The 72,089-nt window shown below is 37.0% G+C and overlaps 3 protein-coding genes, 2 long non-coding RNA genes and 1 other non-coding gene across 7 annotated transcripts; 1 reads left to right on the top strand and 5 right to left on the bottom strand.

The window, feature by feature from the left end:
* Positions 1-5,188: 5,188 nt before the first annotated feature.
* On the bottom strand, positions 5,189-5,792 carry LOC145014866 (uncharacterized). The gene is made up of 2 exons (XM_078973305.1): positions 5,615-5,792; positions 5,189-5,523 (listed from the first exon to the last, which is right to left on the bottom strand). The coding sequence occupies exons 1-2, from the start codon at positions 5,790-5,792 to the stop codon at positions 5,189-5,191; spliced, it is 513 nt and encodes a 170-aa protein (XP_078829431.1).
* A 1,055-nt stretch (positions 5,793-6,847) lies between these two features.
* LOC145019101 (small nucleolar RNA R71) lies at positions 6,848-6,954 on the top strand. The gene has a single exon (XR_013667420.1). It is a non-coding gene; the product is annotated as a small nucleolar RNA R71 (small nucleolar RNA).
* A 19,537-nt stretch (positions 6,955-26,491) lies between these two features.
* LOC145017583 (uncharacterized) lies at positions 26,492-28,007 on the bottom strand. The gene is made up of 6 exons (XR_013666578.1): positions 27,949-28,007; positions 27,793-27,856; positions 27,627-27,711; positions 27,270-27,352; positions 26,683-27,084; positions 26,492-26,611 (listed from the first exon to the last, which is right to left on the bottom strand). It is a non-coding gene; the product is annotated as an uncharacterized LOC145017583 (long non-coding RNA).
* A 313-nt stretch (positions 28,008-28,320) lies between these two features.
* Positions 28,321-30,150, bottom strand: LOC145017584 (uncharacterized). The gene is made up of 5 exons (XR_013666579.1): positions 29,921-30,150; positions 29,669-29,776; positions 28,767-28,836; positions 28,524-28,672; positions 28,321-28,409 (listed from the first exon to the last, which is right to left on the bottom strand). It is a non-coding gene; the product is annotated as an uncharacterized LOC145017584 (long non-coding RNA).
* A 19,307-nt stretch (positions 30,151-49,457) lies between these two features.
* On the bottom strand, positions 49,458-51,404 carry LOC145015756 (B-box type zinc finger protein with CCT domain-containing protein). The gene is made up of 4 exons (XM_078974229.1): positions 50,462-51,404; positions 50,176-50,391; positions 49,837-50,084; positions 49,458-49,731 (listed from the first exon to the last, which is right to left on the bottom strand). The coding sequence occupies exons 1-4, from the start codon at positions 51,047-51,049 to the stop codon at positions 49,632-49,634; spliced, it is 1,152 nt and encodes a 383-aa protein (XP_078830355.1). The 5' UTR covers positions 51,050-51,404; the 3' UTR covers positions 49,458-49,631.
* A 16,373-nt stretch (positions 51,405-67,777) lies between these two features.
* Positions 67,778-70,937, bottom strand: LOC145015810 (E3 ubiquitin-protein ligase MIEL1-like). 2 transcript variants are annotated; one of them, XM_078974289.1, is made up of 12 exons: positions 70,685-70,937; positions 70,456-70,543; positions 70,293-70,349; positions 70,136-70,168; positions 69,950-70,027; positions 69,789-69,832; positions 69,631-69,689; positions 68,814-68,896; positions 68,636-68,727; positions 68,498-68,567; positions 68,251-68,289; positions 67,778-68,062 (listed from the first exon to the last, which is right to left on the bottom strand). In XM_078974289.1, the coding sequence occupies exons 1-12, from the start codon at positions 70,777-70,779 to the stop codon at positions 67,925-67,927; spliced, it is 876 nt and encodes a 291-aa protein (XP_078830415.1). In that variant the 5' UTR covers positions 70,780-70,937; the 3' UTR covers positions 67,778-67,924. The 2 variants fall into 2 exon arrangements, with proteins under 2 accessions (XP_078830415.1, XP_078830416.1); XM_078974290.1 differs by having other exon boundaries at positions 69,631-69,671; positions 70,685-70,934.
* Between the last annotated feature and the right edge of the window lie 1,152 nt (positions 70,938-72,089).

The raw sequence follows: 72,089 nt of genomic DNA, 5'->3' as shown, positions 1-72,089 counted from the left end.
TTAGGAATTAATTTGGAGACTAAAAGAGATTAATTAAATAAAGGGGCTTAAACTGCCAAATGTGTGATAGTTGAGTTTTGGGTTGGGAAACCTAATGGATCAAAGGGGAATGAAATTATGATGGAGATCCATCAAAATTATGTCCATAGGCCCTATTCCAGAAGGTTCCATGGGTTGCTTGGTGATTAAGTTGTCCATTAGGGTTTTGGCTAAAACCCTAGCAGCCTACAGTATAAATAGAGACCCCTATATGAAATTTTTGGCCACTTGATCCCAATAGATCCCTTGGGATGATTTTAGCATTCTCTCTCCTCTCTCATACGTTTCCTTCTTGCTTGTGGTGTTTGTAAGCCATTAGAGGAGTTACACTTGTGACTCTAAGCTCAACAATCAAGAAGAATCAATCCAATTGAAAGATGTAATCATCTAGATCTGTTCTTATTATGATAATTTAGAATTGTGTATGCTAGATCTAGGGTTACAAGTCTTGGATGAATTGCATGTACAATAGAGAAACCTAGATCCAAGCTTTAGGGTTTTACATGAGCACATAGGATGTTCTTTTGTATAAAACCCATCAGTGGTAGCAGAGACTTGATTGGTTTTTGTTGTATGTGATGTAATAGTCGATTGTTTGCTAAAAATCATTTTTCTAGCCTCTGCCCGACCCAACTCGGCGAGTCAGTATCTGGACTCGGCGAGTCCAGGTAGTGACTCGACGAGTTCGGGAGTCAGGCAGAGGATATCTGTGAAATCCCCATTTTCACGGCCAAAAAAACCGATTTTGTTTATGCTTTATCAAAATCAGAGTACCTCTTTTAATAAAAATGCTACAGAATTTATTTGCAGAAAAACACAATAAATACTGTATCAAAGTATTTCCAAAGAAACGTATTTTATTCATTTTAAAACATTTGGGATGTCATCGTCAATACAGAAACATAAGCATAAATAGAACTTACGTTCATTTACACTAATGATCTATATCTCCTTAATCTCTCAGTGTAATGTCACTTCATATCGACACCTGTGATAAAAATAAACTGAGTGGGTCGGGTTGGGAAACCTGGTGAGTACATAGGGTTTTCAACCCACAATAATATAATTATTATGTTCAAACAATCAACCCAATTACACATCCCCATTATCTTCTTTACTCTTAAGGGTCTACCCTAAGAATCAGCTACTCCTCGTTAATTCATTCCTAAGGATCATCCTAAGGGATCGGCACGAAATCCATCGTTGCCAGGGATTACTCAACGGGCACTAAATCTATAGCTGCCAGGGTGTGCTCAATAGGCACTAAATCCATAACTGTCAGGGCTATTTCATTTATCGACAATATCCTCTTGTAATACATGTCAATGGGTTTTTAGAGTACACCGGTGAACACATCGTTCACAACACCTACAGGTTGCGAGCCTGCTAGTGTTCCACTGGACTGTCTAGAATAGTCTGTGGTTGTCATCCATACTCTGCTGAATGACGGGGCTATCATTTGGGAAAAAGGCTTCTCACATTGTCCACCTATCACCCTCAACTCACGGTCTATTTCACCTCTCAACTCATCATCCAACTCATACTCCATCTATTACATCTACCCATGTTTTATCCCAACATTATCGTAGATATAAAATACATCTACAGTTTAAATCATTTAAAACATGTATAAAATCGTTCATTCAGCATAGATAACAATTATACAGATAATATTCACACATAGCATGTAGTTTATATAAAATATTTCATATCTATGTCTAAGATGAAAGGGACCATGCACTCACCTGATATAGTGGTGACTCGGTACTCGGACAGCACTTCGTTACTCTTCAAACAATTTCCCTCGACAAAACCTAGTATCATTACCACTAGGGTTTACTTCAGTATTTATCGGAACTAATTTAATAGTCTAGCTAGTATTATTATATTATAAATGTTAAACAACACTATATAACTCATAATAATATCCCAAATAATTATTTTAAGGTCCTAATAATGTTACTATAATTAATTAGAAGCTATATTAAAAATAGCGTAGGCGTAGCTTACTTACAGCGGGTTTTATCGAAAATCGGGCATTACTAGAGAAGCGTTCCCGAGCCGAAAGGCTCCTCCTCTTGGAGCTTCCCGGTGCTCTGGGACTTGCTTCTAACACCTTGGAGGTGCTAGGGAAAAAACTTGAAGGTTTGGGGGTATTTGGGAGGAAAGAAGTGGAGAGTTGTGAAAAAAATGGGAGATTTGCGCCTCTATTTATAGGCTGCCAACGCCGAGTACGCCGAGCGTACTCAAACATTTTAGCTAAGTGTAATGGTTACACTGAGCGTAGTCAAAATTACGCTGGGCGTAATGTGCCACGTGTCACCATCTGGTGGCTAGCCTTGGGGAGGAAGCAACGACTGTGATAGCGCCACGTCACCCAACCTCGCACAACACCCTCCCGATTTAGAAAAATCATAACTTTCGCATACGAGCTCCGTTTTTGACGTTCTTTATATCCACGCGAAGGCAGGAATGTACTCTACAACTTTCATTTAGACTCCATCGGCAAATTTTGAATTTATTTTAAATTTTATATTTTTAACAGGCCGGGACAGAATTGGTCCGTTAAAATTCATAACTTCTTCATTCGACGTCCGTTTTCATCTGTCTTTTTATCGTTACGCTAAAAATAACGAGATCTTCAATTCTCATTTAGGTTGTGTCGGCTAAAAACCACTCGATCTAGTATTCGATATTCGGGTTGTACACCGATAATCCGAAACTTCGAAAAATCATAATTTCCTCATACGAAGTCAGATTTGCACGTTCTTTTTGATGGACGCTCTCGGTTTAACTTATTCTACGACATTCATTTAGATCGCTAAGGCTAAATTTCACATTATCGTAAATTCACTATTTATACTTCCCGGTGTCGTGCCGGTTCTGTCACGAAACTTCGACGGAACATAACTTCTTCGTTACAACTCGGATTTTGGCGTTCTTTATATGTACGGAAACCTTGTGACATATACTACAACTTGGTTCAAATTATATATTCTATATAATATTTTTTCAAAAAGTCGTTTTCGACACTTATTGTCTCTAAATTAACTAGTCTGGATCTACGGGCGTTACAATTATCTCCCCCTTAGGATGATTACGTCCCGGAATCATCAACGAAACAGCGCTCACATGTTGACTCCATGCGTTATCTCTTCATCCTAATTCATAACTTCGATGTTTCTTCGAACGAGTATCTAACTATTAAACTCCGTAACTACAGGCGGTGCTCGATCTTACATCCGCTCTCTATCTCATGTTAGATTCCAAATTATGACCTTTAAGTCACAATGTCAATCCTCAGTTGATACAAACTTAAGATAAGTTCTTTTATTACTACATTGGAACGATGTGTCATATTCTAATGACCTATCATCGTATGATGCATTGCTTGGTCTCAGGTCGTTTAGAGTCAAATTCCAGAAAAGGCTATACCTTCCTTCATGTTCTAATCACATCTTAAAAGGTAGTATTTCTAGCCTTGATAAGTGGTCGGTTGCTACATTCTCCATTCCCTTCTTATCGCGTATCTAGATATCAAACTGTTGAAGAAGTAGAACCCAACGTATCAATCTTGGCTTGGCATCCTGTTTGGCAAACAAATACTTGATAGCAGAGTAGTCAGTAAAAGCAGTTGTTTTAGATAAAACTAAATAAGGGAGGAATTTATCAAAGGCATACACCACAACTAATAATTCTTTTTCGGTGGTGGTGTAATTCTCTAGGGCCAGATTTAAAGTTTTACTTGCATAATAAATGGGTCAAAAGTGCTTATCAACCCTTTGACCAAGGACAGCTCCTAATGCAAAGTCACTAGCATCACACATTATTTCAAATGGAAAATCCCAATTTGGGGCAATAATGATCGGGGCATTAGTCAATTTTTCTTTTTAAATTTAAATGCCTCTAAACACTCTTTAGGAAAATTGAATGGTGCATCTTTTAAAAGCAATTGTGTTAGAGGTCTAGTTATTTTAGAAAAATCTTTTATAAAACGCCAGTAAAAACCCGCGTGTCCTAGAAAACTACTAATCCCCTTCACATTAGTTGGTGGGGGTAATTTGGCAATTGTGTCAATCTTTGCCCGATCCACTTCAATTCCTGATTTGGAAACCTTGTAGCCTAAAACTATACCCTCCTTGACCATAAAGTGACATTTCTCCCAATTAAGGACTAAGTTGGTTTTTTCACACCTAGCAAGCATCAAATCAAGGTTAGTGAGACAATCATGGAAGGAAGATCCAAAAACAGAAAAATCGTCCATAAAGACTTCCATGAATTTTTCCACCATGTCGTGGAATATGGTTGTCATGCACCTTTGAAATGATGCTGGTGCATTGCATAACAAAAGTGGCATGCGACGATAAGCAAAAGTTCCACTTGGGCAAGTGAAAGTGGTCTTTTTTTGGTCCATTGGGTCTATGGGTATTTGAAAATAACCCGAAAATCCGTCTAAGAAACAATAATAACTATGACACGATAATCTTTCTAGCATTTGATCAATAAAAGGTAAGGGGAAATGGTCTTTACGAGTGGCATCGTTTAGCTTTCGATAATCGATGCACACTCTCCAACCGGTTACCGTTCGTGTTGGAATAAGCTCGTTCTTCTTGTTGGTTATGACCGTCATTCCTCCTTTCTTGGGCACCACTTGGACCGGACTCACCCATGGACTGTCAGAAATAGAATAAAATGATCCCCGCATCTAAGAGCTTGACTACTTCCTTCTTGACCACTTCTAGCATGTTTGGGTTTAGTCTTCTTTGGTGCTGCACAACCGGCTTTGCTCCTTCCTCCAGGTTAATCTTGTGAGAACAATAAGAGGGACTTATTCCCTTGATGTCGGTAATGCTCCATGCTATGGCCCGCTGTCGCTTCTTCAAGACTTGAACTAATTCTTCTTTTTTAGATTCAGATAGGTCAGAGGCTATTATAACTGGCTTTTGATGACCATCTTCAAGGAAATCATACTCCAAGTGATCTGGTAATGTTTTGAGCTCTGTTTTTATGTTCTGCATGTTGTACTCGCCGAGTACAGGTAAGGGACTCGGCGAGTCTGCTGCAGAATTTACGAATTCAATTGTTTCTTCACATGGACTCAGCGAGTAGATTGGCTCTACTCGGCGAGTTGCTTTATCAGAGTGCTTCACTAATTCTTCATACTCAGCTTCTTCCAGCAGCCTCTTGATCTCCAGTAAGTCTTTTCAACATCAAATTCTTCATCAAAAATGGTGGACTTGTTGGAATCTTCATTATCACATTCCTCCATCAATTCATCAAACATGTCAATCGAGAATGCCATGTCATCACTATTCCTAGCAGGCTTCATAGCTTGATTAACCCCGAAAGTGACTGAATCATCTCCTACCCGTAAAGTAAGCTTCGAGTCTTTCATGTCCACTATAGCACTTGTCATGTTGAGGAAAGGTCTTCCAAGGATGATCGGGACTTGAGGATCCGCTTCCATGTCTAGAATTATAAAATCTGCAGGAAACACAAACTTGTCCACCTTGACTAATAAGTCTTCACATATTCCTCTTGGAAATGTGACTGTTTTGTTTGCTAAGTGAATTGCCTGCCATACGAATTGGCCTTGGTTCCGGGAGATCCAATTTCTTGAAGAATAAATAAGGCATGATGTTCACACTTGCTCCCGAATCAGCCAAATCATGAATGGTAGCCAAGTTACCAAATTGGCAAGGCAAAGTCAAGCTTCCCGGGTCACCTTTCTTCTTTGGTAATTTGTTTAACATGGAAGCTGAGCATTTGCACGACTACTTCGATGAAGGGTATGTTGACTTGAAAAGCTTTAATATGGTCAAGAAACTTCTGGTACTCCTCTTCCTGCTTTTCTTTCTTAGCTCGGGCTGCATATGGGATTGGAGGTTGAAAGGGCTTTTCAGGAAATTGATTTTTTGAGTTTGGCAGTGGACTCGGTGAGTAGAGTCTGTTCCATGCAGAATTTAATTTTGATCTTGTTTTTCTGCATCCTCCTTTTGCAAGTCTTTGGGTGCTTCAGTCTGAATGGGGGCCAGAGGAGTAATTATCTTCCCACTTCTTGTTGTGACTATGTTTATGTGCGCGCCTCGTGGGTTGTTTTCGGTTTTACTAGGAAGTTCACCTGGTGATCTTTGATTGATTTGTTGAGCAAGTTGCTCAAGCTGCATTTCAATGTTGTGGATAGATGCTTGCTAGTTTCTAAGCATGGTTCTTATTTCTTGGATTGCAGCATCATGATCATTATGTCTCTTTTCTGAAGTAGCTACAAATTTGGTAAGCATCTCTTCCAAACTTGGTTTTCTTTCTTGTGCTGGCTCCTCCTTTTGGTAAAAATCTCTTCCTTTTTGCTTGTACTTCTCCTCCTTAGCCTTCTTGTACTTGTCATAAGGGAGCCACTCCTTCTTTGGTTTAAGCCAATCTTCATCATATCGGTCCCCACTTGAGTAATATATTTGCACCTTCTTATTGCCATTTTCATCAAAGTTGCAGTCTCTAGTAAGATGAGGCCCATTGCAGTTCTCACAACCCACCCGAATAGCATGTATCGTTTGATTCATTTTGTCCATCCTCCTATCCATGGTTTTTAGTATAGCCATGACTGCTGACAAGTCTTCTGAAGCTGCATAGGCACCCCCTTGTCACATCATTTCTTGGATTATGGTATTCTTTAGAATGCTTAGAGAATTCTTCAATTAGTTGCTTAATCACCGTAGGTGCCTTCTTCGTGAGTGGAACTTGTGAGTCAAGTAATTGCCTTGCTGTAACATTTACTCCATCATAAAAGATGGAGACTTCTTGTTGACTATTGAGGTTATGATGTGGGCAATTCCTTAGCAGGTTCTTGTACCTCTCCCAAGCTTCATATAGTAACTCTCCAGCTTGTTGTTCAAAGTTAGCTATGGATTTCTTTAGCTTGGATATCTTTGATGGTGGGCAAAATTGATCAATGAACTCTTCTTTCATTTGGGCCCATGTAGTTATAGATCCTGGGGGTAATGACTTGAGCCAATCCTTTGCAGCACCCTTCAAAGTAACCAAAAGAATGCGAAGTAGCTGAGTTTCCCGAGGCACTTTTGGAACATTAAAGTAATCAGCCACATCATAAACTTCATCTAAGTGTTTGTAAGCATCTTCGTGGTCTTAACCGGTGAAGGGGATCTCCTTAAGTTGAGCAAGGATGTGACCCTTAAGCTCAAAAGTAGCAGTTGCAGGAATTGCGGGTTGCACAAGTCCCGAGCCAGTGTCATCGCATATCCTCTTCTTCCATTCCCCCATTGGGATTTCATCGATGTTAGCCATGGTAAGAGCTAACTCGCCGCCGGAATCGGAGTCATGCCCGTATGTGGGTTCTTCTTCTTCCTTGGTTTAGTACTTGGTGTTTTCTTTGATCAGGTCTTCGCTTGCTAAAGATGCGCTTGATGCTCCTGATTTGCTGCTCTTCTTCTTCCCAAAAAGTCTTCAAGTTAGACAAAGGCGACTTCTTAGGTGTATTCCAGCTTTCCACATCTTTGCCTTTGTTCTTTCTCAACACGGATTCTAGGTCTTCTAGCGGGGGTGCTAGCGGAGTGTTGGATCCTCTGGCCATGAAAATCCTGCAATAAAACAAGAAAAACATGTAAAAAGAACAAAAAAATGCAACTGGACTAAACGAAAATTAAATACCAAACAGCAGGGTACTCGCCGATTAGGTGCGAGTGCACTCGGCGAGTACCCTGTTTTAATAAAAAAAAATTAAAACTAAAGGAAAAAATACTAATAAATTCTAAAACCTAACCTACTTACTGAATGACTAAAAAAATTAACTTTGTGCAACAAAACTCACACAAAGGATCAAAAAAATTAGGAATTAGACTTAATTTTTGAACCGTTCCCCGATAACAGCGCCAAAAACTTGATGTGTGTAAAATGCACTGGTTTTAATCTTACTTTTAAATTATAAATTTAGCACACAAAGGCAGTGAACCTATCTTTTAGTTGTATAGTTGGATAAGTAGAGTGTCGAACTTAGGGAACGAAAATTAAACTAATAACTAATTTTAACTAAGCAAGTAATAAAAGTAAAGGTTTTTTTCTAGTTTTACAAGACTAGAAACTTAAACATACCACCTAACAAGTGATTAACTAAAAACTAAAACAAGTAAAAAATTCACCAAATTTGATAAAGACTTTATGTTTAGGTTCAACCAATTCACTCCTATGGTTATTTGTATAATAATATGATAAATTAATTGTTATTGGTTACCAACTATAGTGGTTAGATTCATGTTCACTAATACTAACCCTTAGACAATTAATCAACTCAAGAAGTCGTTAATTGTTTAAACTAATTAATTCCCTAGTTCAATTATTTGGATTAAATAAGATATGTAATTGGTTAACAAAGTTGGTGTTTCAATTAACCTCTTGTTTGTTGGTTTCTCAAACAAGTTCACACATTAATTTACCCATTCTCTAATTAATTCTAGTTTCATGTTCATTATTCGTAGACATATGACAAAGTGTTCACATAAACATATGAGGTTAACAACTAAGAGATGTTCATGCAGCTTAATTGTCTTCCAATTAACAGAAAATAGTTGTGCTTAATGCATAAGGTTCTTTAACAAACTTAATTTAATAAAATCACCAATAAAAAGTCAATAAAAGTAAATATTAAACCATAGGAGTAACTTGGTTTTTCCTAAATAGAAACAATCCAAATTTAGCTCATGATTACAGTGAAAACAAGCTCAAAAACGAAGTTAACTAGGCTAGACATGATTCAATCCTAAGATTAAGTGGAAAATATAACCTAATTCGCCTTGAGTCTCCAAAAGATCAAAGGTTAGGGTTCTTTAGGTCTCCAAAGGGTTCTTCAATCGCAGGTGTAACTCCAAGAAGCCAGAAAAAGTTTCAAATTCGGATTAAGATCCAATACTTATAGTTATCACAAAACAGGGGCAACTCGGCGAGTAGGTCCCCAACTCGCCGAGTAGGCGTGTAAAATCCATGTACGGCAAGGATTCTTGACTTTTCTTCGGGAACATTCTCATGAACTATCCGATTTGGTGAGTGCACTCGCCAAGTAGGTGTGGGTGTTTTCCTTTTTCTTCATTCTTTGGTCTCTAATTGGTTCTCCTTATTCCTTTTTACCTCCGAGCATGTCTTTTGGACTGAAAACACAATTTAAGCATTATTAAGTACCTTTTGTCCACATTATGCACATAATTAGCTAAAAATGAATAAAAATATATACTAAACATATGGCTAATTATGCAAATATCAGAAGAATGTCATGAAGAGTCTGTAGATTGTCTAAACAGTTTAGATATAGCACAAGTTTGCTGTAGAGTTCATGAGTGCTTTAATAAGATTAGAGTATTGGATTAAACCCACGCTCACAAGAATCACTTCATGGATTTCATCAGGAGTGATTGCGAGTCGATAATATTGTATATTCTTGAAACCAAGACGTGTGAGTTGTTATTTGTTGGTCGGTTGCACATTGATGATAAGTAAACGCACCAGTAACTTGGTGTTATAAAACTTATTGTTGTGTGTGATTTGATGAGTGGGTACAAGCGAGCATTTGAGTCAAATTTTATCCATTCCTTTTACCCAAAGTAGGATAAAAGCGATATATGTGGCCCCTCGATGATTTAGTGATGACACCTAAGCGCTTAGCCAAGCCGGGACTAAGTTGATGTGTTCAATTGTAGTCTGTTGTCAGTCATCATAAATCAGAAGTCGGGAAACAGTATAGGGAGAATGATTGAAATTCATGTATTGTGTCTATATGATATCATGAGAACGGAGGGATATATGATCCCTTATCTAAAGGACACACGTATCTGATAAGATCAGAATTGACAGCGGCTTATGAAAGCTACGATTGCTAATCAGGTTCTGAAGTCATACGGAAACTAGTTATTAGAATTATCCAAGTGGGAGACTGTTGGATTAGTGTCTAAGTCCATAACTATTTTGGTATGTACTTGACCAGATTGTGAGCATGGTCCTTTTGGGTTGCCTTCACCATAGCAATATGTAGGATGAATTAAGGAGAGAAAGGTTTAATTATAATTTATTAATATATTATAAGAATGATATATTAAAGGAGAAATCATATTATTTAATTAATATTAGTCAAGAATTAATTAAGAATTAATTTTGTAGCTAAAAGAGATTAATTAAACTTAAGGGACTTATTGTGTAATTATAAGATAATTACATAGATGGGCTTACGGACTCCATAGAAGAAGGAGTGGACGAATTCTATGGGGAAACCCATTAGAAATCGTCCAAGGCTTCTAAAGGAGGAGTCCACGGGCTTCTTAGGGCTTAAGCAGTCAAATTAGGGTTTCCTAGCTTGATAACCCTAATAGTCTAAGTATATAAGGAGCTCTTAGGCACCAAAAACATGGCTAACACTTCCTTTAGGGTTTCCAGCCGTTTTGGTGCCTCCCTTCTCTTCCCTCTTCAGCCAAGTTGCTTAGTGGTGTTTGTGACTACATTAGAGGTGCAACACTTGAGGCACTACGCTTTCTAAAGCCAAGGATTGATTGTTATTGCTATATAACAATCAAAGGTTAGATCTAAACCCTATTTTATGTTAATATGATTAATTGTACGCTAGATCTAGGGTTTATGGCTTTGGATAATCAATTGCATGTTTTTAGACAAACTAGATCCAAATCTATTAGGGTTTGCATGTACACTATAAGAATGATGTATTGCTGAAAACCCATAAGTCTTTGTTGTGAGAAGAGGGGTTTTCCGAGAAAGAGAACTCATAAGCCAAGAGGAAAGTGGGAGGCAAGTTTATCTTGAAGAGATTCAAGAGCAGAACGATGAAAGAACTTCTAACACTGGCACTCAACCTGAGGAGGAAACTCCTGTTGAACCAATTGACGAGTCCTTACCTCTGAGACGTTCTAGTAGGGTTAGTGTTCAACCCCAGTTTTATGGTTTTCATATTACTACTAAAGGGGATACGTTTATTAGTGATCAAACACTAATAAATTTGGACGAGTCTATAAGCTACAAGGAAGCCATGGCAGGCCCGGAGTCTGCTAAATGGAAAGAGGCAATTGACAGAGAGATTCAGTCCATGTACGACAACCAAGTTTGGAATTTGGTTGAGAATGTGCCGGATCGTAAGACAGTCGGGTGCAAGTGGATCTTCAAGAAGAAGATAGGCATGGATGGAAATGTGCACACTTATAATGCGTGATTGGTTGTGAAGGGCTTTACTCAAAATCCTGGAGTTCACTATGATGAGACCTTCTTGCCAGTTGCAAAGATAAAGTCTATTAGGGTGATGCTTGCAATAACTACGTTTCATGATTATGAAATATGGGAGATGGATGTGAAAACCACTTTTCTAAATGGAAAGTTGGCTAAGGATGTTTACATGAATCAGTCAGATGGTTTTGTCGATGCGAAGCATCCAAATAGAGTGTGCAAGCTTGAGAAATCCATTTATGGGTTGAAGCAAGCGTCTCGGAGATGGAATCTTTGTTTTAACGAAAAGATCAAAGAGTTTGGTTTTCTACGAAGCGAAGATGAGTCATGTGTATATGTGAAAGCCAGTGGGAGTATAGGGAGCTTCCTCTTATTGTATGTCAATGACATACTACTCATAAGAAACAACGTCCCAACCTTGATGGAAGTCAATTCCTAGCCTGGGAAATGTTTCGCTATGAAGGACCTCAGAGAAGCTGCATATATTCTTGGAATAAGGATAGTAAGAAACAAGAGTAAGATACTGATAGGACTCTGTTAGGATACATACTTGGATAAGGTACTAAAGCGTTTTAGTATGGAAAATTCCTAGAAAGGGGAGTTGCCAATCCAAAGCAATACCAAGCTGAGTAAGACTCAGAGCCCGAGTACAGAGGCTGAGATAGCTGAGATGAGCCGAGTACCTTATGTTTCCGCAGTTGGCTCAATCATGTACGCTATGACTTGTACTTGCCCTGATGTGACTTTTTCTTTGAGCATGGTCAGCAGATATCAGGGAAATCCTGGTAGAGCTCATTGGATTGTAGCTAAGAATATTCTTAATTACCTTCGGAGGACCAAGTAATGGTTTCTAATCCTCGGTGGGAGTGATGACTTGAGGGTAAAGTGACGCTAGTTTCAGACGGATCAGGATAATTACAGTTTCACAGTTAGGTTGGGTCTTTACCTTTAACGGAGGAGCAGTGACTTGGAAAAGTTCCAAGCAGGAGACTGTAGACACTACTAGAAAAACAGCCTTTTACGACGCTCATTGTGCGTCGTAAAAGGCTCAGATGACGCGCAAATGCACGTCAAGGAAGGCTCTATCATAAAGAGAGACGACGCACATTTATGATGCTCATTTACGACTTGCAATTATGACGCGCATTTACGACACGCAATGCGTATCAAGGAAACCCCTGTCATAAAGGAAGACGACACGCATTCGCGTCTCGTAACCTTACGACGCGCGTGTCAATGACACGCAATGCATATCAAGAAAGCCCCTGTCAAGAAAGGCCATGTCATAAATGAAGATGACACACATTTTGTGTATCATAATTTTAAATGTTTTAAAAAATATATTATTTACATATTTACTTTTTTTCAAATTAAATTTGTATTAAATGTTTCATAATAGAAAATAAAATATATATACAAAAAATAGAATCCATTGCATAAATCTAATGTCATACAATTCTATTTCTTACAATATATAAATTTGCATCTAATCTACTATGTACATCAAAATCCAACTAAGTAAAGTTGCATCTTTCCTTTCATAATTCTTTAAGACTAATGCTCCAAACAGTTGATTATATGGATAAGCAATTGTACATTGGCCCATCTCACTCAATAATGACTTAGCCAAATTCAACTCCAAGTCTTTACTGCATTTTGCTAATAATGCTGCAAGATTTAAATCAAGTGGCTTCATTTTGCTGATTTTGTTCTTCAAGTATCTGTCATCAGTTAGAAATTTAGAGTACAATTTCATATGTAAAGACTTCTAGTCTGATGTACATTTAAGTATTGTTATGAAAGTAATTTATTCCATCAAATAAGTAAGATAAACATACTTGACATAAAAGTCAATGATGGTGTCATTGATAAATGTATCTAGTAGCAGCAAATCAACGTCTCTCTTACTAATGGAAAAAACATCAACATCCACTTTTGGATATATAACTTCTTCAAAAGGCTGGTTAAAGCTGCAAGCATCCAATGAAATATAAAATCCAAGAATCGGATAAGAGCAAAACAGTCATATTTATTAATTTAACAAAAGGGCTGTTAAAGTTAATGTAACAGCCGGATTTTATCAGGTATCTTGTTTATTGTATTTTATTGATTTATGGGGGGACTCGGCGAGTTGGAGCTCAGACTCGCCGAGTAGGGACGCGGATCTGGATGCGGGATCGCTCCTGGACTCGACGAGTCCAGGATATGGACTCGGCGAGTCAGCACTGTGTAATGAAACCCTAATTTCTCGGGTTTGAGACTTATTTAAAGGGCCTAATGGCCGTCATTTGTGCTCACCAGCCCCTTGAGTGAAACCCTAATCGAGTGTGAGCATTTGGAGCTAATTAGGAGGACATTATTGACCTTGGAGGTGCCATTGTTGCAAGGAAGGAGAAGAGCTAGCCAAGGAAAAGCAAGAGGAACCACTTCTGTGGGTTTGGAGTCCAGAGCATCACTTTTGTGGTAATAAATCCGAGTTACCTTCTTCCTTGTTGTTGTTTATCTAGATTTAGGGTTTGTTGAACCCTTTTATGGCAAGATTTAGTGTCCTCTTGGTCCCTTATGAGGTTTCTGTTGGAATAGTGTCTAAGGCTATAACTATATTCGGTGGTGCATGGTCCTTTTGGGTTGCCTTCACCATAGCAACTTGAAGGATGATTTGTTAAGAGAGAGTAAATATTATAAGGAATAATATTTAGCTATTTGATTAATATAAGTCATAAATTAATTGGTATTAATTTGGTGACTTAAAGAGATTAATTAAATAAGAGGGTATAAACTGTCAATTGTTTGATAGTTAGACTTTAGACTGTAAATCCATTGAGATGGACCTTGGACGGATTCTAAGAGCTTTAGGATAGCTCAAATCGTCCATATGGTTATCTATGGAATGGATTTAGATAGCCTTAAGAGAAGATTATCCAATTAGGGTTTAGGATGAAACCCTTAAGGAGTCTAAAAGTATAAATAGACCCTATGGGTGAGGGAATTCGTGATACAACCTTAAGCAAGGATACTCTGGCCGAATTCCTCCCCTCTCCACTCTCCTAAATCATCTTGCTTGCTATTGGTGTTTGTAAGCCATTAGAGGAGTGACAATTGTGACTCTAGAAGCTCCAAGACAACAAGATCAACAAGGAACTCAAAGGTATGATTCTAGATCTGTTTCATCATTGTTATTTAAACTAATTAGCTATTAGAAGTCTTGGATTCAAAGCATGTTTATTAGAAAGCCTAGATCCAAGCAATAGGGTTTTGCATGCGCAGATAGGAAAGTTCTTATGGCTAAAACCCAACAGTGGTATCAGAGCCTAGATTGGTTTTCTTTAAATTGTTGCTTAATTAACTGAAACAAAACTGCAAAATTCGATTTTTTGGGTTTTGAGTCACTAACTCGTCGAGTTCCAAGGTGGACTCGTCGAGTAGGCCTGACTCGGCGAGTCCCCTTGTGCACTCGGCGAGTCTAGGCGTCAGGAATGGCCAGATTCGGGATTTCTTTGTGTTTATCTTATCCAAACTTTCCATAAACTAATTAGATCAATATAAATCCGATTTTTTGATAAATATAAGTGCTATCTTGATCTAGTTAAAGGTAATTATCAACTAATTAAATATTTAATTTCCTTATATGATAATTAATTAATTATCTTGATTATTTTGGTAATTATCTTCAAAGAAATCAAAGATAAATCAAATAAAGATAATTAAGATATTAATTGTTAATTGAAATTATTTGTTATTTGATCCTCCATGTTTTTAAATGTTTAAAACCTACCCTAAGGTTTTGAAATTTATATTTGTGATTAAAAGTTTTAATTTAGACAACTTAAATTTCAATCCCTAGATTTTAAAAGTTTAAAATACAACCCTATACTAATATGATATTAATAGTATAATATATATATATATATATATATATATATATATATATATATATATATATATATATATATATATATATATATATATGTATAACTAAATGCTAGTCTTACCGTTAGTAGGCCTCATTCACGAAGCCAATCTATAAGGTGGGTATAAGGTTGCGGCCTATAAAATAGCGCTTAATGGGTGTACACTCACACCCACCGCTTGCTTGATTGGTGGAGGGTCGTTAGCTGAACGGGTAGGATAGGGCAACCTCATCCTCGCATTAAAAGTATAATAAGAAATACGAAGTAACTAATTTTTTTAAATTTTTTTTCCCAATCTTAGTTACTTTAGGAAAAGTGAATTGATGCAATCCCATGAAATTACACTTTGCACCTTGCTAAGATGTTAGTGGAGCGTGTGTGGTTTACCGGCACACTAATTGGTTCTAAGCGAAGGTGGCAAAGGGTGATTCATTGTTCATCATAGTTCGATGGAGCGTGTGTGGTTTACCAGCACATCGAATAGGTGATTGTTACAATGAAGGCACCATGTGAATTTGCATGGTAATTCACACCCGCTTTGTGATCCTCGGCATCCCAGTCACAAACAAGAGGGGCATATCGAGATTTAAACATGCCATTGAATAGTTCAATGAATCTCATCTGAACCTAGGAATTCTCAAAGACACTTAGGACTAATAGTTTAAGTTTTTGTGATGGAGAATTAGTGAATCGTCATTCACTTACCTTCAATTTATTTGCATATTGGATTACGGCATCCCTTTTCTAGTATGTAAATGTTGTTGTTGGATCCTAGCCCTAATTTTTCTTATTGGGTGATAATTAGGGATTCTTATTCTAATCAATCTTTGTCCTTTCTATAGATGTCAAACGCAAACAACGCTGCTGCTAGTTCTTTCACGTTGATGAGCCTTTGCCAAAAGGTCACCTTCGATGGAACAAACTTTGGCGAATGGATAAGATACATTCGCACCATTGCTCGCTATGAGGATAAAGAGTATGTCCTCGATGAGAAGCTCGAGAAAATCAACCCCGAAGTTACTACTCCCGCTGAAATCACCGCCTTTGAAACTCATGAGCGAGATGCAACGAAGGTACATTGCATCATGATCGCCACCATGAACTCCGAATTCCAAAAGTCCTACGAGGACATGTATCCATACGAAATGCATCAAGACTTGTTGGAAAGGTACCACCAAAACGCGAGACAAGAGCGTTACGAGATCTTCACTAACATGATTTCCGCCAAGATGGGTCATGGAGAATCTCTTACCGTGCACTTGCAAAAGATGCAAAGGTATGTCGACCGCCTTCGCAAGTTAAATGTTGACTTCGGCGAAGACTTGGCGATCGACATGGTGCTTCACTCTTTGCCTCCGATGTATAATCAATTTAGGATGACCTACCACATGAACAAAGAGGAGGTCACTCTAAGTAAACTCCAAGGTCTCTTGAGGGTTGCTGAGAGCAATTTCAAGGACAAGTCTGTTGCACCAACTCCCAATCCATCCGCTGCTCCTGTCTTGGCTATTGGTCAAGGGAAGGGAAAGAAGAGGAAAGCTTCTTCAAATAACTATCGAAAGGTGAAAGCCCGAGATGGTTCCTCTTCTAGTGGGACCAAATTTGATCCCTCTAAGCCCTGCTCTAACCCGAAGGAGGCAGAGTGCCACCACTGCCACAAGATAGGACATTGGAAGAGAAGCTGTCCGGATTACCTGCAAGCCATCAAGGAAGGAAAGATCAAGCCATCTTTCGCAGGTATATATGCAATCAAATCTAACGATTCTAATCATGCTATTTCTTGTGTTCTTGACACCGGTTGTGGTTATCACATTTGTTCTAATGTGCAGGGACTAAGAAGAAGTAGGGATGTGGAGCAAGGAAGGATCAATCTAATCATGGGGAACAGAAGATCGTCGCCTGTGACCAAGATTGGAGTGTATTCTTTAGTGCTTAAGAATAGTTTAGTTTTAGATTTGAACAATTGTTGCTATTCGCCAGAAATGGCTAGAAACATCATTTCATTTCATGGTTTGTATAGACAAGGATTTAGATTTTCTTTTAATAATGAGAATGGTTCTATTTTGGCTTATCTAAATGGTGTCTTTTACTTTGAAGCTATACCATGTAATGGAATATATGAAACTGTTATGATTGTTGATAACTTAGGAAATGATGTTTTGAATATTGATTCTTCCACTAGTATGGATAAAGCATCCTTGTGGCATTGTCGTCTTGGACATGTCAACAAGAAACGCATAGCCCAACTCCAAAAGGATGGAGTGTTGGAGTCATTCGACCTTAGGGAAGATGACACATGCGAGTCTTGTTTACTTGGAAAGATGACTAAGTCACCCTTCACGAGTACTTGTGAAAGGGGTGAGGGACTATTGGACCTAATACATACCGATGTATGTGGACCTTTTAGATCAACCACAAAGGATGGGAACCGCTTCTATGTGACTTTTACCGATGACTATAGTAGATATGGGTATATCTACTTAATCAAGCAAAAGTCAGAAACGTTTGAAAGGTTCAAAGAGTTCAAGAATGAAGTGGAGAATCAATTGGGCAGGAAAATCAAGATGCTTCGATCCGATCGAGAACTCATAAGCCAAGGAGACTGTTGGAATAGTGTCTAAGGCTATAACTATATTCGGTGGTGCATGGTCCTTTTGGGTTGCCTTCACCATAGCAACTTGAAGGATGATTTGTTAAGAGAGAGTAAATATTATAAGGAATAATATTTAGCTATTTGATTAGTATAAGTTATAAATTAATTGGTATTAATTTGGTGACTTAAAGAGATTAATTAAATAAGAGGGTATAAACTGTCAATTGTTTGATAGTTAGACTTTAGACTGTAAATCCATTGAGATGGACCTTGGACGGATTCTAAGAGCTTTAGGATAGCTCAAAGCGTCCATATGGTTATCTATGGAATGGATTTAGATAGCCTTAAGAGAAGATTATCCAATTAGGGTTTAGGATGAAACCCTTAAGGAGTCTACAAGTATAAATAGACCCTATGGGTGAGGGAATTCGTGATACAACCTTAAGCAAGGATACTCTGGCCGAATTCCTCCCCTCTCCACTCTCCTAAATCATCTTGCTTGCTATTGGTGTTTGTAAGCCATTAGAGGAGTGACAATTGTGACTCTAGAAGCTCCAAGACAACAAGATCAACAAGGAACTCAAAGGTATGATTCTAGATCTGTTTCATCATTGTTATTTAAACTAATTAGCTATTAGAAGTCTTGGATTCAAAGCATGTTTATTAGAAAGCCTAGATCCAAGCAATAGGGTTTTGCATGCGCACATAGGAAAGTTCTTATGGCTAAAACCCAACAGTTTGAACCATAGATCTGGACCCTTAGAGGTCCAGAGTGTCCCTTTACCCAAGCTTTTTGGGAATCAATGGAGGCTTTGGATTGGAATCCTCATGCCTTAGGTCAAAAACTCCATTTATGAGCTATAGGGTGTGTTATGAGCACCAAGATAGGAGCTTTACGTGATGAATCAGTCGAGGGAGGCCAGATCTATAGTTTTTGGAAGCAGATATGACCTTAGAAGCAAGTTGGAGTGGTTGCATGGCATGGACTCGCCGAGTCTGTTCATCCGACTCGGCGAGTAGCTTAAAGATTGCCTTGGGACTGCTCTGCGAGTGGTCCAATCGAGTCATGGGTAGACTCAGTGAGTCAGGGTGAGTTGGAGAGGGATGACGAGTGGACTGAGTCAAACTTGGACTCGCCGAGTTATCCTTGAGACTCGGCGAGTTGAGTCGGGGTGGCCCCGCGATTCATTCAGGTGAAACTCGTCGAGTAAAGGGGGGGGGGGGAATACTCGACGTGTAGTAAGGGGATTTCAGAGGGTTGGTGAAAACGTCTAGACTCGACGAGTCACCATGGTACTCGCCGAGTCCGGTCAGAGTTGACCGTTGACCATTGACCGTTGACCAGAGTTGACCTGTGTTGACTTCTTATGGATAGTCAACCTTAGAGATATAAAGTGTTAATTAGAAACATATAACGATATAGGAGGATTAGAGCTCGGAGGATCGAGCACGAGGATTTCCAGGATTCGTGAGATACCGAGATACGCGAGGTGAGTCTTCTCACTATACTATATTACCTTGATTAAGTAACCAGAGTTATGTGATAGAGTATTTGTATGCTATATATGTTATGTGTTGTACTGCATTATTTCTATGTGATTTATGTAGTGCATCTTTATCAGAGCTAGAACCTGAGGGTTCACAGAGTTTGGGTGCACGGACCCACAGAGTTATAGCCTCGAGTGGCTAATATGTGTTATATGTGGTATTTTAGGGAACTCACTAAGCCTTGTGCTTACAGTGTTTGATGTTATTGTTTCAGGTACTAGTGACGACCGCGAGAAGGCACCGGCTTGATCCGTACACACACACTCGGAGTTTGATGAATATATTGGATAATTAATATGGTTGTTTGATGAATATTAATCGAATTATGTTTTATAAGAAAATTGAAAACTTAGTTTTGAAATTTACGGTGTTACAATTTGGTATCAGAGCCTTGGTTTGAGGGATTCGGGTACACCTTCAGGAGTATTTGAATTCAAACTGAGGAATTGGAAAGATATTTTCAAAAGAAAACCTAACTTTTCTAAGAGTAAAAGATTTTCTTGAAAAAGAAACAAATTCCAGGAAGAAACGTGAGTAGGTAGCAGCAATGGGTTTATGAGAGATCTATTAGAGAGTGGTCTACGCATGATAGAGTACTTGGGAATTGGGATCCGAAGAAGAAGGTTTGGGGTGTGTACTGAGACGGTGTGGACAGTAGTATTGGGGCCGTACTACTAAAAGCACCTGGGCTAACACAGTCCAAATAAGAATCTTAGGATACCAAGAATCAAGGAGGGGTGGATTGTCGAGTGTAAGAATGTTCGAGTGAATTCTAATTTATCGCATGTTGTATTTCAAAGGTTGATCATGGTGAGGACACGTCATATGCCGGAGGGTGCCGGAGCTAGTGATGAGGAGATTCGACAGATCATTCATGAGGAGGTGGCTGCGGTCATCAGAGCTGAGATACCAGAGATGTTCGGGTCTATTAAGAGCTTGCTGATTGAGACATTTGACGAGCGTTATGCCGCTATTTCTAAGGCTGCTGTTGCAGCGGCTACCGCAGCGATCGCTGCGGCCAGACCCCAGGGAGGTGATGCATCACTGTTTCGGGAGTTCAGCAACACCAAACCACCAGAGTTTGATGGTACACAGGATCCGGTGGCAGCTATGAGGTGGATATCTGATATGGAGGGTTGCTTCTTCACTTGCTCATCTCCTGAGCATCTGAAGGTTCGGTTCGCGCTGAACCAGCTTCGCTTGGGAGCGAAGGACTGGTGGAAGTTTGTGACGGCGCATTTCACGCCTGCTGAGCTTTCGGCAGTGACCTGGGAGAGGTTCACTACCATGTTCCGAGATGAGTACGTTCCCCAGGTGCAGAGGGAGTGTTTGGCACAGGAGTTTCTGACCCTCAAGCAGGGTACTGAGTCAGTTACAGCGATCACGAGGATGTTTCATGAGAGGGCGATGTTCTGCGCTAAGCACGTGTCCACTGAGCACGCACGTATGAGCCGCTACCTAAGCATTTTGAGACGGGATATTCGGGAGTTCACCGCGAACTCCTCGTATCGGACATTTGATGAGCTTTAGGCAAATGCCCGGAAGAGGGAGATTGAGCTTGAGACTCAGGCCAGGGAGGAGGCGGAGTCTCTGGGGAGGGATCGGCGGCCGGCACAGCTCCAGCCGGCAGCCAAGCGGGCCAAGCCCGCTGATCCCAAACCCGGGAGCCAGAAGGGCCGCACTAGCGGGAAGTGCAGCAAGGGTCACGATGGAGTCTGTCGAGTAGGATCTTGCTACAAATGTGGCAAGGAGGGGCATATGGCCAAGGACTGCCCCAAGGGGTTTGCAGTGTGTTTTCACTGCAACCAGACCGGACACCGGAAGGCAGAGTGTCCGCTGCTGCGCGGAGCATCTCAGGGATCTGCTCCCGCCGCCATCAGAGCTACAGAGAGTCGGCCCATGAAGGCCGAGGCACCGAGAGCTCGAGGGAGAGCCTTTCAGCTGAATGCGGAAGACGTCCACGCTGCACCCGATGTTGTGGCTGGTACGTTTCCTTATATATATTTATTTTTGGTGTTGAGATATTATGCTTATATTATGTTATGCATAGGTACCTTCCTTGTGAACTCTGTGCCTGCTTTAGTGTTATTTGACTCGGGTGCGAGTCGTTCTTTTGTATCTTTGGCCTTTAGTCAGCATATCAGTGTTAGTCGTGAGGCATTGAGTCGGCCTCTGCGGGTTTCCATAGCTGCCGACAGAGTGATTTGTGCCACGAAGGTCCTCCGGGGATGTGTGTTAGAGATTTTTGGGGTTGAGTTTCCAATCGATCTGGTTCCTATTGCGATGGGTGATGTTTGTGTCATAGTGGGCATGGACTGGTTGAGCCGATTCGGCGCGGTTATCGCCTGCAAGCGTCAGCTGGTGACCATACGAGATCCTAGTGGGGGAGTTCTTTCGATATACGGTGAGGGTACACGTTCTGGATCACCCTTTTGTTCGGCCGCTAGGGCGAGGCAGTGTTTACAGCAGGGTTGTAAGGGTTTTGTGGCGTATGTGATGGATACGCGAGTGATCTTCGAGAGACCGAGTTCAGTGGATGAAGTTTCGGTGGTGCGTGAGTTTCCAGATGTTTTTCCCGAAGAATTACCGGGTGTGCCTCCCGTGAGGCAAGTGGAGTTAAGTATCGATTTGGTTCCGGGAGCCGCGCCTATCGCTAAGGTGCCTTATCGTCTTACACCTCCAAAGATGCAAGAGTTATCCTCGCAGCTTCAGGAGCTGCTGGGGAAGGGGTTTATTCGGCCGAGTAGCTCGCCGTGGGGAGCACCCATTCTGTTTGTAAAGAAGAAGGACGGTTCGCATCGAATGTGTATTGATTACCGAGAATTGAATAAGTTGACGATCAAGAACCGTTACCCGTTGCCGAGGATCGACGATTTATTCGATCAGTTACAGGGAGCATCTTGGTTCTCCAAGATCGATTTGAGGTCGGGCTATCATCAGGTGAGAGTGCGGGACGAGGACGTCTAGAAGACATCATTCAGGACGCGTTATGGGCATTATGAGTTTGTGGTGATGCCTTTTGGGCTCACCAATGCCCCGGCTGTGTTCATGGACCTCATGAACAGGGTATGCAGGCCGATGTTGGATCGGTCGGTGATTGTCTTTATCGATGATATTCTGGTATATTCGAGATCTAGAGAGCAGCATGAGGAGTATTTGAGGGAAGTTCTTGGAGTTTTGAGATCGGAGAAACTTTATGCAAAGTTTTCCAAGTGCGATTTCTGGTTGCGGGAGGTCCAGTTTCTGGGGCACCTCGTTAATCAGAAAGGGATATTGGTCGATCCGGCCAAGGTTGACGCGGTGATGAGATGGGAGGTGCCAAAGTCACCCTCTGAGATCAGGAGCTTCCTTGGGTTGGCAGGGTACTATCGGAGGTTTATCAAGGATTTCTCCAAGATCGCAGTGCCACTCACCAGATTGACCCGGAAGGGTGTTACATTTTTATGGGGTCCTGAGCAGCAGACCTCCTTTGAGACTCTTCGCCAAAGGTTGTGCGAAGCTCCGGTATTAGCTCTTCCTGAAGGGATGGAAGATTTCGTGGTATTCTGTGATGCATCGATTTTAGGGCTGGCAGCGGTGCTGATGCAGAAGGAACATGTGATAGCATATGCATCGAGGCAGTTGAAGCCTCATGAGACGAGATATCTCACACATGATTTAGAGTTGGGGGCAGTGGTGTTCGCTCTAAAGATTTGGCGACACTACTTGTATGGGGTTCGTTGTACAATATACACGGACCATAAGAGTTTGAAGTACTTGATGGATCAGCCTAACCTAAATATGCGGCAGAGGAGGTGGTTAGATGAGGTCAAGGATTATGATTGTGAGATCTTGTATCACCCGGGCAAGGCTAATGTGGTTGCCGACGCATTGAGTCGCAGGGCGGAGAGTACTCCACTGCGAAATGTATGTTTGAGATTGACCGTGATAGCTCCAGTTCTGGACGCCATTCGTGGGGCACAGGCCAAGGTTGTGCATCCGGAGATGCAGAAGAGAGAATGGGTCATTGGTTTGGTTTCTGAGTTTGTGTCGGATAGTCGAGGGCTTATGACTTTTCAGGGTCGGATTTGGGTACCATTTGTGGGCGGTACGCATACTACATTGATGGAGGAAGCTCATAGATCGAAATTTTCAATCCATCCCGGGGCTACAAAAATGTATTTGGATTTGAGGAAAGAGTATTGGTGGCCTTGTATGAAGAGGGACGTCGCATGGTTTGTCGAGAGGTGTTTGACCTGTCGAAGGGTGAAGGCCGAGCACCAGAGACCGCATGGCAAGTTGCAGCCATTGGAGGTTCCCGAGTGGAAGTGGGAACAGATCACTATGGATTTCATCACCAAATTGCCGAGGACTGCCAGAGGAGTTGATGCAATTTGGGTGATTGTGGATAGGTTGACGAAGAGCGCTCACTTTCTTGCCATCAGTGAGAGTTCTTCGGCGGAGAAGTTGGCGGAGGTTTATGTGAGAGAAGTGGTATCTCGGCATGGGGTGCCGATCTCGATTGTTTCGGACCGTGATGTGCGCTTCACTTCCCGATTCTGGAAGAAATTTCATGAGGAGTTGGGTACTAAGCTGCATTTTAGTACCGCATATCACCCCCAGACAGACGGCCAGAGTGAGCGGACGATTCAGATGCTTGAGGACATGCTTCGAGCATGTGTATTGGATTTTGGGGGTAGCTGGGATACTCATTTACCCTTGGCAGAGTTTTCCTACAATAACAGCCATCATTCGAGCATCGGTATGCCGCCCTTTGAGATGTTGTATGGTAGGAGGTGTCGGACTCCCATTTGTTGGGGTGAGGTTGGGCAGAGAGTGATGGGCAGTACAGAGATCGTGATTCAGATGACAGAGCAGATACAGCAGGTCAGACAGAGGTTATTGACCGCCCAGAGCCGACAAAAGAGTTATGCGGACAGGCGCCGGTCCGAGCTTGAATTTCAGGTCGGCGACTTCGTTCTCCTGAAGGTTTCTCCTTGGAAAGGAGTGATTCGGTTCAGGAAGAGGGGCAAGTTGGGGCCCCGGTTTATAGGTCCATTTCGTGTAATTGCGAGGGTAGGCCGGGTAGCCTATCGGTTGGAGTTGCCAGCAGAGTTGGGACAGATTCACGACACTTTTCATGTGTCGCAGTTGAGGAAGTGTATAGCCGATGAATCGGCAGTGGTTCCGTTAGAGGATATTCAGGTGGATGCAAGCCTGAATTATGCCGAGAGACCAGTCGCCATCGGGGATCGGAAGATCAAGGTTTTGAGGAACAAGGAGGTACCTCTGGTGTTGGTTCAGTGGCAACACCGTTGGGGATCAGAGATGACCTGGGAGCCAGAGCGTATGATGCAGGAGCAGCATCCGGAGCTGTTTTTAGAGCGAGACTTCGAGGGCGAAGTCTAGTCCTAGTGGAGGAGAGTTGTAACAGCCGGATTTTATCAGGTATCTTGTTTATTGTATTTTATTGATTTGTGGGGGGACTCGGCGAGTTGGAGCTCAGACTCGCCGAGTAGGGACGCGGATCTGGACGCGGGATCGCGCCTGGACTCGACGAGTCCAGGATATGGACTCGGCGAGTCAGCGCTGTGTAATGAAACCCTAATTTCTCAGGTTTGAGACTTATTTAAAGGGCCTAATGGCCGTCATTTATGCTCACCAGCCCCTTGAGTGAAACCCTAATCGAGTGTGAGCATTTGGAGCTAATTAGGAGGCCATTATTGACCTTGGAGGTGCCATTGTTGCAAGGAAGGAAAAGAGATAGCCAAGGAAAAGCAAGAGGAACCACTTCTGTGGGTTTGGAGTCCAGAACATCACTTTTGTGGTAATAAATCCGAGTTACCTTCTTCTTTGTTGTTGTTTATCTAGATTTAGGGTTTGTTGAACCCTTTTATGGCAAGATTTAGTGTCCTCTTGGTCCCTTATGAGGTTTGAACCATAGATCTAGACCCTTAGAGGTCCAGAGTGACCCTTTACCCAAGCTTTTTGGGAATCAATGGAGGCTTTGGATTGGAATCCTCATGCCTTAGGTCAAAAACTCCATTTATGAGCTATAGGGTGTGTTATGAGCTCCAAGATAGGAGCTTTACGTGATGAATCAGTCGAGGGAGGCCAGATCTATAGTTTTTGGAAGCAGATATGACCTTAGAAGCAAGTTGGAGTTGTTGCATGGCATGGACTCGCCGAGTCTGTTCATCCGACTCGGCGAGTAGCTTGAAGATTGCCTTGGGAATGCTCTGCGAGTGGTCCAATCGAGTCATGGGTAGACTCAGTGAGTCAGGGTGAGTTGGAGAGGGATGACGAGTGGACTGAGTCAAACTTGGACTCGCCGAGTTGTCCTTGAGACTTGGCGAGTTGAGTCGGGGTGGCCCCGCGATTCATTAAGGTGAAACTCGTCGAGTAAAGGGGGAGGAATACTCGACGTGTAGTAAGGGGATTTCAGAGGGTTTGTGAAAACGTCTAGAATCGACGAGTCGCCATGGTACTCGCCAAGTCCGGTCAGAGTTGACCGTTGACCGTTGACCAGAGTTGACCTGTGTTGACTTCTTATGGATAGTCAACCTTAGAGATATAAAGTGTTAATTAGAAACATATAACGATATAGGAGGATTAGAGCTCGGAGGATCGAGCACGAGGATTTCCAGGATTCGTGAGATACCGAGATACGCGAGGTGAGTCTTCTCACTATACTATATTACCTTGAGTAGGTAACCAGAGTTATGTGATAGAGTATTTGTATGCTATGTATGTTATGTGTTGTACTGCATTATTTCTATGTGATTTATGTAGTGCATCTTTATCAGAGCTAGAACCTGAGGGTTCACAGAGTTTGGGTGCACGGACCCACAGAGTTATAGCCTCGAGTGGCTAATATGTGTTATATGTGATATTTTAGGGAACTCACTAAGCCTTGTGCTTACAGTGTTTGATGTTATTGTTTCAGGTACTAGTGACGACCGCGGGAAGGCGCCGGCTTGATCCGTACACACACTCGGAGTTTTTACATTGTGATCTTGGGATTTTGTATTAACCTATATTGGATAATTAATATGGTTGTTTGATGAATATTAATCGAATTATGTTTTATAAGAAAATTGAAAAATTTTGTTTTGAAATTTACGGTGTTACAGTTAACACAAGGATCAAAATTGATATGAAACTTTGCCAAAAGAAATCTTTTTGCACTTACTTGGGAAAATACTTTGTAAAAGGCTTCAGCTTCATCATAAGGTTGTTGTAGGAGATCATACACCAGTCTCTAAATAACCACCCTTTTCAAGGATGCATCAGCAGGTGGAAACCAATCCGTATTTAGCTGAGTCACATATTCACAAACAACAGCTCACTTATATTATTAATTTTTACATAAATGGTCCCTGTCCTTACAAAGTGGACACTTTTTGTGATTTTAAATGGATTAAAATTAATCGGGGCTTGCTCCAAGAAAGATATGTACAGAGAGACAGATAACATGTAACAAGGGTGAAGGGGTAGTTTGGAAATTTACCAATTCATATTGACCATGTCCACATCTACAGCAGCACCACAGGATGGAATTGGGCATCTCAAAGTCAAACATCCAGGACCATCATTATTAGATCTGCTAATGTAAGCTACCATCTTCATAGAAGTTAACCAAATCGAACAGAAAACAAAGAAATCGACACCAGGCAACAATGTCTTAGAACCAACTCATCATCGAATCATTGACACTTTGGAATTCAAGCTCCAAAACATGTATTTCATGTTATTTGTTTCTGCCAATGCCTTGTTAGATTCCATGAGTGACTGAAACAAGGATTAGTATAAAAATGTTATAATCATAAGTCAATTAGATCCTAAGATTGTGACGAACAAAAACACAACATTTTAATGGGGAAAAGAAGAGTAGAAATCAATAAATAATTATTCAATATTCATAAAAGTAAATGCTATTAGAATCGTAAAGAACAAATGGTAATGAAAACACTAACAGTTGAATGATTATGTGGTTTATTCTTTTCTGACTGTTGATGCTTTAAGATTGTCCAATCAAATACGTAATCAAAATCAAATCCTGAAATAAATAGAACATCATATTAATCAAAAAACAATATCATGATTTAAACATCAGATACAATGTTATACAAATTTTACAGCATAAATGTGGTTGAATTTCTATAATATTGTATTATATGAATAAAGGATATACCTTCTCGCATAAAACCTGTCAAACAAATTGAAAATGATTTTCATAGTCCACTAAAACAATTTAAATATGACAGTTATTTTAGCAATAGCCAACTATCCCTATAAAAAAAGTTATTTTTTGTATATTGTTTCACAAATACCTCAATAGGAGTCGATACTTTCTTTTCACATATTTTGTCATATTTTTGCTTCTTTGTTGCACCTTTTAGACACTGCCATGGAAGACTACAAAAAAATAAATAAAAACAAGAAGCTCATTTTTTTTAGATTTCACAACATACTCAATTAAAATATTTAAGCACATACATTCCTCTCAAAAAGTACAAGAAAACATAGCCCAAAGACTCCAAGTCATCACGCCAGCTTTGTTCTGAATTTATAAAAAAAGAAAATATTGTATAAGAGAAAATGCAAATAAAAATATCAAATTGTAAAAAGATTTATGCAGAAATGATTGCATACCAATTCCCAAATGGGTATTACAACTAGCATAACATGCAGTCCCTGTCAAGTTTTTGTTTTCTCTGTATAGATATGTATGGTAAGAAAATATATATAAGAACCAATAAAATATAGGAAAAACCACAACAACATACAAAAAGAAGGATATGAACACAATAATAACAGACAATCATACTTGTAGGGAATATGGCAACTTGTGGTGGGATCACGGTATCTTTTAGCAAGTCCAAAATCAATAACATAGACCTGATAAAAACAATCTGTGAAGTTAGTAGATAGTCTATAAGCATACATCATAATATTCACTATAAAGCCACATCACATAAGGTTGTATTTTAGGATATATATATAACAGTGGAAATTACCTGATTTGCTTTCCTGCTTAGACCCATGAGAAAATTATCTGGTTTCAAGTCTCTATGCAGAAATCCTTTAGCTTGCATCAGTTCTATTCTTGTAAGCTGTGGAAATATTATTGCAAACTAAAATTTAGAACTAAATTGACTGGTGCAGACTATTTATTATCCAAAAGTTATGGATGAAAGGAAATTAAAGCATATCTTTAAAGATTTTACCATTTGATCAGCTAACATTAAAACTGTCTTCAACGAGAATGTTCTTCCACAATAGACAAATAGATACTCAAGACTAGGCCCAAGAAGGTCAAGAACAAGCACATTGTCTTGAACATCAACCCCAGACCAATGGATGCCAGCAATTCCAACTACAGGATATGAAAGTAAGAAGTAGAATTAGAGAACATGTTGTATATAAGTATATAGTTGTGCTTAAGCAAAGCAAATGTTACATTAACTTACCTATTCACTGGAGATAATTGTATAGTTTGGCTTCATAAAGCAATTGTGGGTGCTTGGTTTGCCTATTTTCCTACAAAAAAAGAGTAAAATTTGATTGCTCATTAGCTAAATGCTGATTACTAAATATTTTTAAAAAGTATGAAGAAAAATATATGTGGGCTATCGAGCATATTAGGTTTATTGATACAGGTTTAAATCACATAGGGGTCTTCACTATGTATGGATTTTATCCACCCATTAGTAGACATCAAGTGACAAAGCATGAGAGAACCAAAAAGAAATTTGAAAGTGACACTATTCCACATGATGCCATATTGTGCACAAATGTAGGTTCTGAACGACATGCCATCATGCTTCCATAGAAAATATGTGCATGGTGGCTTTTATATCAGCAATACTAGACAACACATCCTATTGTATTTTACCCTCTTCATCATACTATCTCACATATACCAACAAAATTTCAGTTCCAACTCCTCAGTGTCAGTAGCCTTTTCTGTTTGGTTAGTAATCGAAGTATCACATGGCTATAATACCAATTGTTAGGTCTACTCTCATCAATTTGATGGTGAGTTGCATCAAATTACACGTTTCCTTGTACCGAATTGAGGTTTATACAGGTATAAATTAGCACATTAAACACCAAAAACGACATCTTAAATGAGCAAATTTATAATCATAAAAGACAAGAACCCCTTGTCTCATGGTAAAGACAATCTATATACAAGTCATTAATGATTATCCTAAGAGACTTTTTAATAACGATAGAAAGATTTATATACATCTTAGGTTCAAAAAAGTTGAGGAATTAAGTGGATCCACCTTTGGGAAGAAGAGTCTTTTACACGGGGTTTAGGGTTATGCTAAAAGAAAACATAAGCAAAAAAGTAAAGTGGACCCACCTTTGGGAAGAACTTTTCAAAGATTGTCCGATAGTAGTACCCTTCTTTTTTCGTAGGGGTGTTTTCGGGATAAAAAAAAGTTGTATTTGTTAGCATTGAATCAGTAACCTGCAAAAATAATTGTCTTAGGGTCGGTCATTGTTTTCTTTTTCATCAGATGAAATCTTGAATGTCTGATTGTATGAATAGAACAAAGACTCTTTCTTGACATCATAAACCATTTGAACAAGAGTAAATTAATGAGTATTTTACCCTTTTTTCTTAGATGTGATGCTGAATAACAATTAAGAAATGACTGAATGACATGTTGGTTTGCATGATCCTTCAAACCATCAATCCACCTATATCCGACTCCATCACTGAATTGTTCCTTTTGTCTGTACAAAATGTGCTGGAGAAGAGACAAAAGCCACCCTTATTTTTTGTAATCTTTTAAATGAAATAATTGGAGTCATCGTTCTAATTTTTGAACACTTCTTTTTCTCTATATGGCGTTTGAATATGAAATTTCATATCAGTCCCTTTGTTCAGTTACTAAAACTGCAGGAGAAAACTATTAAAAATACAATTTATTGAACAAACTCAGGGACCAGAAAGTAATTTACTCAAAGATAGATACCTTTGGCAAATCACCTCTTTCAGTGCATCAATTCCTTCCTGATAAAAAAATTAACCTTAACAAGTTTTTCAATTGTGTTTTACATTTTGTCACTGCTCAAAATCCATATTTTGATATCGGCTTCAACAAGTTTTTCAATGCATTATCGTACACCTTTTGGAATTTAGAGTATGTGATCATGTGTTATACCCGTTTATCTATAATTCTTCAGAATTAGAACAACCATGATTAACTAATTCTTTGAAACAAGAATATTCATCCCAAACACCGTTCTATATGAATATCAAAATGTGAAAACAATGGATAAAAAGACAAGAATTTGAGAAAAGTAAACCATTGGATTCTCTTTCCCTTCTGATTCTTTCATCTCCATATAGTTTTGGTTTAACATGCTTAAAGTATAACACATAAAAATAGAAACCAACCATAAATTCTTGAGAAGCTCATTTTAGACAAAGAAAATGCTTAAAGTATAACATATAAAAACAGAAACCAACCATGAATTCTTGAAAAGCTCGTTTTAGACAAAGAAAGCAAGACATGGGTATATTTTTGAGAAAATACCAATAGTGGGTGCTAGACTCCTAAAACATTCGAGAAAAATCAACAAACATTTTTAAAAATTAGGTTTTTAATAGACCCTTTCAGCTACATCTTCAACTGAAAGGAGTTTGAGTACATCGGACCTTTATTTACAGCCACACACAACTAAAAGTCTGACCCTATAAAGTCGAACTTCAAAATTACAAGTGAATCGATCAGACACAAACTTAATAACAAAAACCCATAAATGGATAACAAAAGAAAATGCAAGACTATGGGCGATTTTATAACTGAAATCGAGCCTATATGTAGAATGAAACCTACCAAACTGAAAAGGAGAACTACAAATGACAAAAGCACTCATCTCGAGTCGGTCAATGGTGGTGGCGTTTAGGAAGTTAGTGGTGAGATAGAGAGAGAGAGAGGGATTTAATGAAAAAGGTGAAGAAGCAATGATGGAAAACTGAAAAAGGAGAGTAGGAACATCAGTTGTATCAAAGGACAAAGGTATGGGGCAAAACGTGGCATGAGAGAAATGAATACAACTCATCTAATTGATGAGTAACCCATTCCAAATTTACTCATCATGTATTGGAAAATTAAACAAAACCTACAGTCAATACCTGAGAAGGAAGGACAAATGATTTACCTGAGAAGGAAGGACGAATGGATTTCCAGCGCGGTGATAACCTTTCATATGTATTAACCCAAGTTGCTTCGGCTGGTACATCAAGAGAATTCTCGAAAGGTAACAAAAGGTGATGAGTGCATCAGATCGATTGTCGATAAGGTTAAATGTTGATTCAAACCCTAGAAATCGCTCCAAAAGGGTCAACGATGGGAGGCGGAAATGATTTTCAATGTAAGATAGAGGAGGTTGCTTCGAGCCCTAGAAATCACACGACATCGAGAATAATGAAGAAGCTAAGTGGGGTGTTTGAGAGTGATGTATGTACGTTCTTGTTATGGATGCGTAACTGAGAGGCATCGTGCTTGAAGGTGGTTGCAATCAACATTTATTTTTGGTAGACAATAGGTGAAGCGATGAGTTCAATCGATGTTTTTAGAGTGAAATTGGAGATTAGAGAGTTGAAGAGGAGAGAATCATAGAAGCATGAAGTATGGATTGAGATTTTAGGGTTCAATGGTGGTGGTAATGGATTATGGTTTGCAGAGAAAATGGAGTGAGGGAAAGAAGGGAGATAGATTGAGTTTTTAGGGTTTAGTGGTGCATTCTTCATGTTTCTTCTCTTTTCGTCTCTGTCTCGGAGGGAGACTAGGGCTTGAAATTTCTTTATCTTCAGAGCGACACTAGAGCAGATATCCAATGAGATTAACAAGTAAGGTCAGGAGTAGAGGAGAAGCAGATCGGAGAGGAGGGAGAGGGGAAAATCGATTAAAGATGAAAGATAGAAAGAAGGTAGAAAAGACAAGGCGGGTTTTCAAAAAAAATTTGGATTTCATTTACGCCACTATTACTAAACGCGTGTTCATTAAAATTATAAACCGACACTTATAGAGGAAGCACATTTAAAATACAGCGCCCTTCGTGTTTTTAATTTTTTTTTTCTTATAACACTAATTTAAGGGCACGTGATAATGCGTGACCTAAACTCTTAAATTTTTTGAAGAGATGACACTTTTTTAATGTCACTCTCTTTTGCGTAACATAAATAAATGAGTGTCGTGGTTTGCACGTCGTTAAAGGGTCTTTTTCTTGTAGTGAGATGATTCAACGTGTGAATGAGTCAAAGGAGGAAATATGGTTGAAGAACTTCATTGTAGACCTTGGAGTTGTGCCATCCATAAAGGAGTCCATGGAGATTTTATGTGATAATGAAGGAATGGTTGCCTTAACCAAGGAACCAAGGGATCACGGTAGATCCAGACATATTGACAGAAAATACCATTTCATTATACATCGGGTAGAAGAGAGACTCCCCATAGTGAAGAGGGTATTGTCGGAAGATAACCCAACAGATCCCCTTACAAAGTGATTGAGCAGGGTTAAGCACTTACAACACACTAGGAGCATTAGGCTAAAGGACGATATGAGTTTAGATTAGATAGATAGGAAACGTGTAATAGATAATTTGTAATTGAAATTTGATATAAATGAAGGTGTATTATTTATGGGTAAAGTTACTATCTTGTGTTGATCATTTATCTATTGTTTCAATTTTGCATGTTTTGACATCCTAAATAATGAGATTATTCAAACAGTCCACAGTCGCTCATATGTTGGAAGTAGATATGAAAGAATATTGTCATGAATTTGTTTGTAGATTGTCTAAAAGGTTTTAGGCATAGAAATAGTTTGTTGCAGATTTCATGAGTGCTTATGAATTTTGATTTGAGCATTGGAATAAACCCGTGTTTGCTGGTATCACTTCCTGGAATTTTATCTCGAGTGATAGCAAAGCGATAATATCTTATAGTCTTCAAACTTAGAGATATGGTTATTGTTTGCTGGTTGGTTATGCATTGATGATGTGTAAACACATTAGTAACTTGATGTTATAAAACACATTGTTGTGCATGATTTAATTAGTAAATAGTGAAGGCATATGAGTCAAAGTTAATCTGTTCCTTTTATTCTAAGAGGATACATGTGATATATTGGCCACTCGATGATTTGGTTTGACTTATGTGTCGGGCCTGGTCAGAGCAAAGTTGATGTGTTCAACTAAGTTCTATTTCAAACAAATCAGAGATGGAGGAACAAGATGTTGGACAATAAGTATGTTCCATGTGATTGTCAGCATGATATCTAGAACAGAGGACTATACGATCCCTTATCTTAAGGACAAGTTACTGATCAGAGTTGATAGTGGCGTATAAGAGCTATGATTGGTAATCGGATCTGAAGTCATATGTGAGATATAGTTACTAGACTTATCCAAGTGGGAGACTGTTGGAATAGTATCTAAGCCTGTAATTATATTTGGTATGTACTTGACCTGGTTGTGCATGGTTATTTTGGGTTGCCTTCACCAAAGCAACTTGACAAGGTAATTTAATGAGAGAGAGGATATTATGATATATTAATATATTATAAGAATAATGTATTAAAGGAGAAATCATATTATTTTATTATATTATTTAATTGATATTGGTCATAAATTAATTAGGAATTAATTTGGTGACTAAAAGAGATTAATTAAATAAAGGGGCTTAAACTGCCAAATGTGTGATAGTTGAGTTTTGGGTTGGGAAACCTAATGGATCAAAGGGGGAACGAAATTATGATGGAGATCCATCATAATTTCGTCCATAGGCCCTATTATAGAAGGTTCCATGGGCTGCTTGGTGATTAAGTTGTCCATTAGGGTTTTGGCTGAAACCCTAGCAACCTATAGTATAAATAGAGACCCATGTATGCAATTTTCGGCCACTTGATCCCAAGAGATACCTAGGGACGATTTTAGCATTCTCTCTCCTCTCTCATAAGTTTCCTTCTTGCTTATAGTGTTTGTAAGCCATTAGAGGAGTTACACTTGTGACTCTAAGCTCAAAAATCAAGAAGAATCAAGCCATTTGAAAGATGTAATCATCTAGATCTGTTCTTATTATGATAATTTCGAATTGTTTATGCTAGATCTAGGGTTACAACTCTTGGATGAATTGCATGTATAGTAGAGAAACCTAGATCCAAGCTTTAGAGTTTTTCATGAGCACATAGGATGTTCTTTTGTATAAAACCTATCACTTAACTCATGCATGGATAGAAAGAAAGGATCATGATTGAATTTTTATGACTTCATGCACTAAAAAACGTCTGAAAAGGCAACTCCTAAGGTCTAAAGTAGTTCATACCCATCTGGACCAAGAATATTGGACAAAAAAAGGACATAAACCTAAAGCTAACCAGATCTAACAGGAGATTCATCAAGTCATGAACTTTATACCTCTTGGAGAATGCTTAAGAAGTGCAATCCTAGATCCAAAATGCTTAAAGCTTTCCAAGAAACACCACCAACTTCTTATTCCTTCAAAATCAGCAAAAAAAACACACTTTTTAGCTTTTAAGGCACAAATATGGGGTTAGGGTTTCAAGGGAGTTGTTTGGATAAATGGAGGTTACGAATGGAAGAGGTTTATGGAGGTTAAGGTGTTTAAATAGGGCTTAAAACCCTGAATTTAGGGTTCTCACACTGGTCGAGTACGCACTGCGTACTCCTTATCTACGCCCCATATAATTCATTAATCCTCATTACGCCCTGTGTAACTATAAATTACGCCGTGCATAATCAAAATCCCCCATTTTCTACTTCATCTTCAAAAAACCATAACTTCTTCATTTCAACTCACTTTTCAGCGTTCTTTATATGAACGGGAAGGTCTTGAAGAGTCCCACAATCATATCTAATTACTTTTGACTTAAAACATACTGAACTAAAATTCTGACAGTTTCAATAATAAAGTTGTTGAACTTAAATACTTTTTCAGTTCCTGGAAGGCATCTTCATGTTATTTGTTCTACTCGAATATTATGTTCTTCTTTAAGATGTCATAGAAAGGTTTACAACTCTATGAGGAGTTAATCTCATCGGAGATCACTTGTGGTCGCGGGAGTTCATCTCATCGGAGATCTCTTGCGGTGTTTTGGGTTGGGCCTTGGTGGTCCTTGGTTCAGCCAACAAAGGGAATTGTGGAGTTCTTGGCGGTCATCTCGGGGCCTTTCTCGTCGGGTTTTTGGAAGGGCAGTTGGGGACTCATTTGGAGCCCCAAAGCTGGTGAATCTCTAGTGCCCTCAGGATTGGTCAGGGTAACTCAGGAGGAGGAGGTAAGGATTTCTTAGGATGCTTTTGAAGGTGAGTCATCTTCTGTATTCTTTGGGTTGTATCGGGATTGGTATTGTATTGGAACTTTGCTGGGTTGGGCAAGTTATATCTCGGGTTGACTTTCTGCTATTTTCTGGGTTATCGAGGGTCATTATATGCCATTCAGCATGCCAATAGTCTTCCGTAAAGCTTCAAATGGTGTATATTGTTGAGTGGGTTCAGCGTGTCCCGTTGTTGTTTCGGGTCTTTGTCGGGATCAGTTCAGGTGTATGGCTTGGAGGATCTTGGTTCAAGGCTAGCGGGATAGTTCTCCAGTGAAGTCAAGGTTCAGTGGTTCTATTGTCTGATCGGGTGTGATCGGCGGTTGCCTATGCTTTTTAAGTGGTTATAATTGGGAATTTAGAGGCCTTCAGTTGAAATTCAGGTCCTCTTGAGATTCGTTTGATCCGTGTCTGGAGGACCATTATGCGTGTGTTATTCATTCTATGATCAGGTACGGTTGTCCCTGGTTGAGCCGATTTGGGTTATGCTTGGTTTCGAAATCAGTGGATGGTAGTTTTGTGACATCCCCATTTTCACGGCCAGAAAAGACCGATGTTGTTTATGCTTTATAAAAATCAGAGTACTTCTTTTCATAAGAATGTTGCGGAATTTGTTCCCAGAAAAATACGATAAATACGTTATCAAAACATTTTCGAATAAACGTATTTTATTCATTTTAAAACGTTTAGGATGTCATTGTCAATACAGGAACATAAGCATAAATGCAACTTACATTTATTTACACTAGTGATCTACATCTCTTTAATATCTCAGTGTAATTTCACTTCATATCGACACATGTGATATAAATAAGCTGGAGTGGGTCAGGTTGTGAAACCTGGTGAGTACATAGGGTTTTCAACCCACAATAATATAATTATTATGTTTAATCATCAAACAATTAACCCAATTAACCATCCTCATTATCTTCTTTATTCCTAAGTACCCTCCCTAAGGATTTATCCCAAAGGTCGTCTCCTACATCATATTTTACCTCTCATCTTCTTACATCGCATCTCCTTATATGTTTGTTCCTAAGGACATTCCCTAAGGATCATCGCCTAGACAGTATTGATTCAGGGATTACTCCCTCAATATGTGCCCACCAAGGGTTAGGGTATCATCGCATGAATATGTAGTTACAACATCTCCTGAACTCGTAATTCATAGTAAGGGGGTTAGAGTATCATCGCATGAATACGTAGTTACAACATCGCCTGAACTCGTAATTCATCACCTACAGGTTATGAGCCTGATGGTGTTTCCACGGGGTTGTCTATAATAGTCTGTGGTCGCCATCTATACTCTGGTAGATGACTACATCTCCAAATTATCGGACAAGGTTATAATATATTTCATCCTACATCACTGATTCATCATCATCTATCTATCCTCACCTAATTATCATCACCTATCTCTTATCATTTTATTTCGCATCAACTATTTCATCTACCCATGTTTTACCCAACACATTTTGTAGATATAAAATATGTATACAGTTTAAAACATGTATAAAAATCTTTCACCGAGCACAGACAACAAGTATTCAGACAGTATACACACATAGCACATAATTTATAAAATACTTCATATCTATGTGTAAGATGAAAGGGACCATGCACTCACCTGATTAGGTGGTGAGTCGGCACTTGGACAGCACTTCGTTACTCTTAAAACAATTTCCTCAACAAAACCTAGTATCAATATGACTAGGGTTTAGTCTGACGTTAACCGCGACTAATTAAATAGTCTAGCTATTATTATTATTATATAAGCGTTAAATAATACTCAATATAACTCATAATAATAGCCCAAATACTTATTATAAGGTCCTAATAACATTACTATATTAAAACATAAGCTAGACTAAAGATAGGGTATGCATAGCTCACTTACAGCGAGTTTTCTCGAAAACCGGGCATCGCTGGAGCAGTGTTTCCGAGCCGAAAGGCTCTTTTCTCGGGGCTTCCTTTGGGTGCTAGGGGGTTTACCTAGGCTTTAGGGGGCTTAAGGTAGGCTAGAGAGAGTGTAGAGAGAGAAAGAAGTGGGGAAAGGTGTGAGAAATGAGAGAAACCCGACACTTTTATTTATAGGGTGAAATCCTGACGAACTCGCCGAGTAGGAGGACCTACTCGCCGAGTTGGTGCCACGTTTCATCATCTGATGGCTTTCCTTGGAGAGAAAGCAATGGCGTGATCGCACCACGTCGCCCAATATCGTGTATCAGACTTCAAACTTCGAAAAATCATAACTCTCGCATACGAGCTTCGTTTTTGACGTTCTCTTTTTCAACGCGTAGGTAAAATCAAGATCTACAACTTTCATTTAGACTCCATCGGCTAATTCTCGACCGATCTCAAATTTAACAGTATGAGGCATTTAAATTGTTAAATGTCCGCGAAGAATTCGTAACTTCTTCATACGGAATCCGCATTCATCTATCTTTTTACCATTGAGTTCATATTAATGATATCTTCAACTCTCATTTAGGTCGCGTAAGCCAAAAACCGCTCGAACTAAAATTCGAGTTTCAGATCGTGCACTGTTAAGCCGAATCTTAGAAAAATCATAACTTCCTCATACGAAGTCAGATTTGCGCGTTCTTTTTTTGTATGTTCTCGGTTTAACATATACTAAAACTTTTGTTTAGATTGCTAAGGATAAAATTTGCTTCATCGTAAATTTACTATTTACGCTTCCTCGTGTCATGCCGGTTTTGCCGCAAAACTTCCACGGGTCATAACTTCTTCGTTATAAATCAGATTTCGGCGTTCTGTATATGTACGGAAACCTTGATACATATTCTAAAATTTGGTTAAGACTATTTATTATAAATAATCTTTTTCCGAAAAGTCGTTTTCGACACTTATTGCCTCTAAATTGACTAGCCCGGATCTGCGAGCGTTACAAGTGTGAACCCTAAGTAAGGAAGAACTTGGTTTCTCAGGTTGAGTATCAGTTAGAGAAGGATTTGTTAGTTGGTGGTTTGGGTTGTTGATTTCAGATTGTTGGGCAGATATTGATTGGCGAATCATTTCTAGAAGCGGGTATGTTCAGCTCCAAGTGGGTTTGTGGTTCTAGGTCTAGGTGCCCTAGAGCATTGGTCGTTGAGTTCATCTTTCAGTGGTAATTCTCCAAAAGATTCAAGAAGTGATGGTTAAAGACCAAGGAATGTGTCAGCCTATCATCAACTTATGTATGTCTTATATCCCCTTGACCTCAAGTATGTGTACCCTCTTCTGGGGAGTCAAACTTTGGTTTATAGCGGGCTCAGGTTCTTGGTAGTATTCGCAAAGCCTCTGGGAGCTAAATGCATATTGGTGGAATCTGTTCATTCTATATAAAAGTATGAGGTCTTATTCTGATAGTTCATGGGGGTGTTAATGGGTTGTGGGCCCAGAAATCTTGATTGCTCATTTCTCCTGCATGTGGTACTTTCGGTATTGGCATTGAAGGAATTCGAGACATCTCTCAATCAGCTGGTTTAGATAAAGGGAGAAGTAAGGGTTGTGGGGAGTATCATTCAAGTATCAAAATATCTTTATGGAAAGTATGTGTATTATTTCCAGTGGTTCGCAAGTTGTTGTTAAGGTTTTGATTTTTCGATTTAGGAATTGGTTAGGAAGTTGCAAGTCATAAAGTCCTTTATGATTGTCTCGAGTAGTTGCCCACGTAGGGGTACATCTGAGCCGATAAGAGTTGGTTGTATTGAGGAGAATCTATTCTGATCATCTTTGAGCATCAAGGCAGTGGTTGGTAATGGCATAGCAAGGGTCAAGGGTATTATTGTTTTGTTTTGGGTGAAGTTTGCGGTCGATATGTTTTGAGGATCAACTTTTTGTGTACCTGATAGTTTCCCCAGTCAGGGACCGGGGGTAGCTTCCAATGAATGCTCATTAGCTTTAAGTTCAATTCTTAGAAAGAATATGAGTGGCCAATTATAGGGGGATTTTATGGAAACTCGCGTTTGGAATTGCGAGTATATTCGTGTAAGGTATGGGCTCAGGAAGTTGTAGATTGAGAAATAATTGTATGTCAAGGCATCATCTGGAGGATCCATGATTGTTCCACCTATATGAAGGTCGGGCAAGTGATGAGGTTTCACCATTTTTGCAGCAGCATGTCGGTCCGCTGGGTAAGGAAATCTATATCTTGTATATCTTTTGTGTTCATGGGATTAATATCTTCAGGGGCTGGATAGATGGTTTGATGAGTGAGTGTCATGGAGTTAGTCCTGGTTCAGTTTGGGTGGTCGGTCAGGGACTCATACCAATTCGAGACTTCAGGTTTCAGAAAATGTAAGATGGGATTCTACAAGGGTCTGTGAATTCAGTATCTTCGAGTGGGAGTTTCTGTTGGGTCCAGTTACCTTGGGAAGGAAACTTTTTGTTCGAGGTTGTAATTGTGTCCGACAAGATATAGGGACTGTCGGGAATGTTAAGGAATGATTTCGAGGATGAAATCGAAATTAAGTAAGGGAGAGTTGTAACAACCGGTTTCGAATCACTTCATTTCAGGGTTGCGTCCAGATCATTAGTTATCTTAGGGCTTGGGAACTTGGGGAAGGAAGGATTTAGCCCTTTTGGATGAGGGTGTTAAAGTCTAGGTGATCCGAGTGGTAGATGGTGTTTCGAAACCCAAGGCCATAATTGTAATTTATTATCTCGATCCTTTAATGAATTTTGAGTTCTTGTTCAGGAAGTTTTAAGGATATGATGGGTTTCTACAAGTGTGGGATTCTCGTCACCTTTCTATGGATATAAAGTTCGTTGGAAACCAACTTAGATCGAGGAAGTTATGACCCTTGGAATATTTAGGGTTTTGAAAGGAACCTTAGTACGTGGGGCATACCAAGAAGTGTATGCAGGGCGTAATGCGAAGTTGGGTGTAAGGTGCGAAGCCTCGTACATTTTGGGTACGAGGAGTACGTTGGGCATACGAGGTTAGGTTGAAACCCCCTAATTTTTCATGTTGTGCCATGTAAAATCTTAATGATATTCCATTTTGTTCATTTCTAAGTCAGCGTCCATGCTCTAAAACCCTAACTCGAACCTCTACTCCATGTTTGGTGGTTAGGAAGCACTTGGGAGATTTAGGGAAGATTTTGTGGGTTTAGAAGAAGAAGGGGGAAGAATTGAAGACTTGTTGTTTGAGGGAAAGCTTCAAGATCCAACATTTGCACCTCCTTTTGGTTGCTTAGGAGGTATAAAGTCTTAATATTGCCTTTTCATTTCATAGATCTTATCCATGGATCATTTTTGGTCATTTTGACCAAATTGGTTGATGATTGGAAGTCTAATTCGTTTGAGCAGCTTGAAGTTGTAGATCTAGTCATATCATGGGTTCCGTGGACAAAAAATTGAAAACTTTATGGTGGTTTTGGGTCCATGCATGTATTATGTCAAGTATTAAGCTCCTTTGAGCTCTAGAGTCCTATTTAGCCATGCATGCACATAAAGTTGGCAACTTTATGTGATTAATCACCTTGGGGAACTCAGATCTAAGTTTGGAACCAAGTTTTAATGGATTAAGTGCTTAAATTGGAAAAAGGGATTTGGGCTGGTGAGTACGATGGGTGTACAAGCATGGACGTTGCGTGTACAAGCCTCCCAAGCAGTATGTTGTGCGTACAGGCTGATTATGCACCATTTACTCAGCAGACTTGGGCCTTCTGGCATTTTGGGCTTTGGTTTTGGTTGGGTCGTGTTGGGCCATGTTGGATCGTCTGGAAATTCACTGTTGGGCTGTTTTTGTTTTGTTGGGTCTCCTTGGGCAAAGGCCTATGAAAGGAATTAGGCTCAATTTGGAAAATTAGGCCATATTTGGGCCTTTGTCATCTAGTTTAGGCCTTGTCCTTGGACCAAGATTGTGGAAGGGTAAAAATGTATTTTACCCTAAATAGGACTCATAGTATGGGTCAATGGCTAGATATTTGAAAGACCCCAACTTTTGTATTTATGAAAGAGCCAAACTTTCATACTATTTCAAAAGATTTCTTAAGTTACTTCCTCAAAACATGCTACATGCATATTTATAAAACAATATTTTATATTGATAAAGTGATCACAAAGGATTGGATACAAACCGACTAAGTTTTATTACATTTCATGTCTACCCAAGAATCTACTATTCATATACATACATGAACATGAAAAATATAGAGAAATACTATTAACTATTCTAAATCTTTCAGCAGTATAAAGTTATATTGGAATACTCATCACCTGCAATTGTTAAATATTGAGAGGAATAAGCGATAACGCTTAGTGAATCCAATAAAGATACAATATAATCTTATGCCTTACATATACCAATATGACAGAAGCAGAAGGGAACAAGAAGACATATGTGAAATCATGTGACAAGCGTTCATATCAATCAAAGACTTTATTCAAAGATATACTTTTCAATGAGACATAATGATTTCAATACTTGATATGCATCAATAAAGCTTTGGCCCAATTGGCATAGAATACATATAATTTCTGATTAACATTTTGGTAGATTTCAGGCTTATAGCCCTGTCTAACCATTTGTCAATACCATATAATAAAGTTCATTCTCTTACGGAGTCATGCTCTACATGGTCAGAAGCTACATACCATTCTTATCTAACCTTCTTCCAATGCCATAGAATAGAAGTCATTCTCTTAAGGAGATATGCTCTACATGGCCAGAGGCTACGTACCAGTACCAATGTGAATCTAAGTCCTTTCACTGATCACATGGTCAAAGGTATTATAATTGCTATAAACATAGCGAATAAAATAACACGGGAGAATAACTCATAGCAATAACATTGAGAAGCATATAGCACATATAACACATAACATACAATTGTTCCTATATATTGAACTCACCTTAAGTTAACCAGGGATTAAAATAGTAATTTGGACAGCATTTCGGCTTTAAATATGACTTTCTATGTTGAAAACCGGGAGCTTAATTGAAAATCGGGCTCTGTGAAGGTATGGCTTCAAAACCAAAAAGATAAAATTTTCGGGCTTCTCGGGGGTCTCGGGACGTGTTTTGGGTGCTAAAATTGATATCGGGGCTTCGGGAAAAGTCAAAATAAAGAAAATATGGAAAAAGGGGCCAAAAATGGCAATTTTTAAAAGTTAGTCGGCAAGGTTCGCAGCCCCTATATATAGGGCCGAGGCCGAAGTCGGTTTGGGAGGGAAGCAAGCAGCTCGGTGGCGTCAGCAGCGAGGGGAAGGTGGCGCGAGAAGCGAAGGCTACGAGGCCTGCTGCGAGGCTCGGATGGAAGGTGACGAAGCAGCTCGGTGGCTCGGCTTGCAGGTAAGCACGCGTCGGATCAGGATTGGCTCGCACATCGGTCCACTCAGCATGCGACACGTGATGCTTCTCGGATCGGCCACGTCTCCGGTGACGCTGCTGCTTCGTGCGAAGTGGCGTGGCAGCGATGAGGGTCTCCGGTGGCTGTACTGTTCATGCGAAATTCTCGGATTTCGAGCCTCGAACTTCTAAAATCCATAACTTTCGCATACGAGCTCCGTTTTTGACGTTCTTTATATGCACGCGTAGCTAAAATTACACTCTACAACTTTCGTTTAGACTTCCTCTGCTAATTTTGACTTTATTTTTAATATTGTTATTTTTAACAGACTGGGACAGGATAATCCGTTAAAAATTCATAACTTCTTCATCTGACATCCGTTTTCGTCAGACTTTTTACCGTTGTACTACAAATGACGAGACCTTCGATTCTCATTTAGGATGTATCGGTAAAATATCGCTCGATCTAAAATTCGAGTTTTTAGTTGTCTACTGCTAAGTTGAACCTTCGAAAAATCATAAATTCCTCATACGAAGTCAGATTTTGGCGTTCTTTTTATCGAAATTATCGTTTTAACAAATACTACGACTTTCATTTAGATTACTAAGGCTAAAAAGTAGTTTATCAAAAACTCACTTTTTACGTCATTAGGCACCGTGCCAGTTTTGTCGCGGATCTTCGGTTGGTCATAACTTCTTCGTTATAACTCGGATTTCGACGAGGTTTTCGCCTACAAGTTTCTAACGAGATAATTTACAACATAAAATAATAGAATTTTACTTATTTCAAATTTTATATTTTTGCTAAATTTCACTATTTGGCTATTAATTGGAATCTCATAAGACTTCTAATATTTTATGAGTGATTTTAAACATAGTTTTACTTCATTTCTAGTAAAAACTAGCTGTTAGAACTCAAAACTCAATTTTATTCACTTTGAATAATAACAATACACAACTTCAGAACATGTATGTTACAATATTGATGGATTGTCTTTTGGTAGCTTGGGAGCATGTAAGTTATAGCGGATTTGTCACTAGAGATTATGCATAGAATCAGCTATGGAAGGGGTGTTGCCTTGATATTGGCAGTTCGAGGATCTCGCAGTCAGCAACCAGGGATCGTCTTTATGGTTTGGTAGTGCGAGGTGAGTCTTCTTCTGGTGTTCATGAGTCGAAGGCACCAATGGCGTCTCACTAATATATATATATATATATATATATATATATATATATATGTGTGTGTGTGTGTGTGTGTGTGTATGTGTGTGTATATGTGTGTAGGATGATAGTTGTCTCTGTAACTCTTGCATGTTTGTATGAGCTGTGTGGTAGATTAATCTGTATTTGTGAGGACCAGCTAGGTCTAGCTGTTACCAATGTATGCTAGTTGTCTTTGTGACTCTTGCATGATTGTATGAGGTATGAGTTGTATGGTGGAATAGTTGTACTTGTAAGGACGAGCTGGGTCTAGTTGTTATTATTGTGTGTTAGTTGTCTCTGTGACACTTGCATGTTTGTATGAGTTGTATGGTAGAATAGCTACATGTGTGAAGACCCATTGGGTCTGACTGTTATTATTATGTTATGTTGTTATATGTAACCAAGACTGCTAATAGTCTCCAGTGATGATCGCGTACCTCTCTTGCCTCGCACTTTGATGGTACCTGTCCATCAAATATTGATGCATCTCGTAGGTGTAGTAGTCCACGTAGGACTTTTGGAGTTCAGCATTCATGGTCGCGAGCATGATGCAATGGAATTTCGTGGCATCACGCTCGTGGGTTTCAAAGGCAGTGATCTCCTCGGGAGTAGCAGTGTTCATGTTAACCTCCTTGAGCTCTTTGTCGAGGACATATTCTTTGTCCTTGTAACGAGTGACCATGCGAATGTTCATGATCCAATCGTTGAAGTTGGATCCATCAAAGATCACTCTTCCACACAAATTCATGAGTGAGAAAGAGCCAGTCGGGTTTTAACCAGAAGCGTTTGTGTTTGGAGTAGACATCTGAAAAAGAAAAGACACAAGTTTTGATTGGATAAAGAATCCCCAATTAAACACACAAAATGAGAAATTAGGGCTAGGATCCAACAACATTATTCACAATTGAGAAGAGGGATGCCGTAAATGTATTGAAACTCCTAGATCTTTTGAGAGTCATTGAACTTTACAATGGCATGTTTAAATCTCGATTTGCCCTTTAAGTTTGTAACTAGGATACCGAGGATCACAAACAATGTGTGAATAACCATGCAAATGTACTTGGTACCCTCAACGTTACAGTCACCTAATCAATGTGTCGGTTAGCCACATACACTCCATTGATCTATGACAAACATCGAGTCACCCTTGTTAATGCCAAATTAATGTGTCGGTTAACCACACACGCTCCACTAACGATTTGACAAGGATACAAAGTGTAATTTCATAGAATAACATCATTTCACATTTTACCTAAAGTAACTAAGAGTGAGAATTTTATAAAAACAATTAGTTACTTTAATAAATTCATCATACTTATTAATGAAGTAGTCACCTATCCTACCCGTTCGGCTAACGACCCTCCACCAATCATGGAAGCGGTGGGTGAGAGTGGACACCCAATAAATGGCCATTTTATATGTCATAACCTTATACCCCCCCCCCTTCTTATAGATCGGCTTCGTGAATGAAGCCTACTAACGCTAAGACTAGCCATATTCTTATACATATACAATAATTAATCTTTTAATATTAATATAGTATAAGGTTTGAATTTTAACTTTTAAAACTCTAGGGTTTTAGAATTTAAACATTTTATAATTTAAACTTTTAATCAAAAATTTAAATTCCAAAACTTGAGGGCAAGTTTTGAAAATTTTCAAAACATTTTATATCAAATTTGAAAAATAATTAACTAATCATATTATTAACACTTATCACAAAATTTGACCTAATCCTTAACAAGATAATTCAAATCAATTTACAAATAATCAATCTTTATCTTATAAAACAAGTAGTTATCTTAAATTGACAATTATTCATTAATTTGATTTGGATATTAATTACCATAACAAAAAAAATCTGATTTTTAATTTGAAAAAACATTTTATGGCAAGTATCCAAAACAAAGTAAGGCATAATTTTCGTAATCCAGCAAACAGTTGTACTCACGTCGTGACTTACTCTGGTCACGTCGTGAGTCTGGTATAATTCAGAAAATGAATTTTAATAGCCAAGAACAATAAGTGTTGCATCAAATACATTAGAATAAACATCCTAGTCTCTGATACCACTGATGGGTTTTGAGCATAACAACATTCCTATGGTGTTCATGCAAACCCTAATGCTTGGATCTAATTTTTCTAATTGTACATGCATAATTGTCCAAGACTTCCATGGCCCAATTCTAGCATACAACAAAACTAATTTAATATCAAAATGAACAAGTTAGATGATTACCTTGATTGTTGATTTTAGATCTTGAAGCTTTAAAAACCTTAGCACCCCAAATGTTGTGCCTTTAATGAATAACAAACACCAAAACAATTCGGATGAAGCAAGAGAGAGAGGGGGGATGGAAAATTCGGCTCCAAAGACTCTAGGGTTAGGTGTGTAGCCAAATTCCCATGCATAAGGGGTCTTTATATAGGTGTAGGATTAGGGTTTTAGTCATTATCCTTATCTGGTTACTTAGCCACCAAGCAGCCTAAAAGATAATTCTAGAACCCCTTGCCTTGGACGAATTCTAAGGCCTTAATCCCTAGATTTTGTCCACCCTATATACTAGGGTTTCCTCACCCAACTTTTCAACTATCACATAATTACAAGTTCAGTCCCCTTAATTCAATTAACCTCTTTTGACCACAAAATTAATTCTTGATCAATGTTAATTAAACAAATATGATTTCTCCTTTAATATATTATTCTTAGAATATATTAATAAACCATAATAAACTCTTTCTCTATTAATCATCCAGTCAAGTTGCTTTGGTGAAGGCAACCCAAAAGGACCATGCAACAACCGGGTCAAGTACATACCCAAATATAGTTATGGACTTAGACACTAATCCAACACTATGTTCTACATTTAACTACAAAAGTAAAGCATGTTGGTCAGTGAAAGTACAACTATCAATATGGGTGATCTACTAATAACATGGAAGCATTGGTGGGCCCTTGAGCTACTAGAAGGCAAGAGATTAAGAACAACGAAGTTCAGTCCATGAAGGAAACTAAATCTAAATTTGGTTTTTCATAAACCTTGTTTTATGATTGTAGGCTGGAAATGATAGATTCACATGGATAGGAACGTATGCATCATGAATCTAAGTCGTAAAGGTTTGGCTCTAACACGTGAAAATGATTATGAGGAAATACTACCGCTAAGATTTTAGGATCTGATAAAGATTAATACGGATATTGCTTGTATTAATTGCATTCTAAAATTCACAATATGATTACAGCATCCATCTTCATATTTCGAATTGTGAGGAATAACAATGAATTGTTTAAACTTTCAGGAGATATATTTATCACGTCTTGAAAGAGTTTAAACACATACATTATCCAGATAAAATACATAAGCTTAAGAAGCCTAATTAGAGGCTTGATGAAGCATCCCGAAATAGGAATTTGTACTTTCATGAGAAAGTCAAAAGGTATTGATTTCTAGAACTCCAATTGATTTTTGAGTACGTGTCCAAGCTAGTGGGAGCATAATTATTATGTTGGTATTGCATGTTGATAATATTGTTCCTAGGGAACAATGTCTCTAATTTGCAAGTTGCAAAAGTTGGGAACGGTTTCGCTATAGCTGACTTAAGGGAGAGGGCACTCTTACTTAATTACGAATCTAAAGGTTTAGATTGTATAGTTTAACTTAGTCAAAGACATATATGAATAGCATGTTGAAATGTTTGAACATTAGAGATTCTATATATTAAAATATTATAGCAAGGAATTGAACACATATTGGATCCTTATTATAATAATGAGTCGAGTCTCATATGCTTCAGATATATGATTGATTGCATATGCTATAATGTTCGATTATTTTAATTTTCAAATGCATTTAGCATTGTGTGAAAAGGATTAAAATTTCTGAGGTTTACCGCAGACTGGTTGTTTGTGGACAGTGGGAGTATGTTATTAATAGGACGGACCATAGTGACACGTTCTGGATTGAAATGATTTTGGTATGAATGTTTGTCATATGAGAATATGGAAATGTTTCCATAATAGGAGATGTTTGTAAAATCTACATGTGAGTTGGAACTTTAATACAAGAAAAGCGTTCAAGAAGTGTATCTTGAATTTGAGATTTCATAACCATGAAATTGTTACTAGTAACAAGTTTCAATGGAACATTCTGAAATATCGCAGGTTCAATCTCTGTGACTTTAGAACCTCGACATCACAGAAAGACATCCCCACTATACATACTGAAAATCGTATCATTTAGGAACAATGTTTTTGGGTTTTGGTAAAATGCACCGGATAAATTAAGTTTACAACTGTTGTGTGTTAAACTATAACATCAAGTAATTGGGGGTTTACTTGTTAGCTTTTGTGTCGCTTCCATTTCCTTTAGCAAGGGTTTGAATACTATTACCTACATTGGTCGACTTTTTTTTATTTCTATTTTTCTGTTTTTTACAGTTTTAGCCCAACTTATATTTTTTTTTAAGAAATTCATTTTTAACTTAATTACTACATTTTTTTAAAGTCGTTTTTTAGGCTTTTGTTTTTTCAAAATGTTGCATTTTTTCATGGTCTTATAAACATTTTTTACAATTTAACACACTACTTCCCAAAAAATTCAATAGAAATTGTTCACAGCAACATACTTTTATTATCCTAAAATCGTGAAACGGTGAAAGGACGCTCGAAATCTTCTCTATCAAACTTTTCATTGTGTTGTACATAAGGTTTTTCGGTAATTTTTATGAAATCTATCATAGCACAATAGCACAAAAATAAATAAATAAATAAATAATCCTGATACGTAGCCCGGACTTATCTCGTAGTTACCATTAAAATGTGTCAATTGACTAATACAATTCCAAAGCCAATGAACCTAACACAAAATACAATATCAAATCTAATACAAAACACATTACAACATCATGATTTCCCAACAATCAAAAGAGAAGTTACAAACAAACAATACGACCCTTACAAGAGAAACATGTAACATTTTCCAATCCATTTCATTTTCTTTAACTTTTACGCCTACAATATATATATATATATATATATATATATATATATATATATATATATATATATATATATATATATATATATATATATATATATATATATATATATATATATATATATATATATATATATTTTAGGATTACAATCCTCCAATTTCAATAAATGGGTTGAAACCAAACTCAGCACCCCACCAACCCTTTTCTCCTCCCGCGGACAGCTGCAACATGTTAATAGATTAATGTACCTACATATATCCAAATCTATCTTTCTCATTGTTCCATTCAATGGTGACTCTCACGATTGCTTTTAAATTTGAAAACCTAATTTTAATTAAATAACTCATATCTTTATTTTATTTACAAGCTACACTCGCAACAAAACATGCTCAAAACATAAAACCATGGCACTACTCATAAACATCTTTTGATATGCATGAAGCAATACCACAACTACACTCACTCACTATATCATCTATCAAACATCCAAACGATCCATTTTTGCAAAACGACCCCGGATCCTTATCCTGCTTTCGGCTCTAACCTTTCGTGATTCATACCTAATATGCTTATCATACCTGTTATAACCAGTTTGACAACAAAAGAAGAAAAAAAAGGAACCCGAATTAAATTCCGATAAATAATGTTTTAAAAAAAATATCTGCCAAGCCAAAACACAATACCTCCTGGATTTCTTCTTCTCTTTGTATCGCGAGAGTGCGGTTTCTCTCTCCTGACTGTTGATTTCACGTACACCAACAAAGGTGTTGGGGAAGACTTGTGTATTTTCAGCAGTGATACTATGATGAACAGCATCGATCTTTTCAACAGGAACTATGCATTGTGTCTCTGTGGCGTTATGTAATTGGTCAGAATATAAATCTTGACCCACGGCATCACAAACATCGGGACACCATTGAAATGTATTCGCCTGTGTATTCAAGTCAAGAGGTTACTACTCTATACTCATTTCTCACCTGTTTCCTTAATGAAAAATGAAGACGAGACTAATTTAATTATACCTCATTTGAAGAATATGCTACTTGCTGCTCTTCTAACTTATGTTCAAACCCTAAACCCCTATTATTTTGTGTAGTTGCCATATTAATAGGCTGAAACTCATCGTTTGTTGGTTTAATAATGCCTTCATCGCCATCCAAATTTGGGTCGGACTTTGCCAATTCACGAAGCTGGCGAACAAGTTCATCTTTGTATGCTCCGAACGCAGCATTTCGGTTCTGATTCAACAGTCAGAATTAATAAACAAACGACAACCATTTTATGAAGAATGAGAATGAGACGTTGTACCTTGGGGAGAGGAGGGACACCCATGGCTTGATAGTTATGCTCAGAGCCACTTGAAACAATCAGGTCATCCAGGCTCACAAACGAAGGCGTATCCCAAACAAGATAATCCGGAAACTTATCACCCGACCCGTAAGAATCGGATCCTTCCTCACAACTACCACAAAGTAAAAGCCCTTTTTTGCTCAAATCCTCAAACCCTAAAATCGATAGCAAATCAGTAACAGAAGGACAACCAGTAAACCCTTCAAGAGGTCGCCGATCGTGTGTCGCCGGCGAACTCGAATTCGAATTCGAATTCGAGTTCGACTTGTTATGTGCCTCCCAGTCGCAATTCTGGCAGTGAACAACGGCGTCAGTGGAGCAGAAAATCGAAGCAGGCGAAGAATCACAACCATCACAAAGCAACGACCGTGTGTGCTTAGTGAAAAGCTGATTAGTCGAATGAACTTCTCGGTCGCAGGAGAGACAGAGCTTGGCGTTATCAGCTCTACAATACAGAAGCGCCGTCGATTTATTACAGAAATCACAAGGTCGGCGACTCAGTGGGCTTCCATGGGAGTGTTCAGCAGGAGGAGGTGAATCAGGCATGTTTTTGAAGAAAAAAAAAATATTTTCAAAATTGATGAAAAGAAAGTGAAATTGAGTGGATTCAAAGACGGGTATGAATTTAGTTTGACGTTTGTGTATCAAAACCGAAGTAGTTGGTAGGAAATATGCTTGTTATCCAAGCAATGGATAAAAATCAGACAAGGGGGTGGTGTCCTCATGATGATTTCATCATGATACATGTATGTAGAATGTAGTTTGTACAGATTTCAGAGAAACCGGAGAAGATTCAAGATATTGTGGAGGGATGGTGGACTGGAGATATAGAATGACGTGGAGACATCTTGGACATACAAAGTCTTGTATGATATTTTAGTTCTTCCTTTTTGCCTTAACATTACGAAAGGGACATTACGAATTACGAAAAAAAATAATATATGATTTTTCCTCGCTATCCAAATAAAACAACGATGGTTGAACATATTCTTATAAACGAATTTTCGCTATCTAGTAAAAAAAACAAATTAATAATCATAATTCATTTTTCGCTATACATGTGAAAGCTTATTTATGATTTTTCTACCTTTTTATTGTTGAGACGAGCACAGCATGATACGATTCACAGGACATAGATGCACCGGACATCATTAAATCTAAAAGACAAAATAATAAAATGAATTGAATTATACGCAACTTCGTTAAATAATTTGCATTAAATCCGACTAACAAGTAGACAAAGAATAATAATGACTCTTACGTCATTTTTGACTCAGCTGTTAATTTAAAATTATTAAGCTAGAAATTTATATAAATAATAGAGAGTATTTTTACTTGAATGAGTTAATGAAACTCATTTTTTTTTACTTTATCGTATTGGAAAGTTAGTAATGCAACTCATTTTTTTTTTTTTTAATTTATCTTATTGTAAAATTATTTAACGAAAGTTGCATATAATGCAAATTATGATTAAATATGTTTTTAAATTTTAATAGTCAAGGATGATGACGTGAGTGAAGATTAAACTATTGAATTAAATATCACCTATTTAAATAAATTTATTTTTAATAATGTTAATTAAGATATAACTAGGGTTTGGACCGTCCGCGTGATGTTGCGGAAGCCCAGTATGTTAAAAAACACAGCTTGAAATCATATATACTACGGAGACAATTAAACCATATAAAGTAGATCACAAAAATATTAAAATAAATTTTGGATAAACAGGTATGTACGGAGGATGTGGAAGAAAATAAAAGTTAAAATTGTATCCTAAAGAAATTATTAAAAAAAGATTATTAAAAAATTATGTAAAAGGCTAACAATATATTTTAAAATATAGTAAGGACCAAATCATAATGTATAAATAAAAGTAATTTCATATTAAAATTATGAGGTGAAAACTGTTAAATTAAAATTAATTAACATGAAAAAATATAAATATAAAAATTTTTTATGACTTGAACCTAAATAATTATTTCTAGAAATACTGTACATTTTATATTACGTGCTTGACAATATATATAATTATTTTATTTTAATAAATTTGAGTTTAAAAGCAAAAAGTCCAAATGACTCTTCTTACCACATGATTTATGTATATTCATATCCAACGGCTTACATTATAAATGATTTACAGAATGAATCATCAAAGTATAAAATAAAGTTTCGATAAAAACAATTATATACGAAGAAGACATGCAAAAATATCATAATTTAATTAAGAAATCATAATAATAAAAAGTAATATTAATAAAACTAAAAAATATAAAAACAAAAAGTATAAATGACCAAAAATGTATGTTTAAATCATAATAAAGGACTAAAATTGTAGCTTATAAAATATTAATAATTTAATTTTAAGTTTATAAAGATTGAAAATTGTTAAATTAAAATTATTTGAGGTCAAGAAAATATAAATATAAAATTTTTCTATTACCATAACCAAAATCTCAATTTTCGGGTTCCTTTTGTATATTGTGTATTCAATGCTTTAAATGGTTTGTTCCGGAAAATATCGATAGCAAATGAACAATACTCTACACTAGCACTAATATTGCAATTTAATAAATAATAATAAATATTAGTATTATATCACCTCGTTGTAGTGAAGAATATATTTTCAAAGTGAACAATAAAAATATAAAATAAAATTTCAATGAAAAATATTATAAATGAAGGATGCAGATAAAAATAAATTTTAATATTGTATCTTGATCGACACACTACACAAATGATAACTATTTAAGAAATTATATTGTTAAAAAACAATATTAATAAAAAATAAAACTGTAATACAAATATGTAAGAGATTAAAACTGTAACTTTAAAATATACTAAAGACCAAAATTAAAACTTATAAGATACCAATAATTTGATTTTAAATTATAATGATAAAAATTATTACATCAAAAATAATTTAAAGGTACAAAATATAATAACAAAAAAAATTGAAAGTTCAAAAGTAGATATGAAATCCAAAAGAAAGAGTATATTCGATTACGTGGAATGACCTCACAAACATTTGGATATATATATATATATATATATATATATATATATATATATATATATATATATATATATATATATATATATATATATATATATATATATATATATATGATGAAGTTTAATAGAAAACCATAATTAACCAAGAAACTAAAAAATCAATTTTTTTTTTAACTTTTAGAACTTATTTTTTATCAAAAAAATAAAACTAAAAATATAGAAATTCATAATTTTTTATCATTTTTCCAATGATATCAAATTCGATTTTTTTTACGTCAAATTCACAATGTGAATTTTTTAAAATCCATAACGTGAATCCAGATTCACACGGTGAATCCGAAAAATATTTTTCACATTCACAATGTTAATATATGAATTTAGATATTTTTAGATTTTTTTTCGATAAATAATAAGCTTTAGAAATTGAAAAACAAAATTGATTTTTTGAAAAACCAATAATTATAGTTCTCTATTAAATTTTTTACTATATATTTATATAACATTCTTTTTAAATTAAATTTCAAAGTGAAACTCCATACAAGAAGAAACTCTACAACCAAGATACTTTTATGTGACTTCAAATTCAAAATAAAATAAAAATGTAAACTGGAGACAATTTGAAAGACTAACCTGCAAGAGAATCCCAATCCCAATGTCAAGATGCAATCCACCTTTTCTCGCTATGTTAGAGTTGAGATTCATTTAAGCCTTGTTAAACAATATAAGATATTTTTTTGTAACTTAGCGTTTGATAAATAAAGGTAACTTACAAGTTTATAATAATTTATAAAGTAGTTCATAAGTTGATAATTTAACCTGAGATAGCTTTTGATAATCTAGTTTATAAGTTGATTTGTCAAAGAAGCATTGGTTTCTTAACACAAGTTTAGATGGAGGTAACAAGAAATCATATATATATATATATATATATATATATATATATATATATATATATATATATATATATATATATATATATATATATATATATATATATAAAATACGTGCAATTAGCTACACCTAATTTAATTTTATAACCTAACTACTTAACTAACTAAAATGTATCTAGGCAGTGTACCTAGTTAAATTATAAAATAATTTAACTAAGTCGGATATCGATCAGAGGAACGGTTTTAACTAATTAATCTATCTACTATTAAATTAACCTAATTTCTAATGAAGAAATGGGTTTTATCTAATTTTGCAAGTTTAGAAAAACCTAATTCTTTAACACAAATTTAATCAATAAACAAAACACTTCTGTTAGTTCGAATCCACTTTCCCTCAATGGTTTATAAATTAGTTAGGCAATTACTGTTGGTTATCATATAAGATAGTATTAGTAATTCAATTCTAAATTTACTAACATCAATTAATTCATGTAAGTTTATGTATGGTCACACAATAGTTAACACATAATCAATTATTGAATAGGATTAGAGTCATGTAAGATTGATTTGGAAAACGCACTTACGGTCATAAAATGAGTTCTCTAGCACAGCTTAATTGAATAATTACTTATCTAAGATTGGTTTGATCTTAGCTCTAATAAACTAGTGCACTAAATTATTAGGTATTCAAATTCATGTAGATTTGTATTCACTAACTACACAGAACAAGAATTTAAAGTAATCAAATATTAAATCAAACATGCTAGGTTCAATCAATTAAACACAAGTCATAACCAACAAGTAAATCAAAACTAAGTTATTAAAATCATGAGTTCCAACTTCATCTAGCTAACAGAAGCAACTAGATTTAGCTGGACATCCTAGCAAATAAAAAATCTCAAGTCATATTTAAAACCATGCTAAATGTATCAAACTATAAAGCTAATAATGGACTCTTCCTTCTTCCTTGGTGTTGAAACCAATTTCCAGGCCTTTGAACTCTACTATTTTCGTCTCCAAAAACTCCTCCAGTCAGCCAAAAGTCTCCCAAGTCGTAATAATCAAGAGAATATATAGTTATTATGAAATTCGCTCTCACGTCGTGAATGAGTATGACTCACGAAGTGAATTCGGTATATATTTGTGTTCTACAATGATTCCTCCTCCACGATGTTAATCTTCTGGAATATTCGTACTCACGTCGTGAACCCTAAATATTCACGTCATGAGTTGAGCTTTCACGTGGGTTTCTTCTTCTTTAACTCTCCGAACCTCCAAAGTTCCATGCTTTGTCATTTTTAGTCCATTTTCTTCAAGAATGCTTCTATTTGGCTACAAAGTACAATTAAAGTTTATAAGTGACATTATTCAATGCAAATAACCAAAATATTAAGAAAAATATAAGTAAATATTGCCTAAAACCATGTATAAATATGGCAATATCAAAATACCTTACACTTATTATTTGCTTTGCCCTCAAGCAAATCTAATTATTTAAACTCCAACTCTCATCACTATCATCACATAGAACAATCCATTTCAAACTCAACCATTATGCTAATACCGCAACGCATGTATTTGTGTCTCAAATTTTCCTAAGGACCCCTCCTAATTCTAAATACTCACAATCCTCATAAACACTCGCCCATTTCTTTTTAGCAACACTCATTTTATGCATCCTTCCGAATCCATCCACAGAAATCTTTCTAACCTCAATGTATTTTTGTAAAGCTACCCAAGCATACATAATCTAGAAATTACAAATTTTTGATACCATAATGGAGCCCTTGGAATGCTTCACTTCTTTTATATTTGATCTTTAATTTCTTTAAATTCACCACCTTTTTGTATCATTTTTGGTATCTTCAACTTTTGAATTTCTTCAGAACTTTGATCTTTTGATTTTTATTTTGATTGCTCCAAAATTCTTACAAATTTTCTTGTAATTCTCTTTTTTTTACATGTAACTCACTTTTTTCACTCAAAAATCTACATGCTTAAGCATGGGCGCTTAACTTCAACCTTTATTGGTTAAGGTATTAGCCTAAGTGCAATGACTACATAAGCTTTCCTAGATACATTTCTGGTACACGATGCTAAACATATTGCGATCCTCAAACTAAGCGAGGTTGTGTTTTTTTTCCCATGATTTCACTGGAATAAAGGGGGCCACAAATTCATTATAATGTATATAAGCTCAACTAAACATTTATGCTCTCATCGAATCACCCCATATAATAGCAGCAATTTAAGTTCAAATTATTACCACTAGATTAAATTATTAGATTATTATTTCAAGCCTATTAAAATTTATTTCTAAATTTTTAAATTTTACCAAATTTTCTAGCAATTTACTTTTTCTACCCCTTACCCCACACTTATTACATACAATGCCCTTATTGTATGCATGACATATGTCACAACCCGTAATTTCTTCCATCACTGTAACTCGTTTCCGTTAATAAAGTCGTTACGTTCTAATTTTTCCGTTAACTTTGTTTTAAATTAATAAAATTGGGACTTCTTATTTTGACATCATAAGTGTCGGAACACATTAGAAATGCATTTAAACGTCACAAATTATTAATTGGAAAACTTTTAGTTTCGACCGCGTCGGGTTACGACAACGTAATCGGGTACGACCAAAAGCCCCGTTTAACATCGGTATCGGGTAGAATTCCATCGAGCCTCAAACCCAAACCATATATAAACTTGAATGGGCTTCATTTGAAGCTTTTACACACTCTCTCTCTCTCTCTCTCTAAAAACTTAAGTTTGATCCAAAAACCACCCAATTCAAGCTCTAAATCGATAAGTTATCCATCCTAGCTCATAGATTAACATGTTTAGCTTTCAGATTCGTGGCAAAATCATGAAATAGGACCAATAACATGTGTTTACGGCCCAGGAACACCCTTGGGCCACAAACACACATAGATGGGATTTTTGAGCCTCAAAACCCTTCTAAACCACATTTGGAGCTTAGATATGACTTAGGGGCTTACAATACTGGACTTAGAACAACTAAACCTTATCATTTGAGGGGTAAACAAGATTTTATGGCCCAAGCACATTCTTGAACCGTAAACACCATTTCATAGGTCGTAAACCCCTTTATAGGTGTTAAAATGCCCCTTAAGTACCTCATAAGCCTTGGAATAAAGTCTAGAACCATCCAACAATGTGTTAGGGACCTTAAACATGCAAGAAACCATCCCCTAAGGAGTTCACGGCCATAAACCCCCCAAGGAATGGTTCTTGGGCTGTAAACTCCTATAAGGTGGTCAATTGGTGCCCTAACTTCCTTCCATGGCTTGTACTTTGGACTAGAAACTCTTGTAATTGACCTAGGAGCACCAAAACACATTAAGACTTGGTATATAAGAGTTTACGACCATAAAATCCTAGTTTACTGCCGTAAACTCCTCAAATGGTCCTTATGATGTTCAAATTCCATTCCAATGCCTTAAAACCAAGCCTAGCATTACCCCACAAGAGTTGTAAGATCATTAAGCACCCAAGAACACCCTTACCATGAGTTTACGGCCGTAAACTCATGGGGAGTTGGTCATTAGGCCGAAATCTCCATTAGGAGTTTACTCTTGAAGAGAAAACTCCATATTAAAGCCATACACACCCTTAGATGCTACCCGGGTCACTCCTAACACTTGAAATGAAGTGTTTTCGCGTCTCAGAGTGTACTGTCTTATCTAATTAGTGGTCCAAAGTCTAATTAGATACAATTATGTATCTCTTCATATTACATAGGAACCTCGCGTTTCCTCAAGCCCCGAACTGGCACATAGCATCCAATGGACACACTTTTCAACTGGTGAGTTCATACCCCTACGTTTTTCCATGTTTTCAATGTTTTCAGGGGGAATACAAGCAAAAGTACAAGAATACCTTGTACTTAAAGTTTTTATTTCATTTGAAATGTTTCATACTTCATATACTTGTAACACTGGAAACCGTTTTAATCAACTGTTTAACTTGCGGAGTTAGTTTTCAAACTAAGTGCAAACCTGATTATACAGTGTTATATTGTATGTTTCACCAATGATTTTCCACTTCATTTATGTTAAAATCATTAACCTAGAACATTAGAACACGTCCTCGGTAACACTCCACAAAGATACGTAAGTGGAGGACCCCCGTTGTAACCAGAATCACAAACAGGATTTTCCACATTATTACTTGTAAATTTGTTAATCTTAATAATTGGAGACACATCCTCGGAAACACTTCACAGAGATACGCAAGTGGAGGACAGCCCCCGTAACCAGAATCTCTTGGAGGGAGAGTGTGACTTGAGTGTATAGATCTATACGGGATTGACAACCCCGCACCTGGCTGCTAGCTACAATCGAACCGAAAGGTTCAAGGGTGACGAAAGTCATAAAATGATGATGGAATACTTATTGTCATATATAGTCTATCGTATGGTTATGGAACTCGCAATTTAGATAACAGAGATTTACTTGTTGGTAATAATGGATCTAGTAAACTAATAACCTTATGAATTAGTTTACTTTTCACACAATAGTTTTATATACGTGTTAAAACTAACATACATTTCAAGGATAACCAGGTTTTCAGGAAACATCACACAAACACTTTAAGTATGGTAGATACTTGTACACTACATTCAGAACCGATAACCGATTACAAACTTTTAAGGAAAATAAGGGTTTTTCCTGGGATAACAAACTATACATAACCAGATCGTATAACAAACGGATAACCAAACTTTACATATAAGAAAATATGGGATTTTCTTGGATAACCACTTTTTCATAAACCAAAGGAAACCTGTTCATTTTCAGAAAACAAACCTCTGATGAACTTACCAGCTTTATGCTGATTTTCAAACTGCTTGTATTCTCAGGTCCACATTAGACAGGTACCCGCGATCTTTTGGAGAAGACGGAGCGTATAGAAGTCACGTCTTTACTTTTGTTCAAACTATTGTATAGTTAAAACATGTATCACTTTGCTTTCAAACAAATGTAATTATTCATATGTAATGTAATGTTTTGTGTTTACTATGCTTACTATGTACATTGGTTGTGATACTATACATGACGTCCCCCGCCCAGGAACGTTTCCGCCATCGGTTTTGGGGTGTGATAGATTGGTATCAAAGCCCTTGTTTATAGTGAACTAGTATACCAAACCTTACATGGTATAAGACTATAAACACTAAGGGGCCGAAGTGCTCTGAACTAAAAGTATACTTTAAAATATAAGTATTTTCAGAAAGTATACAAGTATACCTAACCGTCGGAATCCGTAACCTCGAGTAGAACAAAACATAAGTAAATGGGTGTTGTACGCTGCGGTTAAACCTGGGCAGTTATGTAGTCGTGTCTAGGGTCAATATAGCCTGATCAACTATATTCATTCGAGACATAGCCAACATGTGCTTGGGAGTGACTATGGTGTGTAGCATGCCTAAAACTTACCTAAGATCCAAACAATGATTCATCAATACAGCGAAACATAAAATACTATGGGAGTATTTTAGCTAGAGCTGAATACATTGTAGAAATTCATTCCAAGTGGTGCTACTCACTCCTTCCTTAGCGATAGTTTATCTGCTTTGATAACTCTTTCCTGTTTTATCGCCTACTAGAACTTTATATCTGTCATAAAAAGATATCTCTTGTTCCATATCTCTTTATTCAATTCATAGGACTTATGATCCTCTCTTTCCTAGCTATTATAGATCAAGATGCCTCCAAAGAAAAGACCCAACTCAAATAACAACAATCCTCCTCCACCACCACCTCCCTCTCCATTTGATCTCGCCATGTTTCAAGTAGCTGTTAATGCTGATGTGGCTGCTACCATATCACAAATGAACCTCGTTGGTTCAGGCGGGCCAGGAGGTGGTACTCAGCCTCAAAACCAAGAAAGTAGCCAGGGACACCGGAAGTAGTGTTCTTACAAGGACTTCATGAACGTGAAACCCACGCCCTTCAATGGCACTGGAGGTGTCATTACCCTAACCCGATGGTTCGAGAAAATCAAATCTATTTTCAAAATTTGTGCATGTTCGGAATCCGATAAGGTGAAGTTCGCCGCTTGCACCTTCACCGACAAAGCCCTGACTTGGTGGAACGGCCGAGTCAAATCCTTACCAATCCTCGGTTTGAGTTTAGACACACCCGAGAGTATGTCCGAATCCCTCATACCAAGGTTCTGATACCAACTTGTACTGACCCAAAAATCACAAAATAAATATTTTTTTTGTTTTTAAATTAATAAATCGTTAATACAATTTGTTTCCATAAAACCAAAGTAACCAATATTTAGCAAAACATCATTTAACCAGAGTAATTCGCTTAATGCGGAAACACGTTGTGTGTGCTCTGCAATCATCTCGCGATCTTCCATTTAAAAATCAGAGCACCTGAAACATAAACTGAAAACCATAAGCACAAAGCTTAGTGAGTTCCCCAAAATACCATACCACATACAAACACAGATTATCATGCACATACATATAGATGCCATGGGTTCCCCCATGGTCTTTATCTACTATACCATGAGCTCCCCCGTGGTCTTTATCTAGAATTGCATGGGCTTTCCCCTCATGGTTTGAAATCTAATTGCCACGGGCTCCCCCAGGGTCTTCCATGAAAATATCACAGAGACAACTAGCATACCACGTACATAACATATAATTGGGCGACATTGGTGCCTTCCACCCATGGATATAGTGAGAAGACTCACCTCGCACTGCTAAATCACACAGAAAACCTTGGCTGCTGACTAGCAGATCCTCAACTACCAATAACAAAACAATACCCAATTAACAATTGGGTTCCAATCCATAACCATACTCCATACCTGGGGTAAAAAGACCATTTTACCCCTAATCTAGGTTTGTCTAAAACTATAGCCCAAAACTACAATCTGAAAGGCCCAAAGGCCAATTAATCATCCAATGGCCCATTTTTCCAAATTGCGCCCAAAACCCTTACATGGGCCTTACCTTAAGGCCCAACCATTCATTCTAGTAAAAAACACTTTGTATTCTGATGGCCTAATAATAACTTAAATGCCCAAGCCCTAAATACCAAAAACTACTTGTGGCCTAAAATCATGGCCCCATTTTCCAAAGTAGGTCTAATTCCCTTCCTGGGCCTTCTCAAACTCACAAACATAACCAAAACCTGATGGCCCAGCAGAGCCCAAGACAAATAATCCCAAACGATGGCCCATACCGAAGCCCAATAAGCAAACTCCTCCCTAACTGAGTACACGGGACGTACTCAGATGTACGATAAGCGTATAGGTTGTTTGACTTGTACGTTGTGCATACAAGCTAATATGCCCATCATACTCCTCCATTAAGCCAAAACTTTCATTAATCTCTTAATGATTGATCCCATAAGTGAAAACCACATATCTACTTCTAAATGAACATCTAGAACCATAAAGTCACTGACTTGGTGACTTTGCATTCCCCAAGAAGACCCAATCTCAAAGTGTAGCATTCTACTTTCATGAAAAGGACCGAAACTCAAACATGGTTGGTTTTAAACTCCAAAGGTACCAACTTTATGGACCTTGAACCTCAGAAACACTAAGAGGGGCAACTCAAAGCTCCTGGAGTGGAATCAAGATCACTAGATCTCATTCTTGGGACCAAATGAACCAAAACTCATAAATGATAGATCTAAGACATCAATGATCAAGTTCAAAGATTTATACCTCCAACAAGCTAGAAATGAGACACATAAGCAATATCCATAAGCTCTTCCTTGATTCACATCCTTGTACCAAGCTCCATCTTCATAGAAATGGACCCAACACACTAAAAAAAGGACTCCATAAGCTCAAAATGGACCCAACACACCAAGAAATGGAGGTTAATCATTAAGCTTATATAGGGTATAACCCTAAAATTAGGGTTTTCAACCTGACCTATGTACACATAACGAACTTCCTAGTACGCTTCACGTACGGGGTCTCACACCCCGAACCAAGTCTCACTCCTATGTTGCGCGTACTCTACTCTACTGTAACGCCCGTAGATCCGGGCTAGTCAATTTAGAGATAATAGGATCGAAAACGAATTTTAGACAAAAATAAATAATCTTAACCATGTTGTAGAATACGTCTCAAGGGTTCCGTACATATAAAGAGCGCCGAAATCCGAGTTATAACGAAGAAATTATGACCCGTCGAAGTATCGCGACGGAACCAGCATGGCACCGGGGAGACGTAAATAGTGAATTTATGATAGAGCAACTTTTAGCCTTAGTGATCTAAATGAAAGTCATAGAATATGTTAACCTAAGAGTGTCCATAAAAAGAACGCCCAAATATGACTTCGTATGAGGAAGTTATGATTTTCTAAGATTTGGCTTAGCAATGCACGACCCGAAACTCGAATTTTAGGTCGAGCGGTTTTTGGCTTACACGACCTAAATGAGAGTTGAAGATCTCATTAATAGGAACTCAACGGTAAAAAGACAGACGAAAACGGAGTTTGTATGAAGGAGTTACGAAATTTTCGCGGTCATTTAACAATCTAATCTTCTTGTACTGTTAAATTTAAGATTAGTTCAGAATTAGCCAAAAGAGTCCAAATGAAAGCTGTAGATCTTATTTTTACTTACGCGTGGATATGAAGAACGTAAAAAACGGAGCATGTATGTGAAAGTTACGGATTTCAGAAGTCAAAAGTGTGTTGTGCAAAAATGGGTGATGTGGCACAATCTTGGTCATTGCTTTCTCACCAAGTCTTGCCACCAGATGGTGACATGTGGCACCAAGTTCAGCCATATTTCACTCTATAAATAGAATCTCTCACACCCTCATTTTCTTCACACCTTTCCCATTCTTTCTTCTCTTTACTCTCTCTCTAGAACCTCTCTCTAGCCCGAAACCCCCTCCCCCCCCCCCCCGAAAAGCCTAGGGAACCTCCCTAAGACGAGGCGGAAGCCCCAGAGTGCTCGGCGACTCCGAGAAGAAGAGATTTTCGGCTCAGGAACAATGCTCCAAGCAAAGCCTGGTTTTCTATAAAACTCGTTGTTAGTGAGCTACACCTACGCTATTTTTAATATAACTTTTATTTAATTATAGTAACGTTATTAGAAACTTATAATAAGTACTTGGGCTATTATTATGGGTAATATAAGTATTGTTTAACGTTTATATAATAGTAATAATAGCTAGACTATTAATTAGTCACGGCGAATAATAGACTAAACTCTAGTTGTAATAACACTAGGTTTCGTCGAAAAAAAATATTTTTAAGAAGCGAAGCGCTGTCTGAGTTCAGAATCACCACCTTTTCAAGTGGGTGCATGGTCCCTTTCATCTTACACATATATATGAAGTATTTAATATAAATTATGTGTTGTCAGTGCATGGTCCCTTTCATCTTACACATAGATATGAAGTATTTTATATAAATTACATGTTATGTGTGCATATTATTTGAATATTTGTTGTCTATGTTGGATGAACGATTTTATACATGTTTTAAAAGATTTAAACGGTATATTTATTTTATATCTACAAATATGTTGCGGATGAAACATGGGTAGATGAAATATTTGGTGTGTGATGAAATAAAATGATGAGAGATAGGTGATGATAATTAGGTAAATAGATGATGATGAATAGGTGATGTAGGATGAAAGGAGATACCATAACCTTAACCGGAAATGTGGCGATGTAGTCATCTACCAGAGTACACATGGCAACCACAGACTATTATAGACAACCCTGTGGAAATACCAGCAGGTTCATAACCTGTAGGTGATGAATTACGAGTTCAGGCGATGTTGTAACTACGTATTCATGCGATGATACTCTAACCCCTTACTATGAACTACGAGTTCAAGCGATGTTGTAACTACATATTCATGCGATGATGCCCTAACCCTTGTTGGGCACGTATTGAGGAAGTAATCATTGAATCAATATTGTCTATGCATGTAGGCGATGATCCTTAGGGAGAGTCCTTAGGAACAAACATATAAGGAAATGTGATGTAAGGAGATGAGAGGTAAATATGATGTAGGAGACGACCCTTAGGATAAATCCTTAGGGAAGGTACCTAGGAATAAAGAAGATAATGGGGATGTGTAATTGGGTTAATTGTTTGATGATTAAACATAATAATTATATTATTGTGGGTTGAAAACTCTTTGTACTCACTAGGTTTCCCAACCTATCTCACTCAGTTTACTTGTATCACGGGTGACGATGTAAAGTTACATTACACTGAGATATTAAGGAGATATAGATCACTAGTGTAAATGAATGTAAATTTTGTTTATGTTTATGTTTATGTATTGACGATGACATCCCAAATGTTTTAAATGAATAAAAATACATTTCTTCGAAAATGCTTTGATAATGAAATTATCATGTTTTTTTTTTTTCTGGGAACAAATTCCGCAACGTTTTTATTAAAAGAGATACTCTGATTTTTATAAAACATAAACAAAATCGGTCTTTTCTGGCCGTGAAAATGGGGATGTCACAACTACACCTTGCGTAACCGGCTTCGCATCAGTACGCCCTACATACCTCCCTGGTACGCCCCGTGTACTAAGGTTCTTCACAAACCCTAATTATTCCGAAGGCAATATCTTTCTCAATATAGTTTCGCATCCGACCATCCTTGTACCCATGAAAAGGTACCGAGACGCTCAACACTAATATCAGTTCATACTTACCATAAGTCCGAACGAACATCCGCTTTGCATAAAAACCCGAGCTGACAAATTACCAAAATGCCCCTTTGATTCCAAAACACCAAACTGAATACCCAAATCGTCTGAAATACCTTAACCGCCCCAACTGAGTCCAAAACCCAACTCCTTGAGGGTCCGAAGCCTGATAATATTCAATCCTTTGATCACCAACCCAAAATGGGAACAATTCAAAACAGGATGTTACATCGAAGATAATCAGTATTCTTGCTTCTCTATCAAAACTATTGCTTCAATCCTTAATCTGCAATTTCAAGTGCTAATTGTGAATCCCCTAATCATAGTCTTTAGCTAATAAAATGACGTAGTTTTATGAGGTTTAATATATAAGTTTAGATAATGTTGTAATATATATTCATTTCTCTCTTTCTCTCTCTCTCTCTCTCTCTCTCTCTATATATATATATATATATATATATATATATATATATATATATATATATATATATATATATATATATATATATATGATAGACGAATTATCACGTGTTGCACAGAATAATTGTTAAGATATTAAAAAATATATGTTATTTAAAAATTTGAATTAGAAAGTTTTATTACTTTAAAATCTGAAGTAAATATTTTCTTATAATAAAAAGAAATGACCATAAAGATGGTGGTAGAACAAGGCACGAGTGACCGACAAAATGCATGAAACATACATTAAAATATTAGAAAGACAGCCATAAAGTTACACTTTTCTAGTCTTTTCTATGATCCTTTTAGAGTTGACATCTAGTGAATACCTCAAGTGGAACCATATATATATATATATATATATATATATATATATAACTCAAAGTAGAAAAAAAACTTTGTACCTTCTTCCTATAAAGTTTTTTAACCAAAACACATTGATAGTGCAGATGATGTTTTAAAGAATTAGAAAAAGTGTAAGCACATATCATATATGTGCATATGTATTTTTCGAGTTTTTTTTTTCTTCAATTTTTTAAACTGGTAGATTTCACTATGTATATTGTTTAAGACGACACTTGGGAATGTCGAAATGCATATTACACATTGCTTGTGAATGTTAGAATATCAAGTTTATTCATGGATTTATTCACGTGATAATATTACAAATAAATATAGTAATAGAGTAATAAATAATGAATAATTTTAGTTAATGGTTTAAATAATTTAAATATATTTATTATTTAATTTAGTTTTTCTTAACGATATTTAATTTTGTAGTAAGATCGGGTGATTAACCAATTAATACTGTGGATTACTTTGAAGTAAGGTGAACATACGGACCAGTTAGACAAGTTGGAACAAAGTCAACAAACAAGACTAGGACCACCATTGGATCAGTAGCGGTTTTCATACACCGGGCTGGTTGTCGATTCTCGTTAATCCTCATTTCTAGTTCTTTTTTTTGGTTCAGTTCCAATGTGTTCTGGTAAAATTTGGGTTGGACCGGTTCTACATAACGTTGAATATGTAAAAAATTTCAAATTGTTATAACTCATTCGGTTGAAGTTGGGAGGACATGATATTTTCCAACATGTAGTTTATTGTTTTTATTTAGTTTTAGACTATACTTTCACCTTATTTGGTTATGTATTCATTAGACTCGATATTAGAGGTAAAATGTTTTCAGATTTTCTACATAACGTCGAATTTGTGAAACTATTAAAACTGTAATAACTCATTTGTTTGACGGAATAACATAATATTTTTCCCAGCATGTAGCTTGCTGTTTTTACTTAATTTTAGACTAGAATTTCACCTTATTTGGTTACATATTCATTGAGTTCCGGTCTCCAAAAGAAGGGATATCAAAGTTATAATGCTTTTAGTTTTCATTATGATGAATGATAACTAATTTAAATTTGTGAATGTCAACCCATCTAATCCATTGAATAACAAATGTTTTACCGACTTGTTCCATTTGCATTGCATGTTGTATTAGTTTCAGCCGGTACAAAAACTGAAAAACAGGAACCGGCACCAATATATGGTTAATGGTCCGGTTATCTGTCCAGTCATTTCCCCTAAACCGGTTCCGGTTCCAAATTTGTTCCGGGTTTGGTCCAGTTCAATTGGAAGCCTTGCAAGAGATGACTTGGGAACATTCTAATATTTCTCTTCAAGAAATTTTTAAGAATGTTTAATAACGCTTTAGGGTACATCATATTTACAAAATTAGTAGTTATTTGATGATATTTCTTTTCCAAAGATGTTTTTTTTTTTTTTACTTCAGTGATTATCTCAAACAAACAAAAGGAAATATCAAGTTTCCCGATATAAAACACGACAATATTAGAATAGATGAAAAAAAAAAGTACACACCAAACGGACCTTTCAATATTGGACAACAAATCCAAACACGCCATTCACCCTCATAAGGCATAACACAGTTGGTTAGTGGTTACAGGTGATATATTTACAAAAAAGGTCAAAGGTTGCTTAGTTTCAACACGAATATGGATTGGGCTTGTTGTGGACATTGGACCCTTATATACTATCAGCCACCTAGCAGCAGACTATATTTGACCTCATCTAGATCTCACATAATGCACAACCCATTAATAATAACAAAACCTACATCACTTATGAATTATGATAGTGAGCTTTTGCGATTCTACAACACATCTGTAGCAAAATGCATGAATCTAAATACGTAGAAAAATAATAATAATAATAATAATAATAATCATGGTTTTAATCTAGCAACAAAACATCTATTTGTCTGTCTGTCTAACGATGGATGGATCTATCTATCTATATGGAATTTGTGACAGATGTGTTAATTTAGCATTCCCAATAAGTTAAATCTGTGGCTCCAACGAGTTGTTTGGTGTCCCAATTCTTCGTGTATTGTAAGACTTGCAGTTACTGCACTTGTGTCCAAGAATGTGGAACGATGTTTTGCTAGTATTGTTACAGTCATTGCACAGGATTGGAATCTGCAAGATATAATAGATATAATAATAGGTCAGAGTCAGACCCATAATTTTAACAGATTCATTTAAAGGAAAATGGATCAAAACACTTAAAAGTCACCCGAAGTAGGATTAAATTTATATATAAAATTCAAGAAAAGACAGATATAAAATGTATAACCAAAGGGCAAAAAGTGAATGTAAAGACTTGCCTCGTATCGGTATTCTTCAGGCATTGCAGTAGCTTCAATCTGTCAAAATTACAAACTTACTTTGACGAATCTACCCACTTATAGCATTGTAATTTCCATATTTTTCTTATTACGACATTATACATTTGAAAATTTTACCCGACTATAGCAGTGAAAATTGCTTTGTACAAATCATAATTTTAATTATTTTCATACCCCAAAATAATTTTATTTTATTTTTAATCACTTTGTAATTGTATATGTATACCTCCTGATCTAATCTTCGCCAGGTTCTAGACATATCACACACCGCTTTTGAGCAAATGGGACAACGGTATCTGCAAAACAAACAACAACTTATCACCAGGAATCATTTATAGGAAGATTCACATGTAAATAAACTAACTGATTTTGGCTGATCATCTCCTTGTAGCAATCCATGTGCATCGGGTGTCCACAATTCATGATTGTTGCACCCTTGATAGAGTCAAAAAGAAACTACCATAAAAGCATTCATGTTAAAAAAAAATATATTTTTTAAAAGTAGAATAATAAACAATTTTAATAAAGATAGCAGAGCAGACCTCATAACATATAGGGCAGTGGTTTTTCATAGAGTTCTCCACACATGCATGATTATCACGCAACGTTACATCATAGCAAGATCCTGATAAAATAGTCAAGAATCAAGATTTCCAAGATTTGTTTGTGTGACTTGTGGTCGTAGAAAAACCAACACCAATTTTGCAACTTGTATGGTGAGGACCACAAAACAAATCAGGCTTATTAATTGTTCAAAAAGACAACCACCTTTGTCCTTGTTTCTAATTTGGTAGCTCAAGTTTGAAAATCAACAAAAAAGAGGCTTCAACTTTACAAAAAGAGTCTTTTAGGGTAATATAGACCAAGTTGAATGACATTCTTCGCAGTTAATTAATTAGGTTCGAGTTAAGATCAAGAATGACAACCAACTTTGGCAATGTTACCCTGAATGAAACTATTTATAAATTTTAATCTTTATCTTCGTAATTTTCAAATTTTGGTTGTTATTCTATGCATTAAACCATATTCCCTTAACACATTTGGGTAGCAGTGAATAATCGAATGGGTATTTACTTCTGAAAGTCTAGGGTTAAAATAGTAACAATGTAATTTTAAAAGGAAAAATACCATGGGTTTTAGGGTGGAATACTGAAATTTGAAATCCATAAGTCAAAGGATTTTTGTGAATTTCAACATAATTCAAGTCCATACTGATTTGCAAGTTGCAACCAGACCTGGGATCGGAATGGAATGGAATTGAATTCCAATTCCGACCAAATCCCATGGAATTTGGCAAGCCAAACACCCCCTAAAGTGATTGGAAAGGCAGGAAAAAATGTTGAAAGCATGACCACTTACCACACTTTTGGCAATGGAAGAATTTTGCACCACCTCCAACTCTGTAGTGATTTATAATTCTAGCATAAGATATTTTATAATTTAAAAAAAGAAAAAGAAAAAAAAAAAAAGAACCACATTTATAATTCCAAAGCCCACAACTTTTCTTACATACTAACCTACATATTCCACAGTCATGGCAATGGAACTGTTCCTTTGAAATCTGAATCACAAGGCCACAAATATACAGAAGTTAGCATATAGTCCAAACCCTCCGAGACCTTCTTTATGAAGTAACTCTTAGTGCCATAAAACAGAATGAAAGGGAGGCAGTTCTTACATCATCATCATAGAACTTGCAAATTCCACAGAAGTATTCCCCCATTTTCACTCCACAATTGGTGCAGACGTGAGCAACCTATCATATTCATATTTCATAGGAATGATTGTTATTAGGTGATGGCGGAAAGTAAGTTTTCTGAAATTTGATGATCGCCATTAGGTTGCTCATAACTTGAATACGAACCTGCTGTTCAGTATTGCAAATTGCACATATAACCTGGAACCACCAACGAATCAACCGATGACCTCATCGTATCAATTCAAAGACAATGATTAATGCACGGAAACGTAATATTTCGTCAAAGAAAAAAAAAAAAAAAAAAAAAAAAAAAAAAGAGTACTTGTTTAACGTCGTGCCGAACAATTTCATGGCGTTCCTTAGGGTTTGTCAACGCGCTCTATACATATCGCAAAATGCAAAACACGTCAATTAGCTAAAGCTTCCCCCCTATCAAATGATTTGAAGTATTGTTGAAATTCGTAAACAGGGGAGAAAAGGCGAACCGTGGCTTCGTTGTGACAATGACGGCAGAAAAATATCTGATTACAACACGGAGCACGAATTTTGCATCTTCTCCGGTAATGATTGCACCTAGCGTTCCGATCATCGTCGTCAAAACAATCCGAAAAGATATAAAAAAAGAAAAAACAACAAACATAAGATTGGGAATCATCGAACAAATTCAACGTGGAAGCGAAAACGAAGAGGAGAAGTAATACGAAGAGGGATTACCCGTGAAGCGATTTTCCAAAATCTTGAGGGTTGTTTTGAAGTGGAGTATCATCATCGGCCATTGAGGTGTCGAGGGGAGTGTGTGGCGTTTGCATTTTGATTTTGGTATATGATGATGCATTTGGGGTTTTCCTCGTAGCTTTATATCTTATATATGCGCAATATCGGGATGGGGGTTCGCAGTTCGAAGTGTACCGGTGCACGTTGCACTACGACCGGATCGGATAAATTGACCTAAAAAGCTCTAGTTCTGCTTGTATAATTAGATCAAATTCATAGTGCCTTTGACACTGCAATTAGATGGGGCTGACTCAGTTATTTAGCATTTGATATATTTTACAGAATAATGACTTGAAAATGTAAAAATTTTAATTTTGTCCATACTTACCTATTAATTTTTTTTTATTTTTTTATTTTGATTTATCCTTGAATTATTTGAATTTGTTTATATGTTACTTGTATGATCGATTATAAGGATAAATAAGCAGTTTCAAATAATTCAATGATAATTCAAGTACTAAAAAAATTCAAAGACTAAATATAAACAAAATTGAAAGTTTGTTACATTTTCAAGCTATTATCCCTTTTTGTAATCATTCTTTAGTTTATTTTACATATTGATAGCAATTAATTAGATTAATATTTTTGATTTCAATCATTATATTAGTTTTGTGTTGTGGTTGTAAGGAGTTTTACAAAATAGAATACATACTAGGTAACCATGTTATAGTTCAACACTTTAATCTTAGTCCATGAAATACACTTTTAACTAGAGTTTTTTATTTATTTATTCTATGTTTTATGCTTTTATTTATAATTACAAGTTTATAGGTTATAATGAAACACCATTTATCCAGCCACATATTACAATAATCCTTGTACCTTGCATATATATATATATATATATATATATATATATATATATATATATATATATATATATATATATATATATATATATATATATATATATATAGTTAGATTATTTTGTTTTTACTAACTATTGTGTGTCAGAATGCACAGATCTGGACCAACGGATGAAATTAATCAATGTACATGATTTGACGTTGTATGATATTACAATGGGATAACATGTACTATATAATCACACAAATTCTAGCAAAAGGGTATTTTGGACAATTAACTACATTTATAATAGGAAAATTTCGGATCTTTAGGGATAATTATTTCTCCTAATTTAAAAATCTGAATTTTGTTAACTAATTCAATTTTAATTCTAATGTAATTTGTATACATAACCGATTTTTATTCTGTCAGAATATTTTTTTGTTAGAATGATGTTCTTTCACAATTTTATTCTATTAGAATATTATTGAAGAATAACAATATTATTGAATCCAATGTTGAAAAATAACAATATTCTAATATATTCTTATACATCCGA

This window comes from Lactuca saligna, chromosome 9, assembly GCF_052625555.1.
Source record: "Lactuca saligna cultivar CGN05327 chromosome 9, ASM5262555v1, whole genome shotgun sequence".
NCBI classification, from domain to species: Eukaryota; Viridiplantae; Streptophyta; class Magnoliopsida; order Asterales; family Asteraceae; genus Lactuca; species Lactuca saligna.
The sequence above is the reverse complement of the archived record's forward strand: the minus strand, read 5'-3'. Positions and strand labels throughout refer to the sequence as shown.

Coding starts and splice junctions, on each gene's coding strand:
- LOC145014866 (XM_078973305.1), bottom strand. CDS start 5,792: ATGTTAAACAAATTACCAAAGAAGAAAGGTGACCCGGGAAGCTTGACT. Junction 5,524..5,614: donor AAGGCCAATTCGTATGGCAG/GCAATTCACTTA, acceptor TGTTTCCTGCAG/ATTTTATAATTCTAGACATG.
- LOC145015756 (XM_078974229.1), bottom strand. CDS start 51,049: ATGCCTGATTCACCTCCTCCTGCTGAACACTCCCATGGAAGCCCACTG. Junction 50,392..50,461: donor GTGTCCCTCCTCTCCCCAAG/GTACAACGTCTC, acceptor CTGTTGAATCAG/AACCGAAATGCTGCGTTCGG. Junction 50,085..50,175: donor TAGCATATTCTTCAAATGAG/GTATAATTAAAT, acceptor TTGAATACACAG/GCGAATACATTTCAATGGTG.
- LOC145015810 (XM_078974289.1), bottom strand. CDS start 70,779: ATGCAAACGCCACACACTCCCCTCGACACCTCAATGGCCGATGATGAT. Junction 68,728..68,813: donor ACTGCCCTATATGTTATGAG/GTCTGCTCTGCT, acceptor CTTTTATGGTAG/TTTCTTTTTGACTCTATCAA. Junction 68,063..68,250: donor CTGAAGAATACCGATACGAG/GCAAGTCTTTAC, acceptor TATATCTTGCAG/ATTCCAATCCTGTGCAATGA.